Source organism: Pinus tabuliformis, chromosome 5_2, assembly GCF_031772625.1.
Source record: "Pinus tabuliformis cultivar Carrire ecotype Pingquan chromosome 5_2, CPIR1, whole genome shotgun sequence".
NCBI lineage: Eukaryota > Viridiplantae > Streptophyta > Pinopsida > Pinales > Pinaceae > Pinus > Pinus tabuliformis.
Genome location: NC_142306.1, coordinates 979,023,811 through 979,095,899, shown reverse-complemented (window position 1 = coordinate 979,095,899; position 72,089 = coordinate 979,023,811). Strand labels below are relative to the sequence as shown.

General features: G+C 36.5%; 1 pseudogene; it reads right to left on the bottom strand.

The window, feature by feature from the left end:
- Positions 1-46,543: 46,543 nt before the first annotated feature.
- On the bottom strand, positions 46,544-50,981 carry LOC149162564 (uncharacterized; annotated as a pseudogene).
- Between the last annotated feature and the right edge of the window lie 21,108 nt (positions 50,982-72,089).

Genomic DNA, 72,089 nt, shown 5'->3' with positions numbered 1-72,089 from the left:
GGAAAATGGTGGATGAATGAAAGAAATGCTGCACATTCAAGCCAGATAACCACTTCTACTATGCTTAACCCTAGACATGGGTGAACACCCCCAGACTACAAGGCTTTAGACCACCAATTACTCATAGTTTAAAGAAAATGTGATGATGGAGAATACTGATCACACCAGCAGATGCATAGGACCCTGTGATGGCCAGCTGCAACCAGTAAAGAGGTCCATAAATCTATTTCCTAATGCATAGACATGATGACAACTCTCTGGCATTAAAACAACAGAAACCTGCATACACATTCAATGATACAAGCTAGATTCTAACACAGAGGTGGGATGACAGCCCCTCTAATGCTAAACATCTACAGCACACGAATAAATGCATAATAAGAACAACCTGGAACAAAGAAGAAGAAGTGGAAAGTGAGCAATTAGCAACAAAAGAAGCTTGCATTAGCTGAAAATGAAGACCAGATGCTGCAGGTATCACAGTAGTTACAGTCTCCAGAAGTTGACCTTTACATCAAAATAACATTCATCAACCCTCAACCCCTTGTTTCTGGGTGTATATAGAGGTTGATTACAAAAACACTCTGCTGTGTTACACGAGAAGGGGTCATAATGGACCACCTAACACATTAATTCTTAGATATGGGGCTCTGCTACAATTTGCTGGCTGTAATAGACAAATTTGATCTTTTCTGATAGTCTGTTGTCCTTCTTGAGCAGGCGGAACGTTGACTGAAAGAAACCCATAACTGATAAATGATTTAACTGCTCAAGGCTGTCCTGTTTCCTTCTCGGCCATGCTGTTGGTTAATTGTAGTTGTTGAAGCTTTATTACATAGGGTACAGGTAGCTGGCCTCCTTCCTTCTCTGGCAGCAGAGAGTAGTCGGGAGTGATACAGACAGTATGGCGGGAGCAGACCGAACAGAAGAACCAATCTCAGCCGTCAGATCACACAGATTAACGGTGGAGATCGCTAGATGAGGAGTATCGGGAGTTAGCAGACAGGCGAATGTGGGTCGTTGGATCACGGTCGGGTAGATCCAATGGCAATCAGGCGGCAGAAGTGAGCGATCGTTAACAAGCGGGAAGATGGTGGTTTCATGGGCGGGCGGTTTTCCCCGCACCACCTTTGGACCCATGGCGGTTTCCGTATAACCCCTTGCGATCCAATAGAATTGTAACACGTGGCAGCGGGAAACCACTGCGATCATGCGTTATCGGGCGGGCAGGTCGTGCGATCGGGGCTTGCGACTAGTGTCCAATTGTGCGATGGACGGTCAAATGGCGAGGAATATGCACGAGGTTTAACGTGCAAGAAAATGGTCGTAGCAGCGTGGGAACCGTTGGATGAGGGTGATCAACGACTATGATTTAAAAAGCGACAGAGGGTTAAATTAGTGCGAGTTCATGTGTTACGTTCCCGGGCTAAAGAAACATGGTTTATGCGGGTTTTTGGAATAAAACAGAAACAACGGGGTAAAAGGGAATTTTAAGGTTTACAAAGGATTTTGAATGACAAAAGGGACAACGGGAGCGAAGAGAATATAAGGGAAATGAAGGAGAAGGGAGGAAAAGGCTGCTGCAACCTTCCTTTAAGCACCAAAAACACTGCCAAGCTGTCTTTGACCCAACAAAAACCGAATTATGTAGCAAAGCTAACACTGGCTCCTTCTGGGGATGAGATCCTCCCTGTGAGGTCTCAAGAACTACAGACCAATGCCTTCATACAAAATCAGCTTTAAAATATTGCCTAGTATCCATTGGGCATGGAGTCTAATCAAGCCTACACTAAAACTTAAAAGAAACTGCTTACAATCATTAAGGCCAGAGGACCTTAAACAACATAATTATTCAAAAATTGGCCAACTGATGCGCCATCAAAATTGTTTCTCTTGCTCTCGGCCCCTTCATCATAGAGCTGCAAAACAGGATTTATTTGATCCTCTACCTCAAACAGTTTAGGACATTTGAGCTTAATAGGTAGATATGGATCAACTTTCATCTCCCTTCTGTGTATTCTCCTCCTTGGATGTTTTTCATGGGAGCCTTTGTACACCTGCTGAATAATCATGGCTGCTGTGTACTTGTCTTTGTCATCTGTGGCCTGCACAATTAATATGAATGGAAAACCAATGTATTCTTGTGTGGAGGACACAGAAACATTATCTGCTCCTGAATCTTTCTTTGAACAATCCACATCCAAGGAGGAGTCCCACAATTGTACACCCTCTTCCTCTATCATCAGTGAAGCTGCCCTTTCAGTCTGTATGGAGGCCACCTCAGCAGGCATTAGAATATCAAGACTTAGATGATCGGTATCAGTCTTGGGCTTTGAATTTTGTCCTGCCTCAGTGTTCAAGGGGAAAATTTGAGGGATTTTCACTTGAGCAGACAGAGGGACAAAAGATGATGGGGAGCTTTCTTCTCCCCTTTTGATCACTGCGCTGGGAATAATAGCAGGCTGGCTAATTTGCAGATTTGCATAGCCATGTGAAGATGAGATGGCTTTGGGCACAGACTCTTGGAGAATGAAGGGATTAGCTGCCGATTGCTGCTGCTGATAAGCTTGTTGTTTTGCAGGTACAACAAACTCATAAGCAATACCTCTGGATAATGCTTCTTCATAGGCAACTCTGGTTAAGAAAGGAACACCTTCCAAACCATGGACCTCCTCATCAGGATGCTCTTCTTCCATGACTATATTTTGACAAAGGGTCTTCACCCTTTGATCTTCATTTGAATCTCTGTTTCTTTGCAAAATATGCAATTGCTCTTGTGCTCCTTTATATGGATTTGTAGTTGGAAGGGAAAAGGAACAAGGAGCTCCTGCTACTTCAGAGTGCTGCTCAACTTTTAGTTTGGAAACTTTAGAGGCTAAAAACTTTATCATCCTGACTAATTCATCGATCTCAGGCTCTGAGGATGATGAGGACTCTCCTCCCCGTCTTCTCCTTTCAGCATCACCTTCGAGTCTTTCTGCAGCCATGATGTTTGCTTCTACTTCAAAAGCTGCATCTTGCATATCCACCAAGGAAGAACACCTTCTTTCTCTTAGGAACTGGAAAAACTGATAATCAAAGGCATTAGCATAAGTAATCATAGCAGAAGTAGGGGTGGGTCTTACTTCAGCTGACATTCTACTATACATATGATTGAATCTGATGTTGAAATCATACAACAGCTCCCCATCTTCTCTCTAAAAGTTCCCAAATTCAGTATGATAAAAGAGCAGATCTTTATTATTCCCCCAGTTCTTTAGGAACACATCATCTAGGGCCTCATTGTCTACAATAGACCTAGGGGGTAATTCTCTAAACCATTTTCTAGCTTCCCCAACTAGGCTTTCAACAAAAACCCTCATCCATACATCCTCTTCATTAATATCTAGATTATCAGCATAACAATAAAAAGATTCAAGGTGCTCTTCTGTTGATACTCCTTCTGTACCAGTAAACTTAGGCATAAATTCTTGATAATATCCTGCAGGCATGGCATTCAAAGGGACAGGCAAGACCAGGGGTCCATACCTAGCAGCAACTATTCTTTCTATCTTTGTGAGAACTTGCTGACCTTCCATGACAAGGGTATATGAAAGGATACTGGTAAACTGAGTGATATGAATCAATGAAAAGAATGACAGAGAGAGAGGAATATGATGCACAACATGGATGCTTATTTGAACTGAGGTCCGAAAGGGAAATGAATGACTAAGGAGCTTTATGAATCTCTGAAGGTGACTTTCACTAGTAGAGATAAATGGAATTTACAAGGCTTACTTGGTCCTGATGCTCCTTTCTATGAAATTTTCTTCTGCTTAACGATCTTCTCAAGATTAGGCACTGATTCAGCTGGTGATTTCTGAAGATTTCTTCGAGTGTGTCTCACAAACTGAGCTAGAACTTCAATGTGGAGTCACCAAAGGTTGCTCTTCCTCCAGTGGAGTTGCCAGATAGATGATTACAACTAGAAATGTGCCCAGACCTTGTCTATCATCAAAATCTGGAACTGTTTCGTTCTCTCAAGGAAGTTGAGCTTCAATCTCCTCTCCCCGGCAATGGTGCCAATTAATGTTATCACCCCAAGAAACTCTCCTAGGTTGTATATCAGAGATGCTCGGGAACATTACAAGCTCAACAAAAATGTTGGAAAATGGTGGATGAATGAAAGAAATGCTGCATATTCAAGCCAGATAACCACTTCTGCTATGCTTTACCCCAGACATGGGTGAACACCCCCAGACTACAAGGCTTTAGACCACCAATTACTCACAATTTAAAGAAAATGTGATGATGGAGAATACTGATCACACCAGCAGATGCACAGGATCCTGTGATGGCCAGCTGCAACTAGTAAAGAGGTCTGTAAATCTATTTCCTAATGCACAGACAGGATGACAGCTCTATGGCATTAAAACAACAGAAACCTGCATACACATTCAATGATACAAGCTATATTCTAACACAAAGGTGGGATGACAGCCCCTCTAATGCTAAACATCTACAACACATGAATAAATGCATAACAGGCACAACCTGGAACAAAGAAGAAGAAGTGGAAAGTGAGAAATTAACAACAAAAGAAGCTTGCATTAGCTGAAAATGAAGACCAGACGCTGCAGGTATCATAGTAGTTACAGTCTCCAGAAGTTGAACTTTACATCAAAATAACATTCATCAACCATCAACCCCTTGTTTCTGGGTATATATAGAGGTTGATTACAAAAACACTCTACTGTGTTACACGAGAAGGGGTCATAATGGACCACCTAACACATTAATTCTCAGATATGGGGCTCTGCTACAATCTGCTGGTTTTAATGGACAAATTTGATCTTTTCTGATACTCCGCTGTCCTTCCTGAGCAGGTGGAACATTGACTGAAAGAAACCCATAACTGATAAATGCTTTAACTGCTCGAGGCTGTCCTGTTTCCTTCTCGGCCATGTTGTTGGTTAATTGCAGTTGTTGAAGCTTTATTACGTAGGGTACAGGTAGCTGGCCTCCTTCCTTCTCTGGCAGTAGAGAGCAGTCGGGAGTGATACAGACAGTATGGCAGGAGCAGACCAAACAGAAGAACCAATCTCAGCCGTCGGATCGCACAGATTAACGTGGAGCTCGCTAGATGAGGAGTGTCGGGAGTTAGCAGATGGGTGAATGTGGGCCGTCGAATCGCTGTCGGGCAAATCCGACGATGATCGGGCGACAGAAGTGAGCGATCGTTAACAAGTGGGAGGATGGTGGTTTTGCGGGCGGGCGGTTTTTCCCACACCGCCTTTGGACCCAGGGTGGCTTCCGTATAACCCCTCGCGATCTAATAGAATTGTAACACGTGGCAGCGACAAACCATCGCGATCGCGCGTTATCTGGCGGGCAGGTCGCGCGATTGGGGCTTGCGACTACCGTCCGATCATGCGATAGACGGTCAAATGACGAGGAATATGCACGAGGTTTAACGTGCAAGAAAAAGGCCGTAGCGGTGCGGGAATTGTTGGATGAGGGTGATCAACGGCTGCGATTTAAAAATCGACAGAGGGTTAAATTAGCGTTGGTTCATGTGTTAAGCGCCCAGGCTAAAGAAACATGGTTTATGCGGGTTTTTGGAATAAAATGGAAACATCGGGGTAAAAGGGAATTTTGAGGTTTACAAAGGATTTTGAATGAAAAAAGGGACAGCGGGAGCGAAGAGAATATAAGGGAAATGAAGGAGGAGGGAGGAAAAGGCTGCTGCAAGCTTCCTTTAAGCACCAAAAACACTGCCAAGCTGTCTTTGACCCAACAAAAACCGAATTATGTAGCAGAGCTAACAGTCATATCCCAGACACACAATATCAAATTCAAAAAGGAACATGTTGGGGTCTTCAGTAGTCAGCCCATGAGGTAAAGCTATCAAAGGAATGGCCTTTGTTGGTGTGCCAGTACCAAGATCCCCAATTGGGAAGTCGATCGTAGAGGTTGTGGGTGCCATGAATATCCTCGAATAATAACTAACAATTTCAGCAGGTTCTGCAGGGAATGATGGAGGGGGTCTTGTCACAGAAGTTTGAGTTCCTTTAACAACACTCCCCTTATCCCGTGGTGATATAAATACCCTTACAGCTCCTTCCTCCCTGTCACAATGGCTTGATCCCTTAGACCCCTTTCCTACAACTTCTCCTTCCCTACTAGAATGGGCTAGTTCCTCAGATCTTCTGCTTGCAACTTCTTCTTCCTTTGTTATCAGCAATGGTACTCCTTCATCAGGTACATTGTTGCATACTTCTTTTGTTGTTGGAAGGGTTTTCTATGTTGAATCAACAGGAGGTACTATGGATAGCACTGGTTGTTCAACAGATTGTCCCTCTAATTTTGTTCGAGTCCCTGCCCTCACAATAGCATGAGAAGATGCCTCTGATTCAGCTTTTGCAATGATTTTTTGGATATAAGTGTTCCTTCCCAAATCTTGTCCCCCTTTCTTTAGGGCTTTTGCTCTGCCCCTTTTAATCGAATCTCTAGTCATGCAAGTTGGTGAGAGGGAAATATCTAAATTAAATCACTATGCTCAGGACTTGGAGCAGGGTGTCAAAAGACCATTCCCTCCCCAGGACGAGAGGTCAGGTTTTAACAAACAAGAAAAGAAAATGACTAAAAAGAAATCTAGGGTTCAGGACTTGGAGCAGGGTGTCAAAAGACCATTCCCTCCACCAGGCGAGAAATCAAACAAGAAAAGAACATGCATAAGAGGAAATCTAAAGCTCAGGACCCAAAGCAGGGTGTCAAAAGACCATTCCCTCCACGGGATGAGATATCGGGTTTTTAATTAACTCAGAAAAATTTAGAACAATTAACCAAAGCAAGCGACTCGACCCAAAAACAGTAAAAAGAAACAGAAATCAAAATACTAAGCTCAGGACTTAGAGCAGGGTAGCACTTCCCTCCCTAAGATGAGAGATTGATCCTTTGGTCAATACAGATCATGTCTTGCACCTTGTTAGCCTTCCCTAGCAACGACGCCAAAATGTTGGTGTCCGGGTGTGAATACACTATTCCACCCTTTTCCACATTAATTCATCAATCTAGGTGTGTACAATTTTCAAGGTAATGCACAAGGTATATGCAGGGGCAAGGTTACAATCTAATATCAACCAAGGATTCACAGCTAAGAATCAAGCATCGTTGTAACAGTAATTAGAAATAAATTGCAGAACTTAAAAGGCATTCATAGCAATCAATAAAGATCTGTAACAACAATAAGAAATTAACACACCATAATAGAAACAACACACACAAAGGAAATACGTAGCACCTGATCAGAAGAGCGGGCCCAACTCTCTGATCAGGGCTGCGTTAACTCATAGCTAAGAAGAGAACAACAACTTGCTCATATTCAATTAATATATAAGGAACTGTTACAATATTTGTCTCTGCGCGGATAACCCCTCGCATAGGAATAAAACCCATTTTATATAATACATGGGAACAACATATGCCCCAAATCTGGAAATTAATGCCCAAAAATATACAACTATTTAGAATAGCAACTAATTTCCGAGAGAGAGAGAGAGAGAACAATAAAGATCCAAAATATGCCTAGGAGAAGCTGAGAGTTGGTTATGCTATTGCAGCGTTGCCGAATAACTGATGTAAATGCAGGACTATTGCTGCGAGCTGTGAATGTGATACCTACTCACCGGAATCTGCGGAAATAAAAAAGTTTAGTAGTTCGCATAGGCAAAACCCCGGTGACCTTACTTCATCATTTAAATATTCCAAGAGACATTAGAAGGGCTTGTATATTTATCACAATTAATGCATATCATTTGGCGCAAAAAGGATGAAAGGAAAGGTGAAAATGTAAGGAAAAGATAGGCAGATTTGGTGCCCAACACAAATCTCAACCCTAACCCTTCCGTGACTGCAATTTCAAGTTTCAACCAAGCCCAAAGTTTGCAAAACATCCATGGTGGAGGTAATGATGACATTGTGTGTGATGATTTGGATGATAGTTTAATTTGCCATTTGTTTGATAATTTGGACCCAGTTGGTCAACATTGGATCTTCCAATCCCCCCTCTCAAAGTAAAGTGATCCCACCAAGAGAATTATTCATCCCTGATAGCATATTGCATGGAACAATGGAGGTACCTTAATGATATTTTGATTTTTGCTGCAATAGTGATTGTTTTATTACATTCCTCTATTTACAAACTTTTCTTTTATAAACTTATAAGTTATTTTATTCTCTTGGAATAGGATACAACTTGTTTTAATAGAGGTCTAGAAATTAATTCCCAAAGTGTTCCATCTACTAATATGAGAAGTGAAGATGAAGCATGTCATAACCTTCCTGTGCATTCTCCTCGATGATCAAATTGCCAAACTAATGTAAATTTTCAATGTTTTTGATTTTCTTTTCATTTTTTGAATTTCTAGTTGGTTGGACATTGAATTTTATGGCATATTTTATTTTCTTCGAACATGACACAACTCATTTCAATAGAGGCATACAAATTAACTTCGTAGATGTTCCATCTACTGATGTTAGAAGTGAAGAGGAACCATCTCATAGAATTCATCCACATCACCAAACAGATGTAAATGTTGAGCGAATTTGATATTTTTCTCATTTTTTCATTTACAATTGGTTGGAAATTGTATTTTATAACCTTTTATGTAAAAAACATGATTTCATTTGATCAGGTTGGAGAATTGGAATCCAAAACATCAAATTGTAAAACTAATGTAGATGTTCAATGTATTTGATTTGTTTTCCATTTTTGAATCTTTATTTGTTGGAAATTTACTTTTATAATGTATTTTATTTTGTTTAAACAAGAAACAACTCATTTGAATACGGGCATAGAAACTAACTCCCCAAAATTTTCATCCACTCATGTTAAAAGCAAAGAGAAACCATCTCATAACCGTCATCCACATCAAGAAACAAATGTAAATTTTGAATGCATTTGATTCTTTCTTCTTTTTTAATTAGTTGGAAATTAAATTTTAAAATATTTTATGACAAAGAGACCTTTACATCCTCTCAGGTTCACGAAATGCAAACCATAAATTTGGAGAGATCCATTCCACATGCTTCAAAATTGGGAAGGGAATCTCACATTCCTGCAGATGAAGTACATTTTAGAAGAAATTTTACTCTTCCAAATGGTTCTCAACATGGTCCGGGCCAATAGAGATCATATTCATTTTGATGAAAGCATGATTGCAATGCATAAAATACTTTGAGGAAAGATAGATAGCTTGTCAGTTGTCCAAAAGTGCCACATTGCCAAGAATCACATCCTAGAATCTAGGTTTTGAGACATTATGAACGACCTATTTTCAGATGATGTAAGAGTGAAAAATGTGCCCATCATTTTTTTCGATATAATAACATGGATCCTGGTAAGAAACCTCATATTTTAAGAGTTCTTACTCAAGTTGAAGAAATGATAATAACATGTGTGAATCCTATTTTGCAAGTGACACATGCTCGAGGTTGGAAATATAAGTATAACATTCATACAATTAGCTTTTCTCGAGATATTTCTTCAATTGTACAAATTCTTCCTCGACATGTTGAAGATATTGACTTTGTAATTGCGAGGAGACATGCCATTCAGTATAAATATTATGAATGTTATGTCAAAAGATCTCGAGTGATGGTTACATTTCTTTTCAAAATCCAACATGATCAATATTATCGAGATGTTTTAATTAACTATGATTCAGTGAATGCACTACCCAAAAGATCAACAAATGTCTCCTCCGGGCTTAAATTTGTTGATTTCGATATTGAAGAATCTAAGATCAATGCAACTAACAATGAAGGGTTTATTGTTGAGTGTTTCCCTCTCATCCTTCTTATTTTGTTGCTCGCCTACCAAATGAACGAAGAGAAGTGGAAGAAATTAGAGTATTTCTTGATAGTGTTGATTCTTCACATGTTCAGGACATGGATTGGCCCAATATTGGAACCTCTCTAGTGAATGAATATAATACAGAGGGGTTATTAGATATGGAATTCCCAACATTGTTCCCCATTGATGATGCTGGTTCGTTGTAACCACATATTTGTAGTGTTGAACTTCATGAGTATGCATTGCATCTTCTTAGGTACTATGATTAGAGATTTGGAAGCCATACTCACTTTTGATATTATCTATTGAACATGCTAATGCGGCATCGAATCCAAGCAACTGCTACAGTTTTTGTAAAGAAATATTTACATGATAACTCACCTACAACAATTGAAGAGTTGCATCACCAACTTTCTAATTTACCAGATAATAAGTTGGCTAAGCATCTTTTGCGGTTTGGTTCTTCTCTGAGAGGTACTAAGTGTCGAGATGAATTGACTAACATGATTACTCAGTTGGGATGTCCATATTTATTTTTTACTTTGAGTGCAGATGACACAAAGTGGCCAGAGTTGCATAACCTCATGCCCATACATTCACATTCTTGTTCTTTAAATCAGCATCGTATGAAAATTGAGAATGTTATCTCGTACCCTCATATTTTTACCACATTTATGCACCATAGATTCAATATTTTTCGAGAGAAAGTTATCCAAAAATATCTTAAAGCTAAAGACTTCTGGTACAAGTTTGTGTTCTTGAATTTATTTTCTTTACTTTGTCAAGTTCTTATTATGATTCAATTTATATGGTTTGCAGTAACTATGTCTTCATTTTCTTCATATATATGAGTGGTATCATAGAGGTTCATCACATATCCATGGTTTCCTATGGTTGGAAGGTGCTCCTCACATGGAAATACTTGACTAGTCAAATGGTTCTGATGTACAACTTGCAAAGAGATTCTTTGACAAGTATGTAACTGCATGGAATCCACATGACATACATCATCACAACATAATGGTTCCACGAAGCCTCAATGATGACCCTTTCCTATTGAATACTGATCAAATTTTCTCTTGCAATCCTCATAATGATTATGAAGAATTGTTAAACTGTGTCCAAAGGCACATAAAGTGTAGTGTAGATTCTTGTTTGCACAAAAAAGGCATTATTCTGACATGTCGATACAATGCTCCATGGGATCTTTGTGATGAATCAATATTGTTCATAGATGATCAAGGGAGAAAAAAATATGAGCCAACAAGAAATGATGTGAGACTTAATGTACATAACATTGACCTTCTAAACAATGTGGCATGAAAATGTTGATTTCCAACTAGTTCTTTCTTGCTGTGCTATCTCGAAATATGTTGCTAAGTATGCATCAAAAGAAGAAAAAGGGTCTGAAATTTATCATCATATTTTAACTATAATTTCAAATTCTATTGGCTCTGGGGATCATGCTTTATGTGTATATAGAAGGTTTCTTACATAACGATTGTTCACTGTGACATTGGAGCACAAGAAAGGTGCCATATGTTGCTTAAGCTACCTCTTGTTGTTCGTAGTCAAAAATTTGTTTCCTTAAATGTTGGAAGAAAGGTTTTTAGGAAAATCTCAAGGGAGGACTTGCAAGTTTCATCTGAGAATAATTTTGCTCAACATTATCAAAAGAGACCTTTTTCCTTGAACATATCTTTGATAGAAATAACAAGATCTTGGATATTTGATAGCAAGCATAAACAAGATCCATGGAATCCCAAATATGTTCATGCTATTGTTCGGGTCTGGCCATGGATTTATTCTATTCTTGATGAGGCTTCATATGAATTCGAAAGCTTTTCCTGGACAAAATTTCTCTTGTACAAGACATTTCATGACGTTCCTGCAGAAATTGGCATTTCAGTTGAAATTATTATTGAAAATTGGAGGAATTTCTGATATCAAGCATGGAATGTTCATCGAAATCCATCAATTGTCGACAATATTGAAGATGAAGAAGATGGTGATTTTGCTAACCAGGAAATGAATATTAAAGATTATTTTCAAGAATTGAAGATTTTCTCTTGCTTGGTTCCACCAAATGATGTGAATGTTTTTTATATTCACACCCTTGGTCGAAGGGAATTTGATATATCCTTTGACTGGGAAAGTACAACTATTTCTGATGATGTTGCAGAAGAAGCTATTCATTTGAAAAAGAATGAAAAACCAATGGGTGATATTGTTGACCTTTCAAATAGAACATTTGCATCTCCAGACTCATTGTCGTAAAACAACGACTTGCTTTTGAAATTGTTTTAAGGCACTTTACTGAATATGAGATTCGTGATGCTCTTCTTATGATTCTTCAGGGCACTGTAGGCACTGGGAATTCTTTCCTTATCCATTGTATTTTTAAAGATATTTCTAAGTTGTCAAGTAATGGAAGAAGCCATTTGCTTCTTCTTACCCCAACATGAATAGTTGCTTTCAATATACATGCAAAAACAATACACTCAGCTCTAATAATTCCAATTAAAGATATGCAGCTACTATAGGGGCAGTCACTAGCAGTATTCCAAGAAGAAATGAGACATATATCTATATATATATATATATATATATATATATATATATATATATATATGATTGATTGATGAAATGATCTTTCTAGGATCAAGGTTGTTTATGAAAATAGATGCTCGATTACGAGAAGCATTTCTAGAGAAAAAGAATTGTCCTTTTGGTGGCAGATCCATCATCCTTGTGGGTGACCTTGGCCAACTGCCTCCTGTGAGAGATAAGCCTTTGTATGCAGGTAATACAACATGAAAAGTCTTGTGGAACAAATTCAACATTGTTGTCACTCTTGACACAATATTTCGCCAACAAGGGAATAATGAGAAACAATCTTGTTTTCGTAGAGTCCTCAATAACATAAGAAATGTAGAACCTGTTCTTGAAGATTGGGAGTTTCTTATGTTACGGGCTGATATGAGGTTGCATCCTAGAGAAAGGTATTTATTTAATGCAATAGTTCACCTGTTTCCAACAAATAATTTGGTCTCCTTCCATAACAGGCATATGTTAAAATCATTAAATTCTCCAATTGCACGATGTATTGCTGAGCATTCAAGGTATTCATAAATCATTGGTGTTGATGATGATCAATTGGACCATGAAGTTTTGTTGTGTCATGGTCAGTGTGTTATGTTGACATGTAATTTGTGGGCTGAAGTTGGCTTGGTGAATGGTGCACTTGGCTATGTTAAGGATATATTTTATACACCTACCTCTAAGCCGCCTCATCTTGCAATGTTCACAATTGTTGTTTTTGATAAGTATGTTGGTGTTCCATTTGATGCAAGCAATCCAAACATTGTGCCTATCACACCAACGATAAGAGGAAATTAAAAACAAATTCCTTTGAAGATGGAATGGGCTCTTAAAATCCACAAGTCACAAGGATTGACTTTAGAACATGTGTCAGTTGATATCGGGAATAAAGAGTAGCAAGGCCTTACCTTCACAGCCATATCAAGAGTGAAATCAATAGATGGTTTACGCATTACACTGCCTTTCTCTTTTCAAAGTTATGCCAAGATGAAAGATAGTGCATATGTTACAATTAGGAAGAAAGAAGAGGAGTGATTGAAGTCCATGTCGCTATGACATACAACTAATGACATTGTGACCTTTTTTATAGTATGTTTTTTGAATTGATTTTTTTTGTCCTCTTGATTTACTTTTATTTATGAGATTAATACATTCATCATATTCATAATAATATTTGAGAAATTTGTTTACATTGTTTTTCATGTTGTTCAATTTGATTACTTTTTTTTTAAGTGGCTATTGTTCTTTTCTTTACAACAAACCATTCAAACATAAACAACGAGTTATATGAACCAATCATTCAAAATCAATTTTATAAATGGTTCATATTGATATTAATATTGTGGATTCATATTACATCATGAAATGCAAAAATGGAGGTTTTGAATATTGGCCATCACCATGACCAATATTCATTTTGAATATTGGCCACGATTTTATTCTATTTCCACGATTTTTTCCATTGTATTGTGAAATGAGGTTTATATTTGTAGAATTTTTTATATCATTTGGTTCATGTAACATTAGATTATTTTATAGCATGAGGTTTATAAGATTAATTTTTTTAACATAAATAAAAATGGGGTGTTATGTTTTATGTATATATATCTATATATGTGTATGCTTATTTGTTTGTGCATGTCTATATTGATTTTACTTTTGATATATATATATATATATATATATATATATATATATATATATATATATATATATATATATATATATATATATTTTTTTTTTTTCCTGTCAAGTCCAGCAATATTGCACATTGTTCTGGAATAATAGATGACATCATTATTGACCATATCAAATATAGATATGGTCAATAATGATGTCATCTATTATTACAGAACAATGTGCAATATTGTTGGAGCGATAATTTTTATTTCATATCTTCAAAACAAGTTTAATGGAAAACATGAGTTCCATCTTGCTTTTATTGATGAGCATCTTTGTGTGCTAGATGAAATGAAAACACATGTAAAATACTTGTTACATGTGCACCAGAGGGAGTTTGGGAGGAGAACAAGAAGGAATTGGTTGGAAAGCGTTAATTATCGTGATCATTATCCTGTTGATTTGAATTGGTGTTGCTTTTTTCATTGGTCTAGTTGTGTTTTCTAAGAGGCTATTCCATAGATGACTTTTCATGATGTTTCAAGTTCAATTTTGTAGTGGAATTATTTGATGTAAAGAAAACAATAAATATATGTTAAGACTCAATGTTCTTTCTATGGTTGCAATGTTGGTGAAATTGAATTTTTTTCCTCGTTGTTCTTGTTATGTAGAAAACTATATATCTATGGTCTTAAAATGTCCTATCATGTTGTTCTTCTTTAAATCCAATGCGTGAAATATAGATGTGTTTTTTGCTTTTATGTTCCTTTGCTCCAATGGCCTATTTTATTTTTTTCTCTTGCATTTGTATTTTTTTTGGTCTTTTGTATGGGTCCCTTCACTTTGTTCATGTCTTTCATAAATGAAAATATTATTGACTTTTATAATATTATTGTTGGGCCTTCATGTTCTTGTTGTTTATATCAATATTCTTTAGATTTATACTATTAATATATTCATGTATTCATATTAATTTATTTATGCTTTAAAATTTATTTATTATTTATAATGTAGTGATATAAATGTGTTATTATTAATGTGTTGATGATTTATCATGTTCTAATGCTTTATAGTGTATTATTATTAATGTATTCATATTATTTTTTTGTATTGATGTCTTAATGGTTTACAATTTGGTTCTTATATTGATTGTGGTTTGTGTTTATTATTATTGTTTTGTATTATAACATTATTTACATTTATAATATTGATGTGATGGATTCAGGGGTTAGGGGTTTTAAAATATTTAATATGACATGTATTCTCTCATTTTCAAAACCAATCATCGTGAATGTTGTTGAACACTGTGTTATAACAAATATTGTGTTCAGATGAAAACCATAATTAACCATGGCGAATCATGGTCAACCATGGTCCAACGTTGCATTTTTACAAACATTATATTGATGTATTAATGCTTTAAAATTTATTTATTGTTTATAATGTAGTGATATAAATGTGTTATTATTAATGTGTTGATGATTTATCACGTTCTAATGTTTTATAGTGTATTATTATTAATGTATTCATATTATTTTTTTGTATTGATGTCTTAATGTTTACAACGTGGTTTTTATATTGATTATGGTTTATGTTTATTATTAATGTTTTTGTATTATAACATTATTTACATTTATAATATTGATGCCATGGATTTAGGGCTTAGGGGTTTTAAAATATTTAATATGACATATATTCTCTCATTTTCAAAACCAATCATCGTGAGCATTATCGAACATTGCGTTATAACAAAGATTGTCTTCAGATGAAAACCATAATCAACCATGGCGAATCATGGTCAACCATGGTCCAACGTCGCATTGTAACAAAGATTGTCTCAATATGAAAATCAACGATGGTTAAGGATGGTCATTGATATTTATTTTTTGATTTATAATATTTATCGTGGGGTTTAAACAACTTGGGTTTATAATATTAATCCATTGGGGTTAAAATATCAATCCTTTCCATTTTTAATATTGATCCCTTGCATTTTTTGATCCCTTAGGTTTATAATATTTTTCTCTTAGGTTTATAATATTAAACGCTTGGGTTTATTTGTTCTTTGAGTTTATAATATTAATAATTCCTTTGGTTTATCATTTTATCCCTTGGGTTTATTAATCCCTTGACTTTAAAATATTAATTGCTATGGTTTATTAATCATTTAGATTTTAATATTAGTTTGTTGGATTTATTTATTCCTTGGGTTTATTGATTGCTTGCATTTATTAATCATTTTTTTTATAATATTAAATCTTGGGTTTATAATATTAAAAATACATTGGACTTATTCATCCCTTGTATTTATAATACTAATAATTCCTTGGATTTATAATAATAATAATCTCTTCGGTTGATTAAACCCCATTATTAAGGGTTTAATCTATTGGGTTTATAATATTTATCCTTTTAGTTTATTTATTCTTTGGGTTTATAATACTAACAATCTCTAAGCTTTATTGATCACATGGGCTTATAATATTAATAATCATGCAAGTTTATCAATCCTTTGTTTTTAGAATATTAATTCCTAGGCTTTAATAATCTCTTGTGTTTGTAATATCGATCCCTTGTGATTATTTATCCCTTATCTTTTTAATACTTATCCCTTGGGTTCACTAATCCCTTTGGTTTATAATATTAAATTGTTGGGTTTATTAGTTCCTTGGGTTTATAATATCAATAATCCCTTTGGTTTATTAATCCCTTGAGTTTAAAGTATTAATTCTTAGGGTCTGTTAATCGCTTCGGTTTTTATATTAGTTTGTTGAGTTTATTTATTCCTCGTGTTTATTAATCGCTTGGATTTATTAATATTTTGTGTTTATAATATTATTTTGTTGGGTTTACTATTTCCTTGGGTTTATAATATTAAATGCTTAGGTTTATTTGTTCTTCAAGTTTATAATATTAATAATTCCTTGGGTTTACCATTTAATCCCTTGGGTTTACTAATCCCCAATATTAAGGTTTAAATAATAGTCCTAACGTTTCATATTAATCCCTTAGGTTTACAATGTTTATCCCTTGAGTTTATTAACATGTTGGGTTTATAATATTAACAATCCCTAGGGTTTACTTATCCCTTGGGTTTATAATATTCATATTCATGCGGGTTTATCGATCCTTTGGGTTTAAAATATTAATTCCTAGGCTTTATTAATCCCTTCTATTTTTAATATTGATCTCTTGGGTTTCTAATATTTTTCCCTTGGGTTTATTAATTTCTTGGGTTTATAACATCAAATTCTTGGGTTTTTTCGTTCTTCAAGTTTATAATATTAATAATTCCTTTGGTTTATCATTTAATCCCTTAGTTTTATTAATCCCCTGAGATTAAAATATTAATTCCTAAGGTTTATTAATCATTTAGGTTTTTAATATTAGTTTGTTGGGTTTATTGATTCCTTGGGTATATTGATCCCTTGCATTTATTAATCATTTGTTTTTATAATATTAATGCCTTGGGTTTTTAATATTAATAATTCCTTGGGTTTATTGATCTCTTTGTATTTATAATATTAATAATCCCTTGGTTTTATAAAACCGCAATATTAAGTGTTAGATATTTGTCCAACTTTTTATGATTATGTCAATATCATAATAGATTAATCTAATATGGAAATCAAACATGGTCAACCATGTTTATTTTAGGGTTTATAATAGTCATGTTATGGTTTATATGCATTGGATTTATAATTTTTATCCCTTAGGTTTATTATTCCCTTGGGTTTATAATATCAATCCCTTGGGTTTATTGATCTAAGCGTTCATATTCCTAGGGTTTAATATTATTCAACAACGATCAACAATAAACAACCATGTTTGACCATGGTCCACCATGGTCCAATGTCGCATTGCGACAAGGATTGTCTCAATATGAAAATCAACTGTGCTCAACCATGTTTATTTTAGTATTTTTAATATTTATCCAAGGGTTTTTATACCTTGGGTTTATAATATTAATCCCTTGGGTTTAATATTATTCCCTTGGGGTTTTAGTATTAATCCCCTAGGTTTATTATTCCTTTGGTTTTATAATATCAATCCATTCAGTTTATTATTCCCTTAAGTTTATTATATCAATCATGGTCAACCATTGTCAATCATAGCCAACCATGATCAACCATGGTTGAATGTCACATTGTGACAATGATTGTCTCACCATGAAAATAAACCATGTTTATTTTAGTGTTTCTAATATTTATATTAGGGTTTACCAATGTTGGGTTTATAATATTAGTCCCTTGGGCTTAATACTATTCCCTTCGCTTCATAATCCCTTGGGGTTTTAGTATTAATCCCTTGGTTTTATGTTTCCCTTGGGTTCATAATATCAATCCCTTGGGTTTAGTATTAACTTGGGTTTATAATATCAATCATGGTTAACCATAACCAACCATGGTTAGTTGTGGTCAATCATGGTTGGATCTCACATTATGACAAATATTGTCTCCATATAAAAATCACGGACAATCATGCTCAAACATGGTAAACCATGGTTGATGATGGTCAAACATGTTATATAGAATGAAACATAGTCAACCATGGTTAATTGTGGTAAAACATGTTTGAACGTTGCGTTGTGACAAAAAATGTCTCGATGTGAAAATCAACCATGATCAACCATGGTCCACTATCGCATTGTGATAAAGATTGTCTGTATATAAAAATTAACCGTGGTCCAACATGGCATTGTGATAAGGATTGCCTCAATATGAAAATCAACCATGATCAACCATGGTCCAATTGTTGAAAATAGCAACAATAAATGCTAAAAATAGAAGTGCTAAAAATAGCACTACTATAAATAGCATTTCGGGATACCTTCCTATTTTAGTCAGTCCCTAAACTAAAATAGAGAAGTAAAATTCGAATTTGATCTTAGCAGTTGTTTGTAAAATAATTAATTAATTCATCTTGAGTTAATTAGTTGTAGAAAATCAAACATGAAGTCTATGTGAGGACATGCAATAGTTTCTCCATTGATTGAGGAATTTATCCCTTAGTTAAGGAGATGAGGATGAGTTGTACTTTGAGTTGTAATTAGTTAGCTCAGTTATCTGAGTTAAGTCCAGTTAGATTAGTTCAAATAGTTTGTTGAACTAATTGTGAGTTCAGTTAGTTAATGCATGCATGCATGTAACTGCTGCACTTCAGATAACTAAATATTCTCTCATAAATAACTCATGCATGTCAGTTCAGTCAGAAACCCAGTTGAGATCAGGTGATGGGACATTGTATTATCAGTTGCAGGAATATTCCTTGGAGGATATCTCTTGCATGCAGAAGGAATTCATTCCTCAGAGATTACACAGTTACTTCTTCATTTTAGTGAGTGTGTGATGAGGCAAATTCACACAGGTGGCATCACTGGACCCCAAGGAAAACTGCGCAAGGAAATAGGAGGCTTGGAGGGCTGAGGATAGTCATATGTTGTGTCTATTCAGTCTGTGAGCTGTATTGTTCTATTGCAGAGAGAGCAAGATAGCTTGTGAGCTAATTCTTTTTGTAATCTAAACATATTTCCACTTGTATGATATTACAGAGATTAGGGTTTTAGGCTGAGGCTTTCTCTAGAGTATTCTTCTATGTTCATGTGTGATTGCTTTCTCATTCTCAGTTGTATGTGTTCTTATTAATCTTGCTCATATTCGATTAAGCTTCCGCAAAGTTTGTTGTAGAAGTAGATCTTGTATTTTGCTTTAGTATATTGCATAATATGTTGATCTACAGTGGGAAATTCTACACCAACCTCGCATTGTGTCAAAGATTGTCTGGATATGAAAATTAACCATGGTAAACCATGGTCCAACATGGCATTGTGATAAGGATTGCCTCAATATGAAAATCAGCCATGGTTAATCATGATTATTTTAGTTTTTATAATATTTATCTTAGGGTTTATATACGTTGGGTTTATAATATTAGTCCCTTGGGTTTATTCTTATTCCCTTAGGTTCATAATCCCTTCGGTTTGTTATTCCCTTGGGTTTATATTATCAATCCATTGGTTTTATAAATATTAATCATGGTAAACCATGGTCAATCATATCAAACCATGTTCGACCATGGTCAACCATGGTCGAACGTTGTGTTCTGACAAAGATTGTCTTGATATGAAAATCAATCATGGTCAACCATAATTAACCATGGTCCAACGTTGCATTGTGACAAGGATTGTCTCTATATGGAAATCAACCCTTGGGGTTTAGTATTAATCCCTTGGGTTTATTGTTCCTTTGGGTTTATAATATCAATTGCTTGGGTTTATTATTCCCCGCTCAACCATGGTTTATTATGATTTCAACCATGGTCAACCATGGTCCAACATCGAATTATGATAAGGATTGTCTCAATATGAAAATCAACGATGGTCAATTATGTTTATTTTAGTGTTTATAATATTTATCTTAGCGTTTATATATGTTGGGTTTATAATATTAGTCCCTTGGGTTTAATATTGTTCCCTTGGGTTCATAATCCCTTAGGGTTTTAGTATTAATCCCTTGGGTTTTATAATATCAATCCATTGGTTTTATAATATTAATCATTGTCAACCATGGTCAATCATAACCAACCATGTTCAACCATGCTCAAACAAGGCTAGATATGGAAATCAACCATGGTCAACCATGGTCTAACATTGTGTTCTGACAAAGATTGTCTCAATATGAAAATTAATCATGGTCAATGTCGCATTGTGACAAGGATTGTCTCAATATAAAAACCAACCTTTCTCAACCATGTTTATTTTAGTATTTTTAATATTTATCTTAGGGATTTTATACCTTGGGTTTATAATATTAGTCCCTTCGATTTAATAGTATTCCATTGGGTTCATAATCCCTCGGGGTTTTATTATTAATCCCTTGGGTTTATTATTCCTATGGGTTTATAATATCAATCCCTTAGGTTTATTATTCCCTTAGGTTTATAATATCAATCATGGTCAACCATTGTCAACCATGGTCAATCATGGGGTTTTACTATTAATACCTTGGGTTCATAATATCAATCCCTTGGGTTTATTATTAACTTGGTTTTATAATATCAATCATGGTCAACCATGGTCAACCATAACCAACCATGGTGGGATGTCACATTGTGACAAAAAATTTCTCCATATAAAAATCATGGAGAATCATGGTCAACCATGGTCAGGCATGGTTGATCATGGTCAACCATGGTCAGCCATGGACAGCCATGATCAATCTTGGGTTTTTAGTATTAATCCCAATGGTTTGTTATTCCTTTGGGTCAAACATGGTGGATCATAGTCAAACATGGTCAACCATGCTCAAATGTTGCTTTGTGACAAAGATTGTCTCAATATCCACGGTCAACCATGATCCAATGTCACATTGTGACAGAATTAATTATTATTATCAATTATTAACATTATTAATTATTATTATGTAAAATGAATTAATTATTATTATTTTTATTCGATTAATTAATATTCATTTTATTATTATCTACCAATATTTAATTAAAAAAATATTATTATTGTTTAACATTAATTAACTATTTAACTATTATTTATTCATTTTTATTAGTAAATTACTATTATTATTATTGTAAAATACAAATAGAAATAGAAATATTTATATTTTTTCTAAAAACAATAGTAATTTTTTTTAATAAAATAAGTAACTATTTATTTACATTATATAAAAAATGAGTAATAAATTATTATTATTAATTAGTATTACTAATATTATTATCAGTTAATATTATTATTATAATACTAATATAATATTATCATTATACTAATATAATCATAATTATATTATATTATTATAATAATAGTATACTAATTTTTTTTTGGTCAAGTAAGAGTGGAGCCTTCTATTAACCACAAGAAATGTTACATATATTACATGTATTTACAAGTGTAAAGACCAACAAGGGCTAACCCGATGAAGATTAACCCGAAACAACCTGAAACAAACCCAAAACCTTATACCTTAATCTTACATCTAAACCTCCGCCCATTATCCAACCCGATGGCCATTCGATAAGACCCCCAGTGATCCAACGGTCGTTAAAGAAATCACTTCAGAGATATGCATGACCTTTACCAATTTTATAGAGCTGACAGGGTAAATAAACTGTCAATGTATAAAACTTCGGGTCTGTTCTTGGACTTAACCTCCTCCCATGTTGAAACCCGATGTCCCTTCAATCCAGATCCCGTAAGATCCAACGGTCACGAACACTATCGCCTCGGCAACATGTGCCCCTTTTACCCGGTTCACGGATCCGATAAGGATTATGAGCCATTGGTTTATAAATGTTCGGGTCCGGTCTGAGACTTAACCTTCGATTACTTTTAGAACCCGATATCCATACGATTAGGTCCCTGTTGATCTGACGGTCCTTTGAGATATCAGATCGAAAACTTGCATGGTCTTTACCCTCTTTATGGACCTAATGAAGATTATGAACTGCTGATCTAAAAATCTCTGGGTCTTCTTGAATAGTTAACCTTTGATCACTTTCCCACCCAGTATCCATTCGATGGTGAAGGCTATCAAGATCTATGGTTGGCGACTTGATAAGAAGCTTGTTGTTTACAAAGTGCCCCTCCCCTGTAGAAAGCTTTGTTTTGCGCATTTTTGAGGGATTAGCGGTTAAGAAAGACTTTCGCTTCCGCTCACTCCGCCATCCCTGGGTTACCTTTAGAGGTTCCAATTATATTGAATTTCAAGAAACCATGAGGAGGAGGTTGCCAGAAGTCTTTACTAGCATTTATCTGGCTCACACCCTTGTTTATGCTCTGGGGAACTAGCAAATGGAGACCCAACTGCAGCAGTATACAAGCGTCCTGGGGCAGAGTAGGGTCCTCAGGAGGTCTTCCTAAAAGGGCACAAATAGTTTTTTTGACCTCTCTTAATATTTGTGCAATAATGTTCTGGGTTGAGCCAGTTTTATTCTTGAAAATCCTGCCATTGCGTTCTTTCCAGACATCCCAGATTAAGAAGCCTGGAACCAAAGTCCAAGCTTTGTTGATGATTTCATTGCCTAAGAAGTCTTTTCTCCAATTCTTCAAAGTGTTGGTAATACTGAGTCTGTCTCTATCGATTTGCCTGAAGATTGAGGCCACCCAATCCCACAAGGTAGAGGTGAAAGGGCAAAGGTTGAGTAAGTGTTCCATCGTCTCCTCTTGTGAACCACATAGATGGCATTTGGATGGGCCAACGAAACCCCTTTTTAGAAGATTTTCCCAAGTTAGAATTTTCTTTTGTTGAACCAACCACATAAATAGCATTATTTTTCATCAAATGTTGGTGCTACCAAAGGTCCTTCCATACCTTATCATGGTTTTGATAATCAAACCCTAGGGCTATTCGTTTAGCTTCTTTGAGGTTAAATTCACATTCTGTATTTCTTCCCCATCTTAGTTGGTCAGACGAGGATGATACCAAAATCTTCCTCTGTTCCAAGTCCCGAGCAAGAGAGCCTGCTTGAGCTTTCAAAGGGCTCTCTTCACTATAGCCCAGATCCTTCCATATTCTCCATTTACCATTGTTCCTTGCCTGATCCCAGAAGTCACTTACCATGCATAAGCCTTTGTTGTCAGTGTCATTCTTGAGAGCGGTTAGTTCTTCCCTAAACAAGTTTGGTTCCTGCTGCCAGTTGTCCTCCCAGAATCTTGCCAGGTTCCCAGCTCGGATCTCCCAAAAGCTGTGCTATTGGACAATGGCTCTGTTTTCCCAAGCAAGATTCCAAATGTGGGAGCCCTTGATAAGCCCAAACATTTGAATATGATCCCTCTCCTGCCAATTATTTGCATATTTCTATTTCCAAAGCTTGGCCCAAGGGGTTGCCGATTCCTTAAGCCACCTCCACCAAAGTTTTGCACCCAAAACTCTACTAAGGGTTTCAGGGTCATGAAGCCCCAAACCACCATGGGCCTTAGGTTTGTAGATCTTGTCCCAAGCTACCAAAGCCCATTTCTTTTTCTCTTCCCCTTTGCCCCAAAGAAAATCTCTTTGAATGTTCCTGATCTGTTGCATAACTCCTATAGGAGCAGGAAGAGCTGACATCATAAAAATGGGTATGGCCTACAGGATAGCCTTTGTAAACACAAGGCACCTTGCCAAATTCAAAGATCTGCATGTCCATTTCCTAATCGTATCCTGAAGTTTGTTAATTATCGGTTCCCATACTCCCGTACTTAGAGGTTTGTCCGTAAGAGGGATTCGAAGGTACTTAGAAGATAATTGATCCCTTTGAAACCATAGAATTTTGGTGAGGTTCCTCTAAATAGCAATGTCAGTGTTAAAAAATAAAACTTTTGATTTGTCAAGGCTTACCTCTGTACCAGCGGCCATAGAAAAGTCGTTCAAGATTTGTTTAAAAGCTTTGGCTTCCTTGACCATGGGAATGCCCTGCAGCATAGTATCATCCACAAATTGTTGGTGAGTTGAAGCAGCTCCATCTATGGTAAGTTTCAGTCCCTGGATTCTTCCTTCAGCACTTGCACTTTTTATCGCTCTACCTAGCCCTTCCATCATGAGCACAAAGAGGAAGGGGGAAAGTGGATCTCCTTGTCTGAGACCCCTAGAAGGCATAAAGGTTCTTGAGGGTGATCCATTAAGCAGGATTGAAAAACTAGTCGTGGATACCAGGGCCATAACCCATCTAATCTAGTTGTGGTCGAAACCATAAGCTCTCAACACTGCCCTAATGTAAGACCAGCTTAGCTTGTCATAAGCTTTCACTAGGTCAAGCTGTATGATCATACCAGCTTGCTTATTGCTCTTAAGAGAGTGTACCACCTCATGAGCTTGTATGATGTTATTGAGAATCTGTCTTCCTTCCACATAACCAGTTTTCTCCTTTGAGACAAGAGATGGAAGAAGGGGCTTGAGTCTATTAGCGATCACTTTGGAAATAATCTTTTACACCACATTACATAAAGCTATGGGTCTGAATCTGTCTGGTGTCATAACTTTTTCCTACTTTGGAATCAAAGCTATGAAAGAGGCATTGAGAGCCTTCAAAACCATTCTGGATCTTCTGGAGTCTTCCACTACATCAAGGATGTCTTGTTTGACTGTTTTCCAGCATGCTTTGAAGAAGTCCACATTGAATCCATCCGGGCCAGGAGCTTTCCCATTTTTCATCTCATTGATAACTTCACCGACCTCATCTTCAAACACTGGCCTGTTAAGATTGTGATTGTCTTCCCTTGTTACAAGCTTGGGAATGTACTTTGTGAAATTATTAATGAACTGTAACTTGTCTAGTAGAGGCTCCTTTGCAATTCTAAGGAAGTGTTGTACTAGAACAGATTCCATTTCTTTGTGGGAGACAAGCTCTTTCCCTTGAAAATCTCTGAGTTTTTGAATTCTGTTATTTGACCTGTGATCCAAAGTTGATTTATGAAAAAACTTTGTGTTTCTTTCCCCTTCTCTAATCCACTGCACTCTTGATTTCTGCCTCCATAATATCTACTCTTGGATGCACCTATCTTCCCATTCCTTCTGAAGAGAATCAGCTTGAATTTTCCTTTCCTCAGTAAAACCATCTATGATTATGATCTAATTAATCCCCTGGAGTTTTTGTTCAACTTCTCTTTTGGCTTTAAAAATATTACCAAACTCTTTTTTGTTCCAATCTTTGAGTTTGGATTTGATGTGTTTCAGTCTTTGTTGTAGTATGAACATTTTAGTGCCTTAAATGGGAAAATCTTCCATCCACCATTTGTCAATAGTGCTGGTGAAGTCAGGGTGAGAGAGCCAGACATTTTCAAACCTAAAAGGTCTATTCCTAGTTGTACCCATAAAAGTGGCTTCAAGCTGGACAGGCCAGTGGTCCAAGCCTCCAAAGGCAAGGATTAAAGCTGACATGTCAAGGCCTGTGAGAATGAGGTCCTCTAAGATTATGAATCTGTCTAGTTTAGAGGCAACTTGAGAGGCCCCTCCTCTCTTGTTGTTCCAAGTGAAAGTGCCATTTATTGTTTCAGCATCCACTAGTCTCATTTTATTTATGAAGTTCTGGAAGGCAATGGAGTCTCTGCCTAGTATTCTGGTGCCACCTTTTTTCTCTGTAAGAGATTTGATCATATTGAAATCCCTTGCCAGAATCTAGGGCATATCAGGATATCTCTCTCTCAGCTCCTCAAGGGAGGTGAGAAGCTTGATTTTGTCTTCTAGTTTTTGAGGACCATAGACATTTGTAATCATGTAAGTCTCCCTATCACCCAAAGGTTGAATCACTAGTGATAGATAGTTCCTAGATGCTTTTGCATCCAGGATTCCAAGTTTCTAGGGATCCCAAAGCGTAAGAATCCCTCCTGCCGAGTTATCTACCTTAACCTCTAGATACTCATACTTGCTTAACCATTTGCTATGTATTTCTCTGACCTTGTCCATCGTACACTTAGTTTCCTGAATAAAAACCATATCTAGTTTTTCTTCTTTTATTCTACTGCTAAGATTTCTTTGTTTCCTTTTATTTCCTAGGCCCCTAATGTTCCAGGTTGTAAGCTTCATTAAGAAAGGTTTGTAAAGGAGTAGTTGGTGATATATCTCATCTTACCCGAGTTAATCATGAGTTTTCCATATTCGATCAGCATCTCATTCTATCTTTTTCTTCCTCTTTTCCTACCCAGATTCTTGGAAGAGTGCCCCAGTGTTTCCTCCATTTTTTTCATCCCTCTATTCTCCTGCATGTCATGGTTTCTCTTGACTCTAGAGCCCTTCGATTTGGATCTCCAGAGGAAGAGTTGTTGAACCTTGTCAAACTCCTTCTTTGGGAAGGAGTCAACCCCTTTGGCAATACCCTGCTCCGGAAACTTTTCTAGATCTAAGTTCTCCCTCTCAAGAATCTCTTGTAGTTCATGGTATTCCATTCCCGCCTCACTTGGGGTCAGCTCATGGTCCCAACTGAGCTCCACAATGCTCGGTAGATTATCCTTTTGCTGGTTTTTCTCTGGTATATCCTCCATGCTAGCATCCCTATCCTTCTCATTGGTATTAGTCTCTAATTCCTGGTTTGCCCCGTTGTTTCCAACTTCTTCTTCTAAGATTTTGAAACTATTGTGGCTCAGTTGCCCATCCTCATTGATTTTATTTTGGTACCGCTTTCCTCCTTTCCCTTTCCCCCCACCCTAGTGAAATCCTCAGGATCTTTTCTTGTGGTGTTTTTTGTGTTGCTCTCTAGTTTGTTTGATGGGAAGTCCCTGTACAAGTGCCTGTGTTCATGGCACTTATGACACCTAAATGGGACATGTTCATAGTCCACCACCTGCACCCATTCTTCGTCATACACTTCTAAAATGATCTCATTCATAAGTGCCCCTGATAAGTCCATGTCCACACAGATCTGGGCGAAAGAAGTGTATTTACCTCTTATAGTCGCATCTGATATTTTTATAAAATGCCCTAGTTTATTGCCGATAGCCTTTACAGATTATGGCAACCAATAATCTAAAGGAATGGAGTATAGTCTTATCCATATCGGTATTGAAGTGAACGTTTCTCATTCTAGGACAAAATTCATCACCCATGGTTGCATGTAAAGGCCTGTAGTAGCGTAAAAATAGGGTCCTCCCTTGAACACTTTGTCTTTATCTTCTAAGCCTGTAAACGCCATCGTAAAGAAGCCCTTGGATCCAAGGTGAAGGTTTATTTCCCCCTTTGGTTTCCATTGGTTCCTTATCCATGTGTGTAAGGCCTTTTCCGTCGCCCAAATCCCCATAAATTTTCATATTACCGCGTGTTCTGCCATGTGTTCTATGTGCACCTGTAGTGTCGGGTCACTTAAAACAACCCGAGGAATAATGGTCGACTTGGGTTTACATACCCTGCCGCACTCATAGGTGCAGCTTTCTGACTGCTACCCTCTTTCCTCTTCTCCTTGCTATCTTCCTCATGATTTTCTTTCTGTCCGTGAGGTTTGATATTTCTTGTGTTAATATCCTCAGTTATCACCTCCGGTGGTTTCTTGAAGCGATGCAGACCAGTTCCCTTGCTTCTGTTCACGGCTATTTGACTGTAGGAGGGAGCAGAACTCCCTCCTCCACGACCCGCCATGGTTACCAGCGACCAAACCCTAACTCAAACCCTAGTTCAAATTGCAGAGCCACCAGTCCGAACAAAAGCAGGCCTTTTCTATCAATCACTCAATAATAGTATACTAATTATAATAATAATAATAATAATAATAATTATTATTATTATATTATATTGTTATAATAACAACTTAATATAATATAATAATTATAATATTAATATAATAATCATAAATATATAAATATATAAGAATATGGTTGTTATTATTTATATAGTTATTGATAATCATAAATAGTTATTATTTATAATAATTATTAATGTGGTTGTATGCTTCATATACACCTATCGACGTATATCAACCACATTGGTAAATGTGATTGTGCTAGTAATTAATATATTTCAATATAAAATGTATGTGTGTGTGTTATACTTCAATGCTCAAAAGGAAAAAGTAATTAAAGGCAAAAGGAAAATTTGTGATTCATTCAATTGTTAATATAAAATATTAATATTAATATTTTTTCAAAAACACAATATTAAGTCTATTGACGTGTAGTTTTGCATTGTAATAAAAGGTTTGGATACAAAGTGATTTGATCCTTCTGGGCTTTTGAGACATGATAACAAAATTATTATCCAATTTTAAAATATATTCATTATTATTTCTAATTTAATTTTTTGTTTTGTTAATTTAATATTTACAAAATATTAATTTAAAAGTTTCATAAGTTTACATAAATAATGTGAAAAATGAACCATATAATAATGATAATAATAAAAAAATATTTTTATGTGATAACTAAGTTAGACACCACCACATTGGTGTATGAGATCTGCATAAAAAATTGATCTCAATTTTGAGTACTAAAGTCTTTATGAAGGTGCATATACTCTATCCTCCTTTAGATTTGAACATGTCCTTTTTAGAGGAAAGAAGTGGAAGTAATTAATAATTATTTATGATCCGTTTCCTAAAAACTAAGTACTCCACCTCTTGTATTGTGTCTTTGGTTGTGCCAAAATGATTTTGATGAGTATTGTTTTTGAACTAATAGTGTAATAATATGATTGTTTTACCATAGTTCCAACATTTAAATTTTAAGGATATTCATAGCATTGTTTTCAGCAGTAGAAGCACCGCTCTACGTCATAACAATGAGTGGCAAGAGTTTCCGGTGGGGAAAGGGGCAGCAAAATGATTTCGATGAGTTAAAGAAGAATATTAATGAAGCACCAGCTCTGGCATTACCAAACTTGTAGCGTCCCTTTGAAGTGGAGACATATATGAGTGGGTATATTATGGGAGTTGTCTTGATGCAAGAAGGAATGCCTATTTGCTACTATTCTGAACTATTTCATGGGGTAGTTCTTAACTACCCTACCTACAATAAGGAGCTTTATGCCATGGTGCAAGCTGTGAAGAAGTGGAAGCACTATCAGATGGGAAAGGAGATAATATTCCGCACATATCACTAGCGATTACAGTACCTGCAGACCCATAATAAGCTACAATAGACCAAGCATTACAAGTGGATGGCGTTTTTATAGCAATTTCACTTGGTGATCAACTTGGCCAATATGCTTTCAAGGCCACCCATGTCAAATATTACAACTTTGGGGACTCTTATGCACATGGAGCCATTCACCCATGATGCATACATATAGGTATATTCAAAAGATGAGGCCTTCAAGGAGGTGTATCAGTAGTTGCAGAGTCAGAGTCATGTGCATGATGGTGACAACACCATTGACTACCATCTCCAGGATGGGTTACTTTACAGGCTGGATAAGCTATGTGTTCCTAAAGGTGATCATTTGCAACTAATTAGAGAGGCTCACACCTCCAAGGTTGCAGGGCACTTTGGTGTAGGGAGGATCGTGGTTAACTTGAAAAGGTATGTGTATTAGCCCAATATGCAAGAGCAGGTAACTAGGTTCATAAGAGGATGTATGCTTTGTTGTACCAACAAACCTAGCAATGGGAAACAGGGTTTGTATCATCCCTCAACTGTATCTACTCGTCCTTGTGAAAGCATTTCCATGGAGTTTGTTAGAGTTTTACCAAAAACAAAGAAGGGGCATGACTACCTATTCATGGTAGTTGACAAGTTCAGTAAGATGTGTGTTCTGATGCCTTGTAAAAATACCATCAGCAGACAAGAAGCAACAAACTTGTTCTTTGGACAGGTCTAGGTACACTTTGGGATACCAAGGAGCATCATTTCCGACAGGGATACAATATTTCTCAATTCATTCTGGACTACATTGTGGGAGAAGATGGACATAAAGTTGAAGAGATCTACAACATTTCATCCACAGACATATGGACAGACAAAAGTAGTCAACTGGACTTTGGTGTAGCTTCTGAGGGGTTACAAGAAGCATCTGAAGACCTAGGATGAAAATCTGGTATATATACAACATTATTATAACATAACAGTCCACACTTCTAGAGGAAAGTCCCCATTTGAAACTTGTTTTGGATATTTGCAACCTTCACCTTTGGACATTGCATATGGGCAACAAGGAGGAGTGAAGGAAGACCTTATAGGAGATACTTTGAGGGCTGAAAAATTTATAGAGAAGATCAGGTAGATCCATCTACAGGCACATGAAACACTTCAAAAGTTGTAGACGAAGTATAAGGCTAGGCATGATCAGCACAGAACAAAGAAATCATTCAACGTGGGAGACAGAGTATGGATACAATTAAACAAGGAGAGGCTACAGGGGCATGGTAAGAAAATCAAGACTCTAAGGTATGGTCCCTATGAGATACTGGAAAAGGTGGGTGATAATGTCTATCGACTCAGTTTACCACAATATATATGCATTTACTTAGTTGTAAATGTAGAGAATTTGAAACTCTATGAGCCTTCCATGCTAGATCAGGAAGAGGAACATATCCTACCTATTTTGGAAGATTTGGCACCAGATGCTCAGGCAGAGTTGACACAAGATATAGTTTTGTAGAAGAGGACCAGAACTACAAAACAAGGGTGACAAGACCTTTGGTATATTGGGTTGAAGGGACAACTTCCAAGCAAAGCTAAATGGTACACCAGAGAGAAGGTGGAGGAAAAATTTCCTCACCTCATTCCATAAATGCTTTTGGGTACCAAAAGCCTCCCAAAATGGGGAGGTGTGATCCGAATTAGATCATTATATTTTTTTTCATCCATCTTGATGCAGTTGGAGTGGAAAAAGTGGAGGAATTACCTCATGAGACCATTTTACCTAGTGGGACCCAGTTTGGCAAAATGAGGTACGAAATATTTTGAGAGAATTTTGAGGCATCAAACGATGTTTTTTGGGGGTAAAAATTTTACGCTTTAGCATAGCACCTTTTCATGATATTCTACACATGGAGAGCTTTCCAACGATGCAAGGATCACGTCAATCGAAGTCTGTATGGAAAAGTTATGCCACACAGAAGTTGACCTTTCTGTTTTCACACCTATAATTCGGGAGGATGCCGCGCCAACCCCCATTATTCATGGAAAAGGGCCTAGCCACATGTGTTTGATGTAAAAAAATCTAGAAGAGTCTATTTTTTAACTCTAGTTAAGGGTTGATGTATTCAAACTTAACCACTAGTAGGCTATCAGGTTGTGTTATAACCAGACCACTAGGAGGAAGAGGCATTCCATTCTTTCGAGAAAATTTTGTTCCATAGTTGAGAAAAAATAGCCACAAGAGATAGGAGGTAGAGCACATAGAGATGATTTGTGCACTGTAACAGCCCACAGGCCACATACATTACTTCTTTGTATTTGTAGCCATATTTCCAGACAAAGAAAGAGAGCGAAGTGGCCTCACCTTCTAGCTGGGTTTTCTCCTGAAAGGGTTTCCTAGGGAGAATATATTATGTATTATGTGTGTGTGAGCTTATTTTATCATTCTCTACTTTTCTTCTTGATTCACTTTAAATACATGCATGCACTAATTACAGTTAATTTTACAGATCTAGAAATTAAATAAAACTCTAATAGTGTAGAATCTCATATTTTTAACATAATATTATCATATTTGTTGTGAAACACTATCCAGTGGAATATCCATGGAAGTTTATGGATAAGAAAATAAAATATGTATGATAATTTTACTCTTTTCAACTGACTATAAGTCGCCTCAATATGGGGGGATAACGATTTTTTAAGAATAAATAAGAAAAAAGGAAAAGAAGAAAAGGGAGAGTTATTAAGAAAATTAAAATGGGAGGAAAGTTATCGACTACAAATAAATGACACGATGAAGACAATAGATGAAATACTTTAGATGGATTTCAACTATATAAACAATTGATCGACATTCAAAATTTAGCATAAGACAAGAGAAAAAAGAGAGAATAAGAAATGAGGGAAGAATACCAAAGAAAGGAAATTCAAACTTGAGTGTGTAAGAACGAAGATGTACATGACTCCTCTAATTCTCAACATCAAGAGTTGAGAGGCGTAGCACCGCCCGTTCTGAAAAAGATTAATAGTCTGTAAGTAAGTCCTAAAAGGTAGGTATATGAGATGGAAATCAACAACTCTGGTCCAACATTTCAATGTTCACCAATTCTATCAATATCAAGCCATATTATCATAAAATTCCTCCAAAAACAATTGCATATTAATTCAGAATCATCCACAGTTTAGTATAGAAGAGATGAACATGGTAATTTAAGCGATCAAATAGAAATTGAAATTCTTGTTGTAAACCAAACTTGGTTTAATAATCAATAAAATGAAGACATGCTTCACCACGTTAGATATCTCATGAACATACCCACCCTGTCATAATTATTGTCTATTGAAGAGCACAAGGATACAAGCCCAGACATCGAAGAGTCATGACCTGGAAGTAGTTAGTTCACTGAATATATAGACAAAGGTTATCAAACTAATGAAATATTAATAAATTTTGTAGAAGTCAATGTCAACAATCAAGAAAATATCCCACAACCAAAACACCAACTAGTAGTCGAAGTCGATAAGAACGACTGGTCAATATGTTAGAAGGAAACATTAAAAACTACACCTCCACTAGTAAAAATGGGGCTAAATCATATCTCCATTTATGAAGGAGATGAAGATCCAAAGAAGCATTGGTTCTTCTGTGAAATTTTTTGGGATGCTAACGACATCACTGATGAAGACAAACAAATGACCCATTTTGCAGCCGCTCTTTAGAAGAGAGAACTTACTTGGTTTATGAATATCACAGAAAACTAGTCGAAGAGTAAAAATGATATCAAAATGAGTTTATTTTCCTTTGTCAAAGCACAAGATGTTAGACATCTTGTGGCTCAAAAATTGAAAGATATTAAATAATGATCAAATGAGACAGTAAGGGAATATGACAAATGATTTAAATATTTTCTAATTCAAATCCCATATATTATTGATGAAGCATTGTTAGTCAAATGGTACGTTGCTATTATGTTATAGAAATTTTGAGGATTGTTGAGGATGCACAGAGTAAAAACATGCGAAGAAGCCCTTAAGTTGGATTAACACATTAAAATGGATGATGAAGGGAAGTCAAATACCTCAACGACTGACAATAAACTAGAAGAAAAGATTGAATAATTATGGCTCTCTATTGGCATTATCCCTCTAGAAAAATAATCTTTGGTGTACTAACTATAGAAGTGAAGGGAATAATAAAGATAAATGTAAATGTTTTGATCATTTTGATCAAGATGTTAGATAAGTTAAGTCATATACATACTATGATATATGTTAAATTGAGTCAAACCATAATACTAAAGAATGGAAGTATAATTTATGTAATACTAAGTTTAAATGGTCTACCATATGTGAGGATAATAGCCATTCAACACAAGAATGTTAGTTAAATGTGAGGAACAAGCCCAACTATCATGTTGTTTACCATACTTAGGCTTCAGATAACTATGATGAGCAATCTACAAAAGGAGGAAGAGGAAATGATAGAGTAAGATATGGTGATCAATGCGGAGGATACGATGGTCAAGGTCATGACCCAAGGTCGAGGACAAGGAATATTATATTGTTTCACATGTTGGAAAGAGGGCCACACAACACTTAGTTTCCCATTGAAAGATAAGACTAACTTATGTTTTTGCAATATGTGTGATCTGGGTGACCACTCTATGGAGGATTTCCCCAAAATTTCAATATTTTACAATCCATGTCAAAGAAGGAGATTCTAAATCCAAAAACCCTACATGTCATTGCTAGGTCTAGTGCAGGTTGATAAAATACTTCTCTGAATCAAAAAATCCTTCGACCGATAAAAAGTGATGATAAATATTCATATATGAAAATTCAGAATGACATTATGGGAAAAGAAATTGAGGTTTTTAAAAATTGAAGCCAACATGCATAAAATTACAAAGAATACAAAACCCAAGGAACTTATGGAATTATTGAAGAGGGAACAATCAATTGGTCATCTTGTTGAACTTTTAAATATATTAAAAGACTATAATGAAGGAAGAAATCAGTGCAAAAACTTATTCCATATCTCTGAAGGTAAAAATCTAGATGATCACGACCCTCAGGTCAATTTGGAAATAAATCGATATATGGTGAAATAAGTCATGGTTGATTTTGGATCACAAGTAAATATACTTCCATGAGAAACATGGATTAATTTTGGGAGACCATCACTTCACAAGATGATTAAATATCTTAAATTAGAAGACCTAATGTTCATTGAGTCAATTAGAACAATGTGACAAGTAAAAGCATCAATTATGGGAATTGTGGCATTTTTCAACTTTGAGGTCATTGAATTAGTCGATGGAATTCTTTCTTATCCATCTTTAGTCAAGAGACCATGGGGTTGAAGGATGAAAGCCACTATATCGTTAGAAAAATATAGAATTAAAACAAAGGGTAACAATAAGAAGATAATAATTCCTCTTAACCCTCACAAAGAAAAGCATTGGGTTAAACCATGGGAACAAGATTTGGAGAAAAGGAGGTTGTATCAAGTCCTACATGAAGACAAAGAAAATGTGGATCCTAAATCATTTAGAGAGATCTTAACTAGCTCCCGACTTTTTATTAGAAATTTTTTTGACATCGACCTATGTGAATGGAAAATTGAGAATTATGAATCTAAAGAAAAAAAGTGTTGGACAATTGAATTAGTACCGATGAAGAAGGTCCACCCATGTTTTACTATAAAAGCCATGCCTATAATCCAAGAAATAAAAAATGAATAAAGGCCATCATTTTATTGTTTGATTTAAATAAAGACTCCAATAATCCAATTAGATTCAAGGAATGGGTTTCTCCTATGAATCATGTTGATAAAGTGACTAAATATATTAGACATCAATGGAGAATGCAAAGTCTAGTGCATACTTTCACCGATCAAGCAACTTGATGGTGGGATACTCATTCGACCAACTCTAGACATGGACAAGAACAACAACATATTTTATTGAAAGGTTTGGAGGATGTAAATTATTAGGACAAGCAAATATGACAATATTCAAACATATAAAAAACCCTATTATTCATATATAAAACTGCAAGTTAGAAGGATGAATAATCAAATACAAGGACGAAAAGGTATGCCTTCATATGTTTCCTAACACTCTAGATGATTTTCCTAATAAATGGTATAAATTGGAGGAGGCTCGTGGTTGATCATTACAATTGAAAGAATCAAAAAATAAATTTATTAAGGACTTTGAATTCTATCCAGAAGAGAAAGAAATGGTCGAGTCAACTTAGTATATTAAATAATTCTTAAAGGAAAAGTCCCCCAACAATTATAAAGAAGAACCAACAATTGATGTCTAGTCAAATCATATATCCAATCATATGTGATGCTTATCAAATGATAATTTTTCTAGTTGTTTGGATATGGAAGATACCTATACTACTGGTCAATTATTTTGTTGGAAGAAAAAATATCCAAAAATATTAGAAAAATTAAATCAATATTTAAAGTGGAAAATTAGGAAAATGAGAAGCATAATCAATTATGCTTTCCACTCACATATCAGGAGGTAAAATTCGGAGACCAAAAACTTGACGAGTCGAAGGCCCCCGAATGGATGGATGTGTAGATTAAAATAACAAATTGGATATATCAAATGATTACTGACCAAAGATGGCCCAACTAAGTGACTATTGGTTGGAAAAATAAATGATGAAATTTATCAACTTAATAAAAGAGTAACAAGATGCTTCTATCAGTGATTACAAATATATCGAGGGAATGTTTAAGGAAATGGGGGAAAAAAAAATTGACCTTACTCCAAGAGCTAAACCTACAAAGAAAATACCGTATAAACTTGTGTGTTAATATAAACCCATTATGCAGAAAGAAATAAAAGGGATGCTAGATGTTGGTATCATCTACCTTATCGTCAAATTAGAATGGTCAAGTCCTATGGTCGTGCAACCTAAAAAGCATGAACCTACTAGAGTGACAATATGTGTCAACTTTCGCAGACTAAGTAAGCTCATGGCATCTGATTCTGTCCCTACCTCATATGCATATGAAAATATAAGCAAAGTAGTGTGTCATGCATGTTATTGTCTTATAAAAGGCTTATTTGGGCACAATTATGTACCTATTGAAGAGGAAGAATACAAAAAAACACTTTGTCTACTAAATTTGAGTCTTTCATGTACAAAGTAACACCCTTTGGATTAAAGAATGCACCTACAATATTTTTAAGTATAATAGTCAAAGCTTTTCAAGAATACATCTATAAGGCAATGGACATATACTTCCATGACTAGACAATATGTACATTATTAAAAGAACACATTTAATGGCTACGCTTAATGCTTGAAATATGCAACCAAATTCAATTATATTTAAACATCAAAAAATGCATCTTTTCTACACCAATTGGAATACTGCTAGGTCATGTAGTATCTAAGGAAGGAATAAAAGTAGACATGAGAAAGGTTAAACTAATCTTGGATTTAATGCCTCTAGTTAATAAAAAACAGATCAAAATAATTTTGGGGCACACAGGAAACTGCAAGAATTTTGTAAGGGATTACTCTGACATTACTTTCCAATGGATAAATTATTGAAGAAGGATGTTCCATATGTATGGAAAATAGAATGTGAGGAGTTGTTCCAGTTACTGAAGAAGAAGCTGCTTGAAGCACCCATCTTAAAATTCCCTGACTTCTCTTAAATTATTCATGTTCACGTCAATGCTTCTAATATGGTATTCATGGTTATTTTAGCACAACCAGATAATGCGTTTATAGATTATCATAATGCATATTCTAGTGAGAAGTTAAATAAGGCCAAAAGAAATTACTCCACAACTAAAGGATAATCACTTACCGTGATATTTTCATTTCAGAAATTCTGTCATTATCTCCTTGCTAACCTATTCATATTATTTACAGATCACCAAGATTAGCAATATCTTGTTAACAAGTTGGTCCATCAAGGAAGGATCTGCCAATGGCTATTATTATTTCAAGAATATGAGTTTAAATTTATTGTCTTACCTGGTAAGAATAATGTTAGGCCTAATCATCTATCTTGACTTGAGATAGGCGAGAAGTCCACATACTTAGAGGATGACTTGCCAAATGCTCACCTATTTAAAGCAAAAGAAATTCCTTCAAAGTTTGCAAAAATTGCACAATTATTATACACATGGAAGGAACTTGATGGATTGACAAAGAAAAAGAAGAAGATACTAAAAATTAAAGAAACACCATTTTCATTAATAAATGGTTGATTATACAAGCTGAGAGCATACAAGGTACTCAAACAGTGCACATTGGAACATGAAAGGGAAGCCATCATCAATCATTACATTCTCCAGGAGGATATGCAATAAGTAGGGAAGATGAGAGCTTCAACTTGTTGCACCACCTTATCATTTTGGTTTGGGTTAGATTGCATAGGTAGCTAGGGTCACAGAGGAGGAATGGTTAGTGGTGCATTGGATGGGAGTTTCAACTATTGATTTTGTATATGCATCTATGTAGGAAAATTAAATTGTCCCTAGAAAGAGGCCCCATACCCTCCTTGAGGAAACATGAATATTCAGTTTTGAGGAGAATACCATATGCCATTTATTAGAATAATAAATGAATGTTTCATTGAAGGAAAAATTAGAAGTAGAAAGTGCATCACCATGAGATGAATATTTGGAACAAGAAGAATCAAGATTGATATTTTGATTCTTCATCATTGCTTATGAGGCCTCCATATTTTTAAAACGTTTAGACTCTAAATGACCATCTTGCTCAGAAAAATTGCAATGTGTGTTGGTCTTCTTACCTTTTTTTTTTGTCACTAATGGGGCTAGAAACTTGTTGAGAGTGTTTGGGATTATTGTTATGTTTTTTGTTGTGGGGGAGGTTGCTTCTTTATTTGCTTGGATTTATCCTTTTATTGAGATATTAAGGACTTGGTAGATGTATATGCAATGTTGATCACTCCAAAATGCAAGAGTTTATCTTGTTCTCTAATAACATAATCATAAAATGACTCAAGAGAAGGTGTTGCATAAGAATTTCTTGAAGTTTTTTTCTTGTCGATTCATGAAAAGTATAGACAAGAACATAGTATGCATTATCAATCTTAGCAAGAATAATATATATACATTACTCATTCTTTATTTATAATTTACAGTGGTTTAAGTATAAGTTTGAGTGTTTTGAACTTAAATAATTTTCAAAGCAAGATAAATCATTGGAATTTAAAGAAATTATTGAATTTCAAGTCGATGGGCTCAAATTTCATTATGTTTACCAAAAAAAACTTTTGAATTATCCTAAGCTTCATATGGATCATAAAATTTTGAAAGTGAAACCATAAATCATTAGGGGTGGACATTTCAATTAATCCATGTGCTTCATTATGTTTACTATCTCATTTGACTTTCTTTGGGGGAGGTAATCCATTGAAGCCCTTTACTTTGTCGTACAATCTCTAATGGGATGTCCTTGATAAGTAGTTGGCACTAGTAAGAAAATATCACTTGGAGTAGCCATATTAAAATATGCAAGTAATGCATAAACTATTTGTATGAATGGAAAACTATTAAAAATTAGCAATTTCAAAATAAACACACTAAAAATGAACTCTAAATGTCAAAGTTATAGCCTTTTAAGAAAGGAATAAAGGTAACCAAAGTATTGTTGGTTGTGGTGCCCTATTATCTTCTTGATTCATAGGTTTTGTTTTAGACCCTAGTTCCTGATGGGGAGTGTAGGGGGGCTTGTCCCCCTACTATTGTCATCAAGGGATCTTGAGGGGGTGGCGACAATTCTTTGGAGCCTCCCTAGAAGGGGTTCAGGGGTCAACGCCATCGAATAATTTTTTTTCTTTCAAAAAATAACCTTGTAAAATATTGTAATTTGATAGTCAATCTAGATCGTTCATCTCTAGGTCATAAGATTTGATGGTAGAAGTAATGGTTTTTTTCTCTAGAAGAAAACCCTCCTTTTATGAGGGAATTGTATTGTGATTGCACATTTTTATGGAGAGAACATTACAATTAAGAGTGAAGAGACTAAGAGGGAGTGAATAGGTTGAAAGAGAGCAAAGAGGAGATTACAACAAATGTGTTGTATGTTGTATCCCTTCATTTACTCGATGCAATTAAAGGAAGGATTGGCTATTTCTCCATGGACATAACCTAGATTGGGTGAACCACGTATATTGGTGTCTCATTTGCATTATTTCAATATATGTTTTATTTTTTCATTCATTTTGATTTTATTGCTCCAATATTTTATTCCTAATAGGTGTCACATGGAAAGCAGAAGTTAGTCCATGTGGTGACAGGGCATAATAAGGTTGACAAGTTAAAAAAAAATATTCATTATCTTTGTTTATAAGTTCACTTTTACAAATAAGTTACTTATTATGTGACATTTTTTTGTAACTAGAGAAATCGACAACAGGGTCAGTTTGATACTTGTATGATACAATATTAGTTATAACAGCTATGTGTGTATGTACACCCCTTCCACAGACACAGGTTAATCAGGGGGACTTGAACCTTGAATCTCATAGTTTACATAATACTTCATAATATGGCAATCATCAATTATGCTGCCCCTTGATGGTTAAGTGACCAACTTTTATAAAATAAGTGTGAATCATTTTTACAATAAATCTACTTTATAAATTAAAATTGTATCTAAAAAATAATATAAACAAGAACAATAAAGTTACTTTATAAGATTCACTTTTATAATTTAAGTGAAATGTAGTTTACAATATGATTATGTAATAATTTGAATTTGCAATGAACTTTTTCAAAAAGTAACTTAATAAAGAGAAACACTTGAACTCATGATCACTTATTTAATAAAGTAACTTACAATTAAATTAGTTAATGCAAAATATATAGTGAATATTATAATAGAGAAAATGTTTGTCTTTTTTAAGCCTCTAAGTGTGTGCCTATTTAAAAAAACCCTTTTTTGTTTGGAAAAAAATTCCAATGTGGCCACAAACAAAAACAAGTGAATTTTCAAAGGAAAAGAATTAAAAAGTCTACAACATCCATGTTAAATCTCAATTAGTTTTTCCCAAAAAAATTTAAGATTTCTTTTTGTTTTTTATTTGTTTAGCTCACATAAAGTGTAGAGCAAAGAGCATATACAGAAAAGAAAACAAATTTAAGTTTGTTTTTGGTTTGCTTAAATCACATAGAGTGCATGATAAAGAGCATATTTATCCCTAAAAGAGTTGCAAACTAAAAATATAAACAAAAAACCTATAGTATTAACTTAGTGAAATAAAATTTAAAAGGTGTGATGAAACATTATACCTCCAAATTTAACCAAAAATGTTGTAAAATGTTGTATCTTAGACAAATAAAAACATTTTAAGGTGAAATGGAAAGTGTTTGCAATTGAAAGCAAGGCTTCAGATGCAATGGAACAACTCACTCAACCCAAAAGTGCACAAAAATAGTAGATCCCATAAATATTTTAATATATGCAATGACATAGATTCAAGATCTCAATCAATAATGAGAGTGGATCTTCATATGAGCTCTAATATCATGTGCAACAAAATATAATATTGTCATACCAAATGAACATTTTAAGCAAATACTCACACTATGAGATTAAATATTGATACATTATTGTTTTTACGTAGTTAAAACCTTCAAAGAGGGAAACAATCTACAACCCTAGCCAACATCACCACTTGGGGCAATATATCAATGGAATAGAAAAATAATACATTTAAGAGTTTCCCACAATCATTCTTTGGCAAATGAGACTCTATTCTCTTTCAATAGAGATCATAAACCAATAAGTGGGGTTAAGCCATGGATTGAGTATTGAAGAGAATATGAGAAATAAGATTATTTAATGTCTAAATCATATTGTAACCACTAAATTACAAAATTAGAAATGCATACTAAATAGAAATAATAAATAAATATACTTTTACCTAAAGAACAACTCATAATTATATAAATGTTTAATTTTTTATTTAAGTTGTATTTTGGAAATAAAATAAAAACAACCATGAAATGGGACTTTTGTCAAGTTATCTGTGATTCTCCAGGCTTGACCTCTGAACCAGGGGCATCTAATCCATCAAAGTCACATGGGAATCACACCTGGCTTGGGCCACACCAGCCCTAATCTTACTGGAATTTTTAGCATGTCTCCTCCCATGACATCTAATCCATGAAAGTCACCTGGGAATCGCACCCGACCTGGGCCACACCATCCCTAAGATTACTGGACTTTTTAGCATGTCTCCTCCCCCCACATCTAATCCATCAAAGTCACCTGGGAATTGCACCCGGCTTGGGCCACACCAACGCTAAGCTTACTAGATTTTTTAGCATGTCTCCTCCCCCCACATCTAATCCATCAAAGTCACCTGGGAATTGCACCCGGCTTGGGCCACACCAACGCTAAGCTTACTAGATTTTTTAGCATGTCTCCTCCTCCTAGCACATGGGACAACCACCTTCTGTGAGATTTGATCTTGGGTTGCCTTGCTAAGGAGGCCCTTCCTCAACCAATTGTGCTAGTGGGACTAGACACCTTGAAATGGAACTTTCATTAAAGTGATTTAAAATCCATAATGATAATCCCTTTGTGATTAATATTTTTAATAATCATTGTTGAAGTTTTAGGTTTAATATATTTTCATTTTCCATGCTTCTCAAAAATTTATAATAAAAAATTAATTTTTATATTTTCACTAACATAAAATTAAATTATTATATTATTTTGTTTCCACATATGAATTTGATGTTTAACTTAATTAATTTTAAAATTAAATTATTATTAATATTTTATGTTTTATTCAAAATCAAATTATTATTAATAAAATAAATCATTAATTTTTATTTTTTCAAAAAAATGAATGTTATAATTATAGTTTCAACACCACTATTACCTAATGATTCTTGGAAGAAAATAAGGTATTTTACATCTATTCAAAACCACATTATTATTAGTGGGATTTAATCATTTGACCTCTTTAAAATAAGACATTTTACATCTCATTCAAAACCAACCAACTTATTATGAGTGAATTTAATCATTTGACTTCTTTTGAAAAAATATATGTTCTTAATCATTAAACTTATTTCAATTCTACACATTTGACACCCAATTTATCATCCATCCATATGAATATAACAAGGACTCTATGTCAAAGAAACAACTTGGAAGAATAAAATCAAATTTTGCCATAAGCATCCATGGAAGAAGAAAACCAAAATTTGATGTAAACATTAATGCATTTGAAATGGTATACCAACATTCATTTTTTATATATATTTGAAATCATAACCAATGATAATAAATGATGCCCTCTTTATTAGTCCCTGCCATCTGGCAATGGCATGGGACTATAGTAATCGAAATTTTGGAGTTAGTATTAGTTCAATTTTTTTTAGGCAAAGTTTTTAGGTCGACACTGCATATTTTACATATTTTACACTGCATTCTATTTCGCAGTCTTATTTGGCCTCTTCCCAAGGTGGGGAGGCAAAACCATATCATATATTTATCTGTTTGCTTCGCATTTTAAAACCGGTTGCTTGGCATTTTGAAACCGGTGAACTAATGCTTACATTAGTTGATAACAAGTAAATGCTAGCTCATAAACAACTGCTCTATTGGGTATTAGTATAAGTTTTGAGACAGGTCATCCATGCCGTGTCAAACCATGCCTGCCCTGCTGTGTCAAAATTTCCCTGCGTGTCAAAATTGTAGTTTGCAGTTTGCATGAGAGAAAACGACTTTACTTGCCTGCCTTAGGCTTAAAATGAAAGCAAAATCATATGTTAAGATGAAAAAATGATGAAAGAACCTGTGCCTCTGCGAGTGGAACATGAGCAAGAACCTGTCTGCCCTCTGCCTCTGCGAGTTCTGGAACGATGAAAGAACATGTGCCTCTGCGAGTGGAATAGGAGCAAGAACCTGTCCAACCTCTGCCTCTGCGAGTTCCTCTGCCTCTGCCTCTGCGACTTCTGGAATGCCTCTCTTATCGCTCCTCTCTATAGTGGCGTATGATGGTTCTTTTGTCTGAGCGGTGTATGACGGTTCTTTTGTCTGAGCGGTGTATGACGGTTCTTTTGTCCAAACTATGCCTCTGCGAAAACTATTTTGTTTGCTCTATGAACATGACCCCTGATCTTTTGTTCATTTTGTTCCTTCTTTCAAGAATACTCAGGTTTGGAACAATTTATGTTTATGTTCAACTTAATTGGAATAAGCTATACGTTGACAGGCACTATATGCTGACAGGAAACACACAAGCACACCACTATTTTGTTCATTTTGTTCATTCTATTTGTTTGGTGACTATTTTGTCCGCTCTGTGAACATGACACATGGATCACAATATGCTATAGCTATTAGATATAGCACAAACTTCAACCAACACAAATGTTTGTTCAAAGCGTTAATTCAAAGGGAAGCTTAGGGTTTGAATTTCATTTATGCTTTCAAGCAAGAAAGCTTCTATTTCTGCAATTTTGAAAAAAATGCTTCTATTTCTTCTTACAAAGATTGTTGTGTTACAAGAAATTACAATGCATGAAAACATACAGGATCACAATGAAAACATACAACATACAGGATAACATTTGAGTACCTTTGAGTACACTATATTCATTGCCTAGAAGATAACTAATGTGAAAGTGAGTAGACTATATTCATTGCCTAGAAGTTAATGAATGTGAATTCTGAATTCTGTACATTTTTAGTCTACACTATGCCATGATTCCTCCAGTGCTCTTGAGGTGAGATCCTTATGAGCTTCCAAATGGTGAAAAATGGTAATTTGCAGACTCGCATATGAAAGCCCCAAGGTTCAGGTAATGCCAGTGTTAGGCCTGAATTAGCAACTGAATAAGAGGAGAGACAACCCTAAAACAAAACTAATTCAAGTTTAAAAGAAATTGTTCCAATTGAGCGAGTAAGTATTGGCGCTACCTTTTCTTGGATGTCTTCGAAACAGTATAGTTCCTCATGGAGCTATGGATACGCATACACTGCTAGCATAGTTCCTTATTTCGTATGATGGAGCTCTTCCCATTTAATGAAAGACCAAAAGACCTCCACCAGGTCCTAGCGGCACCTTACCTTCTTATCACTGGCTCTACTGTGTTCCCTAATATGAAGTAAGCGTTCGCCCCAGCACACTTTGAAGAGGGAGAGCCCACCCTTGAAGTCGATCGCTGAGACACCACAGCCCTGCATTCAGTTACAGCCACAACATCATACATATTGCGGAAGTGAGGGGAGAAGAACCCTTCATTTCAGACCCGAGAGAATCATAAATAAGTTAATTCTCTTCAACTGAGACCTACAAGCAACTTGAAGGCAGATTTGTGCCCTCGGCCTGCATATTCCATGATAAGCTAAGACCTGCGAGCAACCTGAAGGCAGAGTTGTGGCCCTCGACCTCCATATTCCATGATAATGACGTTGATTGAACTCAGAGCACCACAATAAGCTTTGTTCCAACTCTCCTTAGTTCATAAGGAGATAAGTAGATTGGGTTACTTACAGCGAGACGATAATGGCAATGTGATGAACAACTTATAGCCAAGGCGATAATGGCAATGCCACGGACAACTCATTGGTCTTGCTGAAGCCGATACCTGGGCATAGCAATCATAGAGTTAAAGCAGATTTGACATGTTACACTATCCATGCATGCAGCCAATGATTTATGTGCACAAGTGTTATGCTCTAGAAAAACATGCAGCCAATAAATTATGTGCACAGGTGTTATGCTCTGGAAAAACATGATAACTTGAGGTGGCCACTACTATAGAGGTGACAGAACAACCTTTCCGCGGACACGGGTCGGGTATTTTGCTCGATGAACCCTTTTACGTATATATAGCAACATAGACATTCAACTTCAATTTACGTACAATATGAACACGGATTCACAAGTTTCACACCCATGGGAAAAAAATAATCAAATTAACTATTTACACTCTGCTTATATTACTAAAAGATGAGATATTACATCTGGTAAGAGCACTAAACTAGTGAAAGAAAAAACGAAGGAAAGTGCCACTTCAAACATGTACAAGCCGAACATAATCTTTGCTAGATGGGAGGCTGATCGTCTCATATCCCTGTGGGAACTTCTGTTTTGCCACCTCATTTTTGACAAAGGCTGATGTCATCACACGTTCACCCACTTTCCAATTTGCAGGGGTGGCAATAGGATGCTTACTTGCCAATTGAAGAGAATCCAATACATGTAGCACTTCATCAAAAAAATTTCCTGTTGTGCCTAGGTACAGGAAACTCAACTTCAACTGCTTCAAAACATGTCACCGCCATTTAAACATTAATACTCAAAACATGAATATCAATATGAAATAGATAGATAATAGGTTGATTTTCACACACCCTTTTATCTAGACCAATAATATGAAGGGCTCTGGAGGGAAATGGAGTCCCCTTGGCATCTTTCTCATCAGGATCCAACATGTTCAGCTGTAGGAGAATCTCCCTCTTTGGATTCCCCCACTATGGGATACCTCACTTTTTTCTCATTCTGTCAAAATCACAAATGATCACCATATAGATACATCATTTGCAATTGGTTGTCTGCTATCGTTTTTTATATCTAGCTAGTCACATTATGACTAGTTCAGCGCTCAAGCCCCACTTCCCGCTCAAGGTAGGGACTAGCTGCCATGCAGCCTCCCTTGTTTACCAAACAAATAGTTATCTGAGACTATAATTAAATGGATCTCAAAAACAAAAGAAACACAAAAACTAAATCAAGTGACCCACATTATGGGAAAAATAGATGCCTATAGGCATAGGATCTTATGAATTTTGATTCCAATAATCTGCATTATCTGCAATTTTATTTTGTGACAATATGGTGTATGAAATTGGTAAAGAGAATTTTTGATTTGGTGTAAACATTCCTTCACGATGGGACCCACCCTTCTTCAAGATCATCGTTCTGAAAACCCTAACGATCTTCATCACTTGGCGCAAATTCAAGAACATTCTTCATCACTTGATGCAAATTCTTCATCACTTGACATAATGGAGCCACTCAGCCCGTTCTGCAACGTCGTTCCGTCGAGGCCGAACATCAATCCTCTCGCCGTGGCCCCTGCAAGAACCCCCGCTCCGAGCCCCAAACCCTGATGTTGTCCGGCACTGACGTAGTTGTTTCCGGCAGGACGTGATCCCGGCAAGCCTATGTAATTCTCAAGTGGCCAAGAACCCATAAATGGTGGCACTGGTTGGCTCGCCATCGGAGAACGAACTTTAGGAGGGAGAGGATAATTAAAATTGTGAGGAGAACGGGAAGGAACCTGTCACACCCCCAATTCTTTTTTTGTTAAATTGGCCGGGTGCGGCACCGCCTAAGTTATTAAGATGTTCCATCATTAATAAACTTTACGAACTACGCCTTCAACAATTCATAATACACATGAGTTCATATTATTAATGTGTGGAAACCATTAACAATATAAAATAATAAAATCAACTCGGCAATAATAATAATAATCAATCTTTTATTATATATGCGAAGTTACATGACCGGGAGCCGCGCTCAACCGGCGTTCCATAAACGGGAGGGCGCCCGCCCGTGCAAGAGCGCACGGCGGTCTGCCAAGACTCCACCAAAATACAAGTTACAATAATACAAGAGCGCACAAACTCGGCGTTGGGCGGGCGGGCGCACCCGTGCACGACCCTTGCCCAAGCCACAACCCAATCCAAGTGCGATATTGGTGTGGCACCCGTGTGCGCCACCGGAACCTCTACACGACCCTCGCCCAGCTCGGCGGGCTCATCCACCCGAGCTGCGGTAAACCTGCGCCTTCCCTAAGTGCGCACTACCCTTGTGCGACGAAGAGCGATGTGAGTTCGATGCCCCAAATGAATTGCAGTCTCGCCAATATATACGCACACTACCTTGTGCGTTGTCTCCTGGCCGACCCTTCAATGTTTAACATGAGCGCCCCTCATACTTGGTTTGCCCACCGTCGGCTCGCCCCAAGTGCGGGTATGCTCATCACACTCATCCATCGCATATATATAACCGCCACAAGTCATATTACTCCGCGCGCCTATATGCGATGGTGACCAACACTTAGTCAATTTTGTGAGTTGGAGGAGCGCGCGCCCGGTATGAACCGCAGGGCGTTACATCCTCCCCCACCAGAAGTCATTGTCGTCCCGACAATTCCTGCTCTTCTTCTCAACTTCCTGTCGTACTTCGCGATCTTGTTCTTCCATCTCCAAAGTGAATCCTCCGTTTCCCAGCTGTCTTCTTCCGGTGCATCTTTCCATCTGCAAAGAAATTCCCGTCGCATGTGGCAACCAACTCCTGTAGTTCTGAGACTCAAAATCTTCTCCAACTCTAGTCCTGGTCTGTCCACAATCCCGGCTGGTCCTCTCGTCGGTTCAACCCTCTCTGGATGGTCTGAATCAAGTCTACATCTCTTCAACTGACTCACATGAAAAACTGGGTGTTTCATGTTCATATGGCGTGGAAGCTCCAGCTCGTAAGCAACTTCCCCCACTCTCTTCTTCACTCGGAATGGTCCCTCATACTTCCGTGTCAGTTTGCTTGTCGTCCCCTTGGCTGGCCGAAACTGCTCCCCGGTAATCCTGAGAAACACCATATCTCCCACACCGAAGTGTGCTTCCCGTCTTCCACGATCAGCATACTTTTTCATCCTCCTTGCAGCATCGTGCAAGCGTAACCGTGCTAACTCCAAGGTCTCCTCCCAAGCCTTCATGAACTTCTTCGCATGAGGACTTCTCAAGAAGCCTCCCGTCACTACGGTATGCGGTGCAACCGGCATCTGTCCATTTACCAACTCAAATGGACTATACCCCGTCGCGGAACTCTTTTGAATATTGTAGCTAAACTGAGCAATATCCAAGAGTTCAGGCCAATTCTTTTGATCAGCATCACATAATGTCGCAAGTAGTCCTCCAGCAATGCATTGATCCTCTCGGTCTGCCCATCTGTCTGCGGATGGTAACTCGAACTCATCAACAACTCTGTCCCGACCAACTTGAACAATGTGGTACAAAATCTCCCTGTAAACCGCCGATCTCTATCCGACACAATACTCAATGGCATCCCCCAATACTTCACTATGTTCTTAAAGAACAACTCCGCTGTCCGCTCGGCTCCACAAGGTATCTTTGTAGGAACACAGACAACATACTTGGAAAAACGATCAACCACGACCATAATCCCATTATACCCCTGAACCTATGGTAACTGAGTGATGAAGTCCATCGAGACACTCATCCATGGCCTCTCTGGAATCGGTAAAGGCTGCAACAGTCCTCCTTGTCTCTGAGTATCCGATTTGTCCTATTGACAAATGATGCACGTATGTACATACTCCTCCACATCCTCTCTCATCTTCTCCCAAAAGAATCCTCTCTCCAACAATGCCAAAGAACGACGCTGCCCTGGGTGGCCAGCCCATGGTGAGTCGTGGCACTCCTTCAAAAGGTGCCTCCTGAGTCCGGATGACTTTGGAACATAGAGTCGGTTTCCAAAGAACAAGAACCCGTCTCGTAGAAAGAACTTTCGTGTCTTCCCCTCCTTTATCTGCTTCACTATATTCTGCGCCAAAGTATCGGGTGATCGTCAGCCCAGCCTCTTTTGCCAACCGTGTCGTCATAAAGTTATGTATGGCACCCGTGTCCACCAGAGCTTGAATGGTCTTGCCATGAACCATCAAGTCTACGAAACCCAGACTGTTCATCCATGATTTCTCCATAACCTTATCTGCATCGGCTTCACCTGTCATGAGCAACCCTGCTCTATCAGGCTTCACCATTTCACCTTCGTCACGAGCAACCTTTGCTCTGATACCAACTTCACTTCGGTGAAGTTGTGTAGCAGCTTCAATATCCGGATCAGCTGCTCCGATACCAACTGTCAAGGTTGCTATCAGCTTTTCGTCAAACTTCTTCAACCCTGAATCAGCTCTGATACCAACTGTCACACCCCCAATTCTTTTTTCGTTAAATTGGCCAGGTGCGGCACCGCCTAAGTTATTAAGATGTTCCATCGTTAATAAACTTTACGAACTACGCCTTCAACAATTCATAATACACATGAATTCATATTATTAATGTGCGGAAACCATTAACAATATACAATAATAAAATCAACTCGGCAATAATAATAATAATCAATATTTTATTATATATGCGAAGTTACATGACCAGGAGTCGCGCTCAACCGGCATTCCATAAACGGAGGGCGCCCGCCCGTGAAAGAGCGCACGGCGGTCTGCCAAGACTCCACCTCAATACAAGTTACAATGATACAAGAGCGCACCAACTCGGCGTTGGGCGGGCGGGCGCACCCGTGCACGACCCTTGCCCAAGCCACAACCCAATCCAAGTGCGATATCGGTGTGGCACCCGTGTGCGCCACCGGAACCTCTACACGACCCTCGCCCGGCTCGGCGGGCTCATCCACCCGAGCTGCGGTAAACCTGCGCCTTCCCTAAGTGCGCACTACCCTTGTGCGACGAAGAGCGATGTGAGTTCGATGCCCCAAATGAATTGCAGTCTCGCCAATATATACGCACACTACCTTGTGCGCTGTCTTCTGGCCGACCCTTCAATGTTTAACATGAGCGCCCCTCATACTTGGTTTTCCCACCGTCGGCTCGCCCCAAGTGCGGGTATGCTCATTACACTCATCCATCGCATATATATAACCGCCACAAGTCATATTACTCTGCGCGCCTATATGCGATGGTGACCAACACTTAGTCAATTTCGTGAGTTGGAGGAGCGCGTGCCCGGTATGAACCGCAGGGCGTTACAGAACCTGAGCCGAGGTTCGGGTTTCTTCGACTCGGTAAATGTAATGGAAATTAGGTGGTGGCAAATTATCCAGGAGTCCTGACGGCATTTTTCATGGTGGAGCTTCTGCATAAGAAATAATTGGCTCAACATTCTCTTTAGAAGTGATTCCATTTATCGAAGTTGAAGACCCTGAATTGTAGGGGGCCTGCGGATCGAACCTGCGACCTACTCTTATCCACACGTCAACCATTCCCCGTGCCTTACCAGACGACGTCCGGAGCTGGAAACTGGCAGACTCGGTGTAGTCTCCGTCCACATTATTGGATTTGGCCACGAATTCTTTGAGCGGAATGATGGCGCTGCATTCGAGCTTCGAATAGTGGAAAAGTGGCTCCTGGCTGTGGACTTCTACGTGCAGAGACGCTAATTCTTTGTCTTCTTCGAGCTCACGGGCGTCGACGATGCAAGAAAATTTCATGTTCTAGGTGGGGTGCGTGTTTCTGATCTTGTCAATGTTGCTGCAATATTTATCCATGCCACGCATAGGGTTCTCAGCTTGCACAGGGGATTGCTACACTTGAGAACCCTGGCAGAGACTATGCAGACCTCTATCGACCGCTTTTCCATTTCAAACCCACGACCTCCTTCTCATATTCCTATTTACCAGATTGGAGTCTGTCGAAAGCGAAGGAGGGCCATCTTGTATTTGACCCCATGCCTTTGACGGGAATTTCTGGTTATTCCAAACAAAATACAGTGGAAAAATCCTCTGTTTCCACTGTTGAGAATTTTCTGATAAATTCTGAAACAACAAAAGTATGAACAGAGAGTAATACTCTGTTTGATAATTCAAAAACAAAAGAACAGAGCATAAAATAATACTCTACTTTGCCTCAGGATCAAAAACTGATCAAAATAATACTCTGTTTTTGACACAGAAAAATACTCTGTTTTTAACTCAGAAAAACAGAAAAATTCGTTCTCTAGAAACGGTGTTGCAGCAACACAGTTTTTTTTCAGTTGCTGTAACTTGTGTTGCAGCAACGCTGTTCGTGGTGTTGCAGCAACGTAAATTTTTGATGTCAAGTATTTTTTGAGTTACGGTGTAACAGCAACAGGGATTTTTGACGTCAAGTATTTTTCGACTTACGGTGTAACAGCAACAGGCAAAAAGAAACTTATATTTATGAATGATAAACTAACTGATAAAATAAGTCTTCCTCACGTAGAGGGATCTTCACAAAATATTATGCTAAAGAGCATCTTCCTCTTGACAGAGGGATTACAACAGGAACGCTTCAGTTCCACAAAATAACTATCTCAGAAAATTTCAGCACTGCTGTGCAATAAAAAAAAAAAAACTCTCTTGTTCTACACTGCTGTGTGTTACAAAAGGACTTTCAATCTATCTATATTTTTCTACACTGTTGTGTCTGCATTTTATACTGCGGGAAAGGGTCTTCACCACTTTAACTTGCTGATGAAGTCTCTGCTACTCATAATGAACATATCTGATCTTTTGTTGTATCTTTTGAGTCAGTGGTGATGAAATCTATGGCTGATAAATGCTACGACGGCTCGAGGCTGGTTCTTTTCTCTTTCAGCCATTCTGCTCATTAATACGGTTGTTGAGAAGTAATGGTGTAGCGCTGTATCTGATCTTCATCCTTCGGGAACTCAAAAATAATTAAAGAGTGAAAAGATGGTAATGGCGGTGACATAAAAGATCGGGAAAAAATGTGGGGCGCCGGATCACGACAAATGAATAAAGTAGCTGCTGCTGTTCTGTTCACTGCAGTTGAAATTATAATTTCAACACTCCCCTTTAATTTCAACTGCTGGGTTATCAGTCATACCCAGAAGTTTCCTTAAAAACTCAAAACTTTTCTGATCCAATGGCTTTGTCAAAATATCCGCAACCTGTTCCTAAGTCCTGCAATGTTGTAAAATGATTTCTCCATTGTTCACCAATTCTCTGATGTAGTGAAACTTTGTGTCTATGTGTTTTGTTCTCTTGTGGAATACAGAGTTCTTGGATAATGCAATAGCTAAGCTATTGTCACAAAAAATAACTGTTGCTATTGCCTGCTCCTGGCATAGACTTCTCAACATTCTCCTCATCCAAACCGCTTGACATGCTGCTGCTGTAGCTGCCACATACTCTGCTTCTGCTGTAGACAATGCCACAATTGGCTGTTTCTTGGAAGCCCATGAAATGGCTCCTGAACCTATGTGAAAAATGTAACCAGATGTGCTTTTTCGGTCATCTACACTTCCAGCCCAATCACTATCTGTGTATCCAACTAAATCTGAACATTCTGAAACAGTATAAAATATGCCATACCTTTTTGTACCTTTAACATACCTCAGAATTCTCTTTGCTGCCTGCTAATGTGTTTCTTTTGGCTTCTCCATGAATCTGGAAATTAAACTAACAGCGTACATTATGTCTGGCCTAGTTGCAGTCAAATACATGAGGCTGCCAACTATGCTCTTGTACACACTAGGGTCAAAATCTTTGCTGCTGTCCTCTTTGCTGAGTTTTAATCCCATCAATGTGGGAGTGATTGCTGCCTTGCTGTCGTGCATGTTAAATCTGCTCAACACTTCATTTACATATTTTGCTTGTGAAATAAAAATTCCATTTTCATTTTGATCTACTTCTATTCCTAAGAAGTATCTCAGCAAACCCATGTCAGTCATCTCATATTCTTCTTTCATGACTGATTTGAAATTTTCAATGAGGTAGTCATCATTACCTGTAAAAATCACATCATCAACATATAACACAACAATTAAAATTTTATAGTCCTTTTCTTTGATGTAAACAGTGGGTTTTCCCTCACACTTCTCAAATCCGTTCTCCAGTAGATAGGAATCTATCCTACTGTACCATGCTCTTGGTGATTGCTTCAGCCCATAAAGAGCTTTCTTCAATCTGCAAACTTTGTGCTCTTGGCCTTTCTTTTCATAGCCTAGAGGTTGCTCGATGTGAACCTCTTCCATTAATACTCCATTCAAGAATGCTGACTTCACGTCCATTTGGTAAACTTTCCATTTGTTTTGTGCTGCTATGGACAACACTACTCTTACTGTTTCCATTCTTGCAACCGGTGCGAAAGTCTCCTCATAATCTCTCCCATACTGCTGCTTGTATCCCTTGACTACAAGTCTTGCCTTATGCCTTTCTATCTTTCCTTCAGCATTACTCTTGGTCTTGTAGACCCATTTAACTCCAATGACTTCTTTATCTTTTGGTAGATCAACTAAATCCTATGTCTTATTTCTTTCTATTGCATTCATCTCCTCATCCATAGATTCTATCCATTTCTTATCTTTAATTGCATCTTTGAAATGAACAGGGTCATCAACATGACAATACAAAGCAAACAGGGAAATCATTCCTTCATCATAGATATCACTTAAATTTCTGAATTTCTTACCTCTTTCATTCGGTGTGCAAGTGCTTGTAGATGCACTTGAATTTCCTCCTTGTGGTGTGCTTGGAGAAGCACTCTCATTTCTCTTCAAGGGTGTCTCTTGCTATTCTGTTGTTGGCACTGTTGTTTGGGGATGTGTTTCAGCCAACTCCTCATCATCATCATCATGAGACAAACAGTTTTTAACATTAACTGTTTTCTCTATGCTTCCATCCCAAGCTTCCTCTTCAATAAATTGAACATCTCTGCTCACAAAAAACTTCTTGGTGGATGGGATATATAACCTGTAAGCTTTGGATTCTTCATTGTATCCAATGAAAATACATTTCTCCCCTTTGCTGTCCAATTTCTTCCTTAGCTGATCTAGAATGTGTGCATAAGCCACACAACCAAAAACTTTCATGTGGGTGACTCCTTGCTTTCTTCTACTCCATGCTACTTTTGGCACTTTGTTCATCACTGCTTTTGTAGGACATCTATTCAAAATATATACTGCACAGTGTACAACTTTAGCCCAATAATCATTTGGCAAATGCTTTGCCTTCAGCATGCTCCTCGCCATATCCATGATTGTTCTGTTTTTCCTTTCAGCAACTCCATTTTGCTGCAGGGTGTACCTTGCTGTAAATTGCTTATGAATTCCATTTTCTCTGCAAAAACGTAAAAATTCTTTGGAGATATACTCACCTCCTCTGTCAGTTCTCAAAACCTTGATACGCAGCCCACTTTGATTTTCTACAAGTGCTTTGAAATTTTGAAATTTTTCAAACACTTCACTCTTATTCTTCAGAAAATAAACCCAAGTCTTTCTGGTAAAGTCATCAATAAATGTTAGAAAATATTGGCTGCCTGCAAGTGATGGAGCTTGCATCGGTCCACATAAATCTGAGTGGATAATTTCTAAGGGTGCTTTTGCCCTTATGCTTTTCCCAGTTGGAAAACTTTCTCTGTGTTGTTTTCCCAACAGACAACCTTCACAAAGGCTATCTGGATTTTCTATCAATGGTAATCCTCTTACCATTCCTCTTCTACTCAACAAATTAAGACCTCCAAAGTTGAGATGTCCAAATCTCAAACTCCACAACCAATTTTCATCCTTTGGTACGCTTTGGAGAGCCTCTTGTGTCACTGCTGCAATTACTTCTTTATTTTTCAAATCTGCTTTTATTATGAGAGGGAACATCCTGTTCCTTGTCATCTTCACTTCAACAATACAACGTTTGCTGGGTAATCTGTCCATGATGGTGCATACATCATTCTTAAAGAAAACAGTGTAACCCTTCTGAACAAGCTGTCCAATACTCAAGAGATTACACTTCATTCCAGGAACATAATAGACATCTGCTATGGTTTTCTTTTCACCTTTATTTGTAAATATTTTAACTTCTCCTTTTCCCATAATAGAAATTTTACTATCAGTCCCAAGTGTGACTTGTGATTGCACACTCTGATCTAAAACAGAAAACAGGGCTATGTTTCCTGTTATATGGTTGCTGCAACTAGAATCTAGAAACCATATATCCTCACTGTTTGTTTCAGCCATATTACAAACTAACAACACATTATCTTGATTGATATTTTCTCCAGTGATATTTGCACTAGATCTATTACTCATATCATGCTGCTTCTTCCTACATTCATTTGCATAGTGCCCATATTTTTTTACAATAATAACATTGGACATTGGATTTTTCATACCTTTGTCCTTGAGCATGATGTTGTCCACTTTGTTGACTGCTGCCATGGCCTTGGTTCTGATTTGGATTGCTGCCTCTTCCTTGAACGTTTGCTGGACTGTTTCTTCCGCCTCTGTATTGGGTTCTGCCTCTTCCTCTCTTGTTTCCTCTGCCTTGACCTCTTCCTCTTCCAAATGACATCTGGGTCTTGAAGGCTTGCTCTAGAGATGAGTTTTCATTTCTACTCAACCTCTGCTCATGTGTTATCAGTGATGCATGAAGTTCATCAACTGAAAAATTTGAGAGATCCTTTGTCTCTTCTATGGTGGTGACAATCACATCAAACTTTGAGGGTAGGCACCTCAATAGTTTCTCCACAATCCTCCTTTCTTCAAGAGTTTTTCCATGAGACCTTATCTGTGTGACCAAACCAATTGCTTGTGTGAAGAATGAGTCTATATTGTCTGACTCCTTCATACACAAGTTCTCAAAATCTTTCCTCAACAACTGTAGTTTTGCTGTCTTCACTTTCTCCATGCCTTGATAGGTTGTCTTGAGAGTTTTCCATGCTTCTCTGGATGTCTTGGCTGCTGCTATCCTCGGAAACACACTCTCATGCACTGCTTGATATAAAAGTACAAAGGCTTTTGAGTCCTTCTTCTTGCTCTTCAACAGCTCTTTCTCTGCCTGAGTTAATCCAATAAACTCTTCTTCATTTGTTGGTTCTTCAAATCCATATTCAACAAGTTCCCATAAATCTTGTGAGGCAAACACGGCTCTCATGGTTATTGCCCAGTAGTCATAGTTTTTCCCATTGAACTGTGGGAGCTGGGTATTAAACATACCCACGTTGGTGTTGGCCATTCTTGCAATACTTGACTGTAAAAAAATCACTTAATTGTCTTCAGCAGCTACACAAAAAACTAATCTGAAAAATACCTTGACAGCGTTTTCACTCTGCTGGATAATTTGCTGCAGCAACAAATCTTCTTTCAGCTTCTTTGATGTCTTCAAAGAGCCTGGACAAGCTCTGATACCATGTCGGGAATTTCTGGTTATTCCAAACAAAATACAGTGGAAAAATCCTCTGTTTCCACTGTTGAGAATTTTCTGATAAATTCCGAAACAACAAAAATATGAACATAGAGTAATACTCTGTTTTCTGATAATTCAAAAACACAAGAACAGAGCATAAAATAATACTCTACTTTTCCTCAGGATCAAAAACTGATCAAAATAATACTCTGTTTTTGACACAGAAAAATACTCTGTTTTTAACTCAGAAAAACAGAAAAATTCGTTCTCTGGAAACGGTGTTGCAGCAACACAGTTTTTTTTTAGTTGTTGTAACTTGTGTTGTAGCAACGCTGTTCGTGGTGTTGCAGCAACGTAAATTTTTGACGTCAAGTATTTTTTGAGTTACGGTGTAACAGCAACAGGGATTTTTGACGTCAAGTATTTTTCGACTTACGGTGTAACAGCAATAGGCAAAAAGAAACTTCTATTTATGAACGATAAACTAACTGATAAAATAAGTCTTCCTCACGTAGAGGGATCTTCACAAAATATTATGCTAAAGAGCATCTTCCTCTTGACAGAGGGATTACAACAGGAACGCTTCAGTTCCACAAAATAACTATCTCAGAAAATTTCAGCACTGCTGTGCAATACAAAAAAAACTCTCTTGTTCTACACTGTTGTGTGTTACAAAAGGACTTTCAATCTATCTATATTTTTCTACACTGCTGTGTCTGCATTTTATAGTGCGGGAAAGGGTCTTCACCGCTTTAACTTGCTGACGAAGTCTCTGCTGCTCATAATGAACAAATCTGATCTTTTGCTGTATCTTTTGAGTCGGTGGTGATGAAATCTATGGCTGATAAATGCTACGACGGCTCGAGGCTGGTTCTTTTCTCTTTCAGCCGTTCTGCTCATTAATACGGTTGTTGAGAAGTACTGGTGTAGCGTTGTATCTGATCTTCATCCTTCGGGAACTTAAAAATAATTAAAGAGTGAAAAGATGGTAATGGCGATGACATAAAAGATCGGGAAAAAAAATGTGGGGCGCCGGATCACGACAAATGAATAAAGTAGCTGCTGTTGTTCTGTTCACTGTAGTTGAAATTATAATTTCAACAGCCTTGAATGGAATTATTGGTTTCAATAAGAATTTTAGATTTTGTTCGGACCTCAGAGCATAAAGCGAGGGCTTGGATGTCATTGGAGGCATTGGAATATGAATTGAGAGGCGAAGATTGATCGAGGAGGGCACTATATTTCAAAATTTCACACTCCCACGCTTAATTTCAAAACATGGCATGCTATGGCGTGGATTAGCAGCACCATGCATGGTAGCATATGCACATAATCATTTTATGTATCATGACGAAACCGGAAAATGAACACAAAACATTCTGGTGAAATGGACATGACTGGAGCCCTGATGGGTTCTCGTGATATCGAGGGAGAGGTACTAGTACTCTTAGGGGCATTAAATATTCCATAGCCTTGGAAATATTGGTTGCCCTCACTGCGCCCCTCCCTTTCCGTTATCATTTTATTTACATCCCATCTCACTGTCGTACATAAGTCATTAATATTTTGCACATCAGGTAGCATGCATACATGGAACATCCAACAACTACGGTCTTGCACATGATGATCAACATAAAGTATCCATGAGCATCCTGCTACTCTGCACCTGCCAAATGACCATCTCGCCTTGCATCATTCTCTCAAGATGTGGTCCCGCTCGGATCATTTGAAATTCTCGCTTATTTGAAATTTGAAGTTCATACATAACGCCTTCCATGAATATGGCAGAGACCGTCCTTCCTGTTTAGTTTTTTCATTTTTCTGCTAGTCTGTAACTACCAGATCAACAAAGGCACTAAATTAACAGATGTCTTTTCCAGGCACAGAGACTTGAGCAAGGAAAGTGACCACTCAGCTTGTTAGTGAATGCAGCCATTACAAGTTTATGAACACGTTTTTTTAGTTGGTATTATAAACAATTTGTTAGGGTCGGTTTTTTAATTTTCTTTTGGCAAGCAGTATGAATATCACTGCCCTCCCTGCTCGCTCAACGTTTTAGCAGTTCGAGGATCAGAGAAAGGCCTTTTGTCCAGAAATTATGGCCTAATCAGTGGCATTCTAAATAGTAAATTTCTTATTTATTTTAGTTTTTTTTTTTATAAACAATTTTTTTTCCTGGTGATATTATAATCAGTTTGCCGAGTTTATTTTTTGGTATTACAAACAGTTTGTTCCTATATATTTTTTCGATGGTATTTTAAACAATAAATCTCTTATTTTTATATTGAGTTTTTATTTTTTACAGTTATTGGCAACAGTGATTCCCACCTACTCAGGCTGGTTATTTATCTTTTTAGTTTTTTTCCATACAACTATTGGTTACGACTATTTCTGAGTTATTATGTGCTTTTTAATTAGTGGATATAACAATATGTGATTAAATATTAAATGTGGGAAGGCTAGATGGTTGCACAGGCTAAAATTTAAATTAATTCATGTTTTATGCAAAAGCAAACAAATAAATATGATAATTCTTATGTTCAATTGATTCATGAAAACCTTGTTGCAATTTAGATATATATTTTTGAGTATAAAAAACGGGTATATATTTTATTCTCAAAAAGTCACAGATGGGATTGACAAATATAATCCAACTTACTCTACGTGTGTTGAATACATCACTCAACCAATAGTCAAGATAAGCATCGTGTCCACAATTTTATTATTTAAATTAACCTTTAGTTAGTTAAGAAAAAACATTATATTACTTGATCGTGTATGTAATGTTATAGTTAATAAAACATAATTTATAAAATTACTTATTAATATGCTTAAAAATTAAGGTTAACAATTTTTTATTACTACAATTATGATATTTCTATGTTTTACACTTTTAGTTACTGTATTAATTTTACATATTTTGCAATTCAACCATTCATTAATTGTAATGAAAAATCAGAGTATACTAAGAAATTGTTTTCTTTGTAGATGGTCATTTCCTGCTGAGAGTATGCTCTGCTAGTAAGAACTCTTCCCATGCTCTGGTAGAGTTATTGATGTCAAGTATCCATTCACTGACTGCACAATCCACTTTCTTATCCAGAATAAAACTTCTAGCTTCTCGGACTTGTTCTTCCACATCAAAAATTACTCTTTGGACTGCTTCAAGGATAGTTTCTCTATATTGGGTCATAAGAACTTGAGCTATTGATTGGGCTTGGGTTTGGATAAGAGGGGGGAGCAAGATTAGGGGCAAGGGAAGGTTCTGGTTGTGCTCTTCAACCTCCATGGTGAGCGGAGGAGATACAACCCTTTGCCATGACCAGAGGGCACTAGGGAGGGGATGAATTGAGTTTAGGGTCCAAGGGATGAAAGGGGAAATCAAATACATTGTTTAGATAGGGAGGAGAGGCAAAAGAGAGATAGAAGGAACTCCTAGAAGGGGAACGAGGGTGACTAGGATTCTAGAGAAGGATAACCCAATTTAACAATGAGCGGGGCACTCCCAAGAAAGAGAAACATTAGAGGTAGAGGGTGAAATGCTGAAAAAGCTCAAATTAAGTCATAAAAAAACACCTCCTCGAATTAGGAGTTCCAAAGAGGGCATAAATATCCCAAAGAGAATTAATCCATAACTCCCATGGAACGTTGATAGAAAAATGTCTACAACTAAATGGTTGTGCAGAACAGAAATTACAATTGCAGCAAACTTGAGAAACCTTAGCTAATTTTGCAACAAACTAGAGGTAGTGCACCCTAGACTGAGTATTTTCCAATTGAAAACTATCATCAATCTTTCAAGCAAGGACAATTCTATTATAGGATTGACTTTGAATTTCCTTCTTTCCAAACTTATAATCTTTGAAAATAGTAAGACTATAAAAGGCTAGGACTTCCCATGAGAAATAATGGAAAGGAACACAATAAATTGTACTGAGAACTTCAACCCTCCCTCCTCTATTTCCTTTACTCCATCCTATGTTATGATATGTTATTTCCTTCCTGTTAATAGCCATAACTAATACTCACATGCTCTTGCGTTCAAATTTCAAAACAAATTTCCCTTCACCAGACTCCCACACAATGAAGGATATCATCTTAATTCCCTCCCAGGAAATAACCAAATTACCATGCAAACATTTTTTTTTTATGCTAGGCCATCCAGAGCACATTTTATGGGAAGCCTACCACCCATATTAAATATGTTTTCACCATCTCAATGCAAGGAGGTTACCTCCTCAGATGTGCACCCACCTTAGGGAGCTTTGTCAATTTCTACAATTTCTTTGCACATGGTTCTTAGTGCATCAAGTAGAGGATGGAGCATTATTTTCCAGCATATCTACTTTGTATTGTACAACTTTGTTAACTATTGTATTTACTAACTTATTTCTAGTTTTTCGTATATTTGATAGTACAAGGGATACTATTACTTTCAAGACTTTGATTCTTGTTAAGCCTACCATTAGTCTCCATCTATTAGAGAACTTGGGGGGTTGGATCCATTTTGTAGTTTCTTTATCATTAGGAAAATAGTTTTATAATCCCCTTATGTTGTCAATTTTTTATAATTAAGATGCTTGGATATTATTAGGCCTTGCTCCAGGAATGACAGTTCCACCACATTATTAGTTTCATTTCCTATAATTACCATCTAAATTTGAGTAATTTATCCATGATAATATCTAAATACCCCTCCAAAACTCACAAGGCCAAGATTATCCCTAGAGGCTCTATCAAATTTTAACTTTAAGAAACTAGGAGAAGGTGGTTGCTATTTATTAGGATTTCAGGGAATGGGCTAGGGTTGTGTTGCTTGAAAATTTGTAAAATATTGGTTGAGCCCCAAAAGTGTGAGAATGTGTGATTCCTTGGAATTACATTCCCAATCTTGTGTAGACCACTTGAGATTATGAGGATTGTTTCGCTTACCCTTCCCATTATGGAGCTCTAATAGTGTCCACATTTAATGACTAATATTTGAAGATTCTTCTATTCCTTTCCTTCCATAATTCCCATGTTATAAATCTCAGGAAAATTTCCATGTTCAGTTCACTATAATACTTTTAAAAGGTCCAAAATTCCATTCATCAAGTGTTGAATGAATATTGGTTTTGTTCCAATTTTGATTGTCTAAAAATTATGGCCAAGTGATCCCATATTTCTAATGCAAATCTATAATTGTTAAGTAGATGCTCAGTTGTTTCTATGTTTTTCCAGCAGAGGCTACATCTAGATAGACCTTGAAAACCCATTTTTGGAGATTGTCCCAAGTTAAGATTTTGTTTTGCATGAAAGTTAGAGGAAGAGGGTCACCTTTGGCTAGAATTTGGAGTCCCATAGATTTTTCCATTTACTTTCACTAGGTGTCCTTCTATGCTAGCTATTAATCTATAAGGATCCTTTAAGCTAAAATATCCTTTAGGCCATTTCCCCCACTTAAGGATATCTTTCCTAGATTGGATTTTAATTCTTTTGCTTTCCATTTCATTTTCTAGATGGCTACTTGTGTTTCTAAGATTATGTGCACTGGCCAATGCATGCCCTTCTGCCACTGCCTCCATTGTTGTTGAGATTGAGGTTGTGACCAATACTACTAGACCAATATTATACCTTACGATATCAAATTTTTTTTTAGCTCATTTAACTCTTCATTTTTCCAATTTGGGCCCATTTCTACTAAGAATCCTCCCAAAAGAGGGACAAATTTATGTTTTGATTTCCACGATGAATTCCAAAGATGAAATCCCTTAATTCCACCCCCTATCCAAATTATTAGACTATGATTTGTTCCTAGCATGTATTTTTCCTTCCATACATTACTCCATAAAGCTTATGGGTTTTTAAGTCACCACCACCAAGTTTTGGTTCCTAATGATTAATGGAGGATTTAAGGGTCTCTCGGTCACAGGTCCCCTAGGTGATTAGGATAGCATAATTTTTTCCGGAGTGACAAGGGCACATTTTTATTGTTATTTAGCTCCCCCCAAAAAAGTAAGGATATTTGTATGTTTCTTATGTTTTTCCAGAATGACTTTAGGGTTTGCCAAGGATGAGAATATGTACATAGGGATGGCTTGTAGAACTAATTTAAGCAAGGTAATTCTAATAGCTAGGTTGACTGATACTGAAGGAAATTGGTATATCACAAAATTTCTCCATCTCAATGGCATCGAAACCATAAAGTAAATGCCAAAATTTGACAATTTAGAAAAAGGAAGACCTCCAAGTGTTTTTATCAATATTAACTACTTATTGTTGATGGTATGCAACTTTTTTTAGCTGGAAATATTACACATCATATTTACTCCATATTTATCAAATATTTATATAATCATTTTTTAAAATTTTGTAAATTTACTTAATTTTAATTAATATTTTATAAATAAAAAATAAAAATGTATTTAAAATTATTTATACCTACAAAAATCATATATATATTTAAGAAAAATAAAATTATTTTTAACACTTTTTTGTTTTAATATTTAATACAATCTATTTTTTTTATATTTTTCAATAAAATTTTAACCTTTAAAATATATGTATATGCAAACTATAATTGACATGTATAAATTAAAAATTTATTTTTATAGAATAATAAGATATAAAAATTAATATATGTTACTAAAATGAAAATGAAAAAAAATATCATTAAATTTATTTTTTAATTTTTTTTATATTAGAGGAATTGACACTTGGTTAGTCTTTTACTCGCTTGATACGGTGTAACTTCCAACCACTACCACTATAAACTCTATGTGTCTATCTATACCCGTTTTGCACACACTGATGAGTTTGGAAATTTGAGCACTAGACCTTCTCTCACATAATACTTCATTTACAAAGCCATCTCTTACTCGCTTGACACAGGGTAAATTCGAACCACTACCACTATAAACTCTATGTGTCTATGTATACCTATTCTGCACACACTAATAAGTTAGGAAATTTGAGCACTGGACCTCCTCTCACATAATACTTCATTTAGAAGGCCATTGCAAGTTGAGTTGCCCCGAAAACTATATCATATATATATATTTTAATTTAATTAAAATATAAAAAGATTTGATATTATTTTATAATTATCTATTCTAATTAAAATCAATAAATCAAATTTAAAATTGAATTATTTATTTTAATTGAAATTAATAAAATGAATATCTAAAATATATAGAATTAATAACTTAAATTAAAAAAATATATATTTTAATTTTAATTTTTTAAACACATTAAAATAAAATAAAGGTATTATATATTAAATTTTTTTAATATATCATTGTTATTAATAGTTTTTTTAAATAATAATAATAATAACACAACTACGAATTTATTAATTTTAATCTTTTAAATATATTGATTAGTAGTTTTATAAAATTATGTTTTTTTGGAAAGCATTGCACACCATGAAAGATAATGCAATATTTTTCTTAATTAACAAAAGTTTAATTTAATTTATAAAATCATCCACTAAGGTATTTCCATGGCTAGTTTAATTTAATTTATAAAATCATCCACCAAGGTATTTTCATGGCTAGTTGAATGATGGATTAGACAAAGACAAAGTAGGTTGGGTTATATCTGCCAATTTAGTCCCAACTATTGACACTTGAAATATATTGATCTAAACTAGAAAAATGACTTTTGCTAATTAATTAATTTAATTAAGAAAATCATTGACCAATGTATTTCCATGACTTATTGAATGGTGGATCACACAGAGGCAAAGTAGGTTGGGTTATATCTACTAATCCCATCCCAACTTTTCACTAGTAGAAAATGAGAAATTAGTGACAAGGTGACTAAAAACGTTAGTCACCACAACTTTTCCATGTGAAATACTATGAAACATAAGCAATATTAAGTGACCCAACTAAAAACAACTAATTTAGTCTTGAGTTAAAATATATGACAAGTTAATATGTAATATAACTAAAAATGATTAACATGAATGACTAATTTAGCCTAGGAACAAAAATATGACCATCTAACAAGTACTACAATAATACAAATCAATCATTTATGTTAGTCAATTTAATTGTGTCACTTCATAAATCTAGACATACAAGTGAAAGTACCTCATTTGCAAACTATTTTTTTCCCACTGGCATAAATAAAGTTTAACAACAATTTCTCTTCATCTTGACACATCTCTTCATGATGTAATTAGAATACTAATCATATTCCTCCTTTAAATTTATGAGTATTATGTTGACACTTAACACCTTTACAAAAAACTCTCCTAGTTTCATATAGACAATTAGAGTTTCATTAGTTTAAGCTCATTCATTCTACATCCATGTCTATGTTCTAAATAGAGACATAAGTAACATGTAATGTCATAATCTAGTCCACTTTCCCCCCTCTTGTTTACCCAAATACCATCTCTACATACTAGATCACAATAATATTATGCCACTTAAAATTACTAGTGTCAGTTACATTATGTACGCATTAGTCTTTATAATATTGTATCCTATTTTTTTATATATACCACGCCATAGGATTGTTGTCTCCCTTCAATCTTTATTTAAACATATTTATTTAAACATTTGAACTATATACGTATTCCCACATGAGCTTAAGGATATTGGTTAGTTTTGATACCCATGTGATTGTTACCACTTGGAAACTTATCGATGGGCCAAATCACCTTGTTCACATATTGTACATGTTATATAGTGGTGATGAACCGAAGTGATCCAACATATGTGATTAAAGGAGGGTTATACGACTAAGGTATGGCTATTTTACCTTTGTTTATTTGTGTTTTTGATGTTTCTTTCTTTGTCACCATGAATTTGCTCCACAGAGGCCAAAATGAGGTTTCAAACCTCAACATTTCAGTCATTATAGGTGTTATTTGTATCCCTTATCCATTTTAAGTTCAGATTGTTTCTTTCGTGTTCAACATTTTTCTCTCCACGTGGATGAATGCATGGTATTCAAAGGTAATGGCATGTCCATTCTTTCATTTCGATGAGGTTTATATTTGATGTTTTCTTCAATCCCAATTAATTTTTCTAACTTGTTCCAATGTTCTTCATATGTAGTCTCCACGAGGGTTGACATATTTGATCTGATTAAGAATATTAGTTTTGTGTACTAAGATCCTCCTCAGATTATAAACAAAATGTTATTCATGTGCTTAAGGATTCATGAATTTTGCAAGTGAAAATGAGTTTTTATGTTAATTTTATGAGAAATTTAATCACAGATAAGAAACTGAACAACAACATAAAATGTACAGAAAATCACTAAAAACACATCCCAACAAGAACATGATAAAGGAGTTCACCCCTCCTGGGATACATCATCTCGGTCTAGTTTTCAATGGCTTGGTCCTCTCTATTATGATAAAATGTATAAAAATGTGTGTTTACAATGCTCAAATGCTTCTATAACCTACTCCAATGAGTCCACCATGTCAAAAAATGGTTACCTAGCCTCTTTTTTCACTCAATTTCGTCGAAAACTGGAGAAGTTATGACCTCTCCTAGTTTTTCCACTATTTGCTCTAAATTTTCCCAAAATCTGGCACTGAACCCTCACTTTTGCCCCATTTTCTGCTAACGGGCCACCAAATCCGCCAAAATCTAGGCGGACTTGTCAGATAGTTAATTTGTTTGTTGAGGCCTAAAAACACTGAAAATAGGGTCATATGGTGGGGCCATGCGCCCAGGGTCTAGCCCCCAGTGCTGGCCCCTTTCCTCTGGCGGTCCGATAACTTGGATGTTAACTGAAGCAGTGTTCAAATGTGATGGTTACCTTGGCGCGTAAGCGGTTGCAGTCCTACGGGAAGTCACATAAAATGTTGGACGCTTACGCATTAGGTGTCACATGGGGCGGTTAAGTCCGCCCAACCCCCAAATGATGTGGCATTGAACTTTAAATAATACGTGACATCATATGTTGTTAAGAACCGCTCGCATGTTGTGTTAGTAAAGCCTTTGTGTTGGGAGGTCACGAGATCGACCCCCGCTACCTCTGCTCAGACTATAAAAACAATTTTGTTGGCCTCCTGGGCTGCCACGTGGTGGCCTCCGACTGGGCCATGTGTCAGACCGTGGTTGGCCATCATTTCAACCAATGAAAACCAAAAATTTCAACCAGTCAAGATGTGCCACTTGGCACGATTTCATTAGCCGATAAACACTTTGTCCAAGTCAATGTCCACCTCACCTGCCATGCCAGTGCCACATCAGCAATACAGACTACTGACTGGGATGTCCTTTTTTTTTAAATTCGTGTGTTTGGGAAAGTGAACAGAACTTGTTTCTGGAGTCACACAAAGTCCATTTCGTGTGAAATAAGTTACACCAGATTTAGGATGGCGAGCACTGCACAGTCATCTACTTTCCACACCAATCCAACAGCTTTGAAATTTGAGCTATTTTTTGAGCACCTGATTATTCCTCCCCACTGGAAATCTTTTGGATCCCCAAAGATCACTTTCAGATGTCCAATAGGTGAAGGTACAATTCCATCACCATTCCAATATTTATCCATTTTTCCTTTGAAGGATTTGTTGCCTTGAGCCCCACTCGAAGGTAATTCACATTCCCTCGTTTTGAGGACCTTCTTCATTTGTTAAGAATAGTGTCTTGTTGTATTTCATCAAGGTCTTCATGAGAGATCCTCTATGGAAGGAATTTGAACATTATCTCCTTGATATTCAATCAAAGGAGGCTCATACAACCTTAAGTTATCAACATTAACAATAACATACATTTGCATATATGGAGGCAAATCCGACCTGAAGGCATTGTTACCAATCTTTTCCAAATTCTGAATGGACCATATCTAATTTCTTTTAGCTTTCTACCTTCTCCTTGGAGCCTCTCTTTGCTAATGTGAAGCCAAACTTCATCACCGACTTGGAACTTGTGATCTACATGATGCTTTTCGTGCCTTTCTTTGTACTTTCCTTGGCTCTTTTCAAGTTGTTCTTGAACTCTTTGGTGTACCAATTAGATTTGTTCAATGAACCTTCTTGCTTTGTCTATGTCACTATGACCATCAATAGCAACATCTTTTCCAAAAATGAAATCCAAAGGAGACTTAGGCAAGTATCCCAAACATGCCTCAAATGGCAATGTTTGAGTTGAAGAGTGTTGGCATGGTTTTAAGCATGTTGAATATAGTGCAAATGTTCATCCCATAACTTAGGATGCTTTCTGCAATACCCACGAAGAAGATGTATCACTATCATGTTCACCACCTCTATTTGACCATCTGTTTGCGGATGAAAAGTTGTACTCTTTTTCAATTTGGTGTCCATGAATCCCCACAAGCTTGACCAAAAATTCCCAACAAAGTGAGAATCTCGATCACTAACAATGGATGTGGGCAATCCAAAATGCACCCATACATTCTGAAAGAATAACTGAGTAGTTTGTTCAACTGTAACTTTCTTTTTACATGGCATCAAAATACACATTTTGCTAAACCTATCCACAACTACATACAAATAATCATGACCTATTTTTGACAATGGAAAACCTCCTACAAAATCCATAGAAACACTCTCCCACAATCGTGAAGGAACTGAAAGTGGTGTGTACAATCCTAACTTCCTATTGCTAGGCTTACTGACTGCACATAATGAACATCCTTTAGTAAATCATGACACGCTTTCAAGCATATGAGGCCAATAACATACCTTTGTAGATGTGCCACCTTCTTACTTACACCGAAATGATCAACAATAAGAGAAGTATGTGCCTCTCTTATGATGTTGACTCTTTCTCCTTGTGGAATACAAAGCTTGCCAAGATGGTACAACAAGTTATCATGCAAATGATAATCCAATTCCTCTACTTGGTTACCTTGACTCAATCTTTCATAAACATCTTGAAAGTCATTGTCTAATGCATATTTCTCAATATAACTTTCATGCAAAACAACATTATGCTTGAGTAATGTAGTTGCACTAATAATAGGCCTAGAAATCATATCAACTTTATTGTAGATACCTTTCTTATACCTGATTACCAAGTGGAATTAATGAAGAAAATCCATCCATCGGAAGTGCCTTGATTGTTGCAACTTTAATTGAGATTGCAAGTATTGCAATGGATGATGATCAGTGTGAATAATTGTTTCCTTACCCATCAAGTATTGTTTCCACTTTTTCACACTTTGCAAAAATCGATACAATTCCTTGTCATATGTAGGATATTTAATCACTGCACCATTGAATGTTTCTGAATGAAAATAGATAGGCTTACCATGTTGCAAGAGGACCGCACCCATGGCGTAGTCACTAGCATAAGTCTCACTCTCAAATGATTGTCTCAAGTCTGGAAGTGCAAGTACTAGAATTGAACTGATCTTTTCCTTCAATGCATCAAAGGCCTTTTGTTGTTTTCCTACCCATTGAAAACCCTTTTTCACACTTGTCAATGCATGCAAAGGAGCTTCTATAGAAGAAAAGTTAGCAATGGATTTCCTCCGATATTGCGTTGCTCCCAAAAAAATTCTTACCTCAGTAATTGTCTTGTGCCTTGGCCAATTCGAAATGACATCAACCTTGGAGGGATCTATTTTCAACTCACCTCCTCCAACAATATGACCCAAGTAAACTAAAAACGTTTTTCCAAGCTCACACTTTGACAACTTTAAATACAAATTTTCTTTCTTTAAGACATCAAGTACTTTTCTCACATGCATGACATGTTCATCACGAGATTTACTAAAAATTAATATGTCATCTAAGTAGACTATAACAAACTCATCAAGAAATGGCCTCAACACATCATTCATCACACACATGAATGTAGCAGGAGAATTACATAAACCAAAAGATATAACTAGCCATTCAAAAAAACCTTGTTTTGTTTTGAATGTTGTCTTCCAAATGTCTCCTTCAACAATTCTAATTTGATGGTAGCCACTCCTTAAGTCCAACTTAGTAAAATACTTTGCATCTTTCAATTGATCAAGTAAATCATCTATTCTAGGCAGTGGATAATGGTTCTTCACTGTAATTTTGTTCAATGCACGAAAGTCCACAAACATGCACCATGTTCCATCCTTCTTTGGCACCAAGACAATAGGTGAACCACATGGCAAAGAAGATGGACCATTTATCCCATTACCAAACAACTCTTGAATTTTCTCTTTAATTTCTTCACTTTCCATCACTCAAATCTTGTACATGCCAATGTTAGGAAGAGGAAAATCTTGCTGCAACTATATCTCATGTTGGATTCCTCTCTTAGGAGGTAATCCTTTTGGTTCCTAAAACATCTCATCGTATTGTTTAACTACATGAACCAATTCAGATTTCAATTTTGAATCATAACCTTTAAAAGCTTCTTTATCAACATCATTCTTGGGTTTGATCATTAGAAGCACAAAATTCTTGCTTTTATTCACTAGTCTTTTCATCTACCCCACAATAACAAGTGAAATATTTAGTTTCTTTCTATGAGATCTCACAATATATTCTACTCCCTCTTTGAAAAAATGGTATTTGTTTTCATGTCTATGGAAGATAGATTTTTTATCATAGAGGTACGAGCTACCCAAAACTATACCACATGTATCTAGTGGCACAACATCAAGCTCCAATTCATCTATGAAATTTTCAGTAATGGATGTTGACTAGTTGAATTGTCTATGAATTAAACATTCAAGTACCACATTAATTGTCAACCAGGGAAAGTCTTTTTATTTCAAAGGCTACTGCATACTGTATGTACTCAAAATCTAAAAGCATCGAAAAGATGTAGTATACGTAATTCTTACGCTATGTCATTACAGTACTTGTTAAGATGAAAGCAATTAATTAAAACTACGAATCTAGAAAGCGAAGTAATGGACGCTCTGTTGGCAGAGGATTAGGACCCTATCCTCCAGATGGGGACGTTCAGCACCTGCCCCTGTAATCAGATTTACTAATGCACACTGCACTCTCATTCACTGGTGAGAAACAAACTCAAGTGATTAATGAAACATAGTACTAGCAAAACAAAGAATACCAGAGGTAATGCTATCAAATCCAAACAGAGTACCAGAAAGAAACTACTGCACACTTACACACTTGACAAGAAAGTAAATGGGTGAATCTTGTGAGGAAGGTGGGCCCAGTCCCTCTCACAAGATTCCCTAAGAAAACGAAGACGGGATTAAGTGCTCAAAACAGTCTTATATTCATCTGCCAAAAAGATTAAATACAGTATAGTTCAGACTTGCTGATGTTCTCAGAATCTCGCTTACAGACTGACCATAGACACCGACTAATCCCTTTTTCATGTAGATGTCTCCTCTTTATAGAGGAGACATCTATTACAATAAAGTATTACAGCCTATTCAGTTAACCCATCTTGTCAAAAATAAGCAATTCAGAGTGCTGTTACAACAGTATGATAATACATTCTTTTCTTGAGCTTTAGCTGTTACACAGCGGGTAACTGACTTTGACCGTCTTCTCGGGATCTTCATATTCCTTCACCATTTCCCCATGCTGTTCATGTTGACTGTGTTCTTCTTTCTTTAGACTTCCGCTTGATTATGCCACGTCAAGATTCTTTAGATAGCTGCCATCTGTTGTTCGTGGCTGTTACAAAATAGCTTGCTTTAGGTAATTGCTGTTGCTGACTGTAGCAACTACGGAGTTGCTTCTTCTGGTGTTGCAGCAACTGCGTAGTTGCTGTTTCTGGTGTTACAGCAACTGCGTAGTTGCTGTTTTTGGTGTTACAGCAACTATACATTATAACTCCTGCAAACTTAAGACAATTATTTGACAATTTAGTCAGCGTTTCCAAGGATAAGTATAAAGATATTCACGAATATGAAATAAACAATTAAACATAGATATGCGGAAGGTTACTTCATACCTTGGGGTCAATATGTCATTATAAAATAAAAGCTTTCAACTTATGACTGCAAAAGGGTAATAATATGGCAAAAGATAAGGTCAAAAATAGGTCAATTGTGAGTCCCAACATCCCCCCCAACTGAAGAGATTGAATGTCCCCATGCAATGTCTACTCTGAGTCTGAGTCGGAGAACTGGGATGAACAATGCAGATTACTAAGACAATAGCTGTAGGGAGTAACATCAAACTTGTCTCTGAAACCACAAACAGTTCGTATATGTTTCCATGCTGCTGCCTCTTCTCTGTTAGAAAGTCCAAACTGGCCCTTATACTGATCACCCGGCCACCATAAAAGTGGGAACTTGAATTTGTAACCCATCCAATTCTCAGCACAATGTTGCACACATTCAACATACCGAGGTACCCTTGATAATGCTACTTGCAGATTTGATGGGTTATACGGGTGATATTCCTTCCTTTCTGTGGGGCAGTTATCCCAAAATAGTTTATTTGCTTTAACAGCCAATGATGCTTTGGTCTTTACATACTGCTGACAGTCTGTTAGGGCCTCTGCTCGCAGTCTCATAACATGATCCTTCATATCATCATTGCTTATCATTTTTAAGTGTTGGGAAATGAAAGTGGCAGCATTCTGTGGTTCAGACCAAATCCACAAAAGACAATTTTGTTCGTTTTGGAGGCCTAAGACATAGGCGTTTTGCCAGGTAAGCTGATTCGCCAAAAAGGAGATGAAAGCTCTCAA